Source organism: Mytilus edulis, chromosome 7 (assembly GCF_963676685.1).
Source record: "Mytilus edulis chromosome 7, xbMytEdul2.2, whole genome shotgun sequence".
NCBI lineage: Eukaryota > Metazoa > Mollusca > Bivalvia > Mytilida > Mytilidae > Mytilus > Mytilus edulis.
The window spans coordinates 33,230,463-33,302,551 of NC_092350.1; the positions used below are offsets into that span (position 1 = coordinate 33,230,463).

General features: G+C 33.6%; 4 protein-coding genes across 4 annotated transcripts in view; all 4 read right to left on the reverse strand.

The window, feature by feature from the left end:
- Positions 1-252: 252 nt before the first annotated feature.
- LOC139481298 (proline-rich transmembrane protein 1-like) lies at positions 253-18,053 on the reverse strand. The gene is made up of 4 exons (XM_071264486.1): positions 17,750-18,053; positions 13,106-13,350; positions 4,795-4,932; positions 253-676 (listed from the first exon to the last, which is right to left on the reverse strand). The coding sequence occupies exons 1-4, from the start codon at positions 17,766-17,768 to the stop codon at positions 509-511; spliced, it is 570 nt and encodes a 189-aa protein (XP_071120587.1). The 5' UTR covers positions 17,769-18,053; the 3' UTR covers positions 253-508.
- A 4,794-nt stretch (positions 18,054-22,847) lies between these two features.
- On the reverse strand, positions 22,848-37,566 carry LOC139481296 (proline-rich transmembrane protein 1-like). Its single transcript, XM_071264485.1, has 4 exons — positions 37,324-37,566; positions 30,109-30,353; positions 25,899-26,051; positions 22,848-23,472 (listed from the first exon to the last, which is right to left on the reverse strand). Exons 1-4 carry the CDS (start codon positions 37,340-37,342, stop codon positions 23,305-23,307), a joined length of 585 nt encoding a protein of 194 aa, XP_071120586.1. The 5' UTR covers positions 37,343-37,566; the 3' UTR covers positions 22,848-23,304.
- An 11,958-nt stretch (positions 37,567-49,524) lies between these two features.
- LOC139481299 (proline-rich transmembrane protein 1-like) lies at positions 49,525-63,284 on the reverse strand. The gene is made up of 4 exons (XM_071264487.1): positions 63,063-63,284; positions 53,376-53,620; positions 52,036-52,173; positions 49,525-49,879 (listed from the first exon to the last, which is right to left on the reverse strand). The coding sequence occupies exons 1-4, from the start codon at positions 63,079-63,081 to the stop codon at positions 49,712-49,714; spliced, it is 570 nt and encodes a 189-aa protein (XP_071120588.1). The 5' UTR covers positions 63,082-63,284; the 3' UTR covers positions 49,525-49,711.
- Positions 63,285-71,614: 8,330 nt separating this feature from the next.
- The window catches only part of LOC139481295 (uncharacterized), a 24,518-nt gene continuing 24,043 nt past the window's right edge, over positions 71,615-72,089 (reverse strand). Inside the window, exon 5 of the mRNA XM_071264484.1 lies at positions 71,615-72,030. Coding sequence (XP_071120585.1) covers positions 71,863-72,030 — 168 coding nt within the window. The 3' untranslated portion in view covers positions 71,615-71,862. The remainder of the gene's footprint in view (positions 72,031-72,089) is intronic.

Consider the following 72,089-nt stretch of genomic DNA (forward strand, 5'->3'; position numbering starts at 1 on the left):
AAAAACTAATTCGAATATTATATCTATTTTCACTTATTTTTTTAAACTGCACGATTTTTAAATGTGGTATTTCAAAAATACAAAACGGTTCATGAAGATTTTCATCATTAAATTTTCTGTACTTCATTGGTGGCACACATTTTGGTTTTTGACACGCTTACTCTTCATTTGAACAGATTGACAAAACTTTATGTTGTTTAAATACCTTGATAAAAATTTTGAATTTGTATAAAACCTTTTATAACAAATATACCAAAATACAAAAGTTTATAAAACTATATTCAGCTTTAACAATTGCATCAATTTAAATGTAAATAATGTATTGTACAACAATATTATACAATACAGTGTCATTAAAAATTGTCAATAGAAACCTCATGCATATAAAATTTATAAAAAGGTATTATAACAGTGTACGAGATTAAATGTTACCAAAAGGTAATATAACATGCATCTATATATGTGTATTGTAACATAGACTTTGATTCAAGTACTGTTGCTTCCCTTCTCATTTATAGTACTGATGTTGGGTTGGTGAATACACCACAACCCTTAACACTATAACACCGACGACACAGATTGCACCGAGGACAACAGATAGTATTGTCAGGTTTTTGGCTGTCCTGGCTGACTTCTCAGCACTCTGCATGTTTCCACTATCGGCGGCACTGTTGGACTGAAAAATAGATAATATCACCATGAAATATCTTCCTGTGAACTTTTTTGATCGAATTTTTATTGAATATTGAGAATACATCTGGTCAGTTTTTTATCCTTAATTGGTGCTTTGAGCGGGAAATTACCAAATTGGTATACGAGTTTAGCTCACTTAATATTAAAGAAACAGCTTTCAATACTATGATATTAAAATTCACTGTCGTAAAAATCATCGTGTTTATTTTTCATACATAGATCTTATTCTTTGATCCAGTTTGGCATTCCTATTGGTCCTTTTTTCGATTATATAAGCTTTTGTTACGTTTCTAGTAGGCCACGATTTTCAATCACCGGAAGAGGGGGAAAACTTAAAGGGAAACAAGTAGTTCAAGCGGATCGTTAAAGAATATGCATCGAGTAGACAGATCAGTATTAATCAATTTTACGTATCTCAAAATATATTTGACATTCTAGATAGTGCTAGAGCATGTTTCGCTATTTAAAGATGACCACAATGACCTAGAGAGATAAGTAACAATATCTAATCTTTTTGTTTTCTCAAACATCCGTTTAAGTGTTCTATTTGTAATATATGATTCTTTTCTTTATACATTGTATAATTGAAAACTGGACTTAGATGCATGATGTTTTGTTTTAGTTGTTAGTGGCTTAGAACTAGCTGTCAGTAACTGCGATCTGTACTTGGTGTATTTTTGTTGTTGGGATGTACAAGTACCCGGCCACGTCAACTTGTATTTGTAGCATTTGTATTTTTATCCATCTGATGGTTTAAGCCTTTTTCAACTGATTTTTATAGTTCGTTCCTATGTTTTAGTTACTGTTTCACCACTGTCCAAGGTAAATGGAGGGTTAGACTCTCGCTAACATGTTTAACCCCGCCACAAATTCTATAAATTTGTCTGTCCCTAGCCAGAAGCCTGTAATTCAGTGGTTGTCGTTTGTTTATGTGTTACATATTTGTTTTCGTTAAATTTTGTACATAAATTAGGCCGTTTTAATTGTTTTACAATGTCATTTAAGGGCCTTTTATAGCTGATTAATTTTATGGGCTTTGCTCATTGTTGAAGGCTGTACGGTGATCTATAGTTGTTAATGTCTGTGCCAGTTTGGTCTCTTGTGGAAAGTTGTCTCATTGGCAATCATACCACATCGCTTTATTATTTTTTATAATTATTAGATTCCTCTATAGCTGTGCTGGATACATGCCTAAAATGATTTAATGTCAGAGGATCTTGTTCATATTTCATAGGTTACATTTTGTATTAGTCTTATATAAAACCCCATTAAACATGAGTCTCATAGAGATCAAGAGACATATACTCAAGTTATTGTACAGAAACCAGATTTGTTACCCTTTTTGGCGCCTTAATTCCTAAATAGTTTTGTCCATAATTACCAAAATTAATCCAACCCTTTCTTTTTAAGACATGGGACCTTGTCTATCAATTCCATAGATATCCATACTCTTGTACACAAGTTATTGTCATGTACTAGTCAAATGATTGTTTTATCCCTTATTCCTAATATTTAGGACAATAATGCGTGAATAAATCCATCTTTCTTTTTGCGGTGCAGAACCTTGTGGTATAATTTCATAGTGATCTATTAACTTATACTCGATTTATTGTCTGGAAACTAAATGTGTTTGGAAATGAACGACAACGTCATGACATGAATTTTGGTATCTATGATGAGTTTTTTGACAACCACTGGTTTAATGCAACTGCTGGCGGAGTATTAGTTCCCCGAAAAGATTACCTGAGTTGTATTTGGCAAAATTGTTAGGAATCTTTTGTCCTCAATGCTTTTCAATTTTATTTTATTTATTTATTTTTTTTTTATTCGAGCGTCACTGATGAGTCTTTTGTGAACGAAACGCGTGTCTGGCGTTAATAAGATATTTCAATTCTGGTATATATGATGAGTTTATTTATATGAAACGACCAAAATTTTGCAGCAATTTTGTTGTCGTATAACAAGAAGCTCTATAGAACTTGTGTCTTTCATCTAGGTCTTTGTCTGTGAATGATCAGCAATAGACACTTTCCAACCTTGTCGTCAATAATGGAATTCATTAGAAAAATAACTATTGTGTTGATCTTGCATCGCTTATCATTTTCTCTGTTTAATTTATCTTTATCTTCTTTAGTTTTTGCTCAAAACACAAATGAGGGTGATAAATCATCACTCAAGGGCAATCACTACTATATATAGTCCACTAACTATATCGGCAAAACTTGATCTGTTTCTGGATTTTCGCTTGCTTCCCAATTTTTTATTTTCAAAGCTACTTTTTACCCGTTATATTTTTATCATGAAAGACAAGATGTAAAATGGTTGGTAAAATTCGCCGTCAAAGGGCAAAAACTCCAATAAAGAGTCTCGAAAAAAAATCCTCTATATTGTCTTAAATGTAGATCTGGTCTTTTTATTTTTACCAGGTAACGTTATCTACTATCTGTTATAAATTTTAAGGTATAAGGCAAACACGCATATTGGTAAAAATCGTATTGAAAGAGCAATAACTAAAATTAAGAGTAGACTGACGATTTCTACCATGAATACTTCTTTGTTGACCTTGTCTTACTGATCAGTTCTGTAGCTTAAAGTAAGCTCTATCTATTAAAGGTTTTCAAGATAAAAGGCAAAAATTATTATTGAAAATTTGTCAATAAAGGGCAAGAACTTCTGAGAGGTCGTCCAAAAGTTTTGATTTTTGATTTTTGATTTTTGTGTTTTATCGCCACTCTCAAAGGAAAACCTACGAACTTCGATAAGAAAACTCACAATTTAGTCAATTAAGATTGCATTCGAGTGCAGGTGGTGTAATCGGACATATTTTTGAAATAGATACCCCAATGATGGTTGTGGCCAAGTTTACTTAAATGTGGTCCAACAGTTCAGGGGATAATAGTTTTGTAAAAATTAACGAAGTGATGAGAAAAGCTAGAGATAATCTAAAACTGTTTTCACTTATTTATTACATTTCTAATACAGAGTAATACCACAATGTAGCTTTACTGAAATGAAACATCCCTTCTATTTCTTTTCTATCAAAACGTGTGATTGATTGATGTTTGCTAAATGACGTGTCTGCCCGAACGATTATCTCAGTTTAAACATTTTGCAACCATAATTATAATATATGTATATAAATTTTATATAATTACCCAGCTTTAAACCCAGTTTTAAAGTCATATAAAACGAGTGACTGGTAAAAATCATTCTTATCTAATTCATGAACCAATGCATGTTTATATCATAAACTTAGTACTATGTGCACGAATTTATCATTTTTTATGGAAACATATCGTATTATCGTCAATTTTTTTTTCTCTCTGTCTGTTTTGACGTGAAAATATATCAGCTACCCAATTGTCGTGTTTTGAAGCCGTTTTTTACCGATTGTAACCTTTTGGTAAACAATCATCAAAAACGCAAGAATATTGGGCACGTGTATAACATGTACAATCAGATAATAGTGTATTTCAATGACAGCTAGAAGTATGCGTATTGCAATGACGGATATTTAAAGGAGGGTCACGCTAATGTCGATTGCATACGGTAAATATGTCGACGAATTGCTTTCTGGAAGCAAGCAATTTAAAAAAAGTAAACTTCTTCTAATTGTGTACAAATTAAAGAATTTTCTTCAGAAAAAGCATATGTACAGAAGTTTTATAATGAAAAGTATCCATTTAGTTATAAACAAAAATGTGTTCTCATTTTCTATGTTCAGTGGACCGTAAAAATGACATAAAATTAGAAAGATCATATTATAGTGAACATGTGTACTAAGTTTTAAGTTGGTTCGACTTCAACTTCATCAAAAACTACCTTGACCAAAATCTTTAACCCGAAGCAGTACATACGGACGAACGGACGGACGAACGAACGAACGAACGGACGCACAGACCAGAAAGCATAATGCCCATAAATGGGGCATTAAAACATATGCATCAATTTTTTTTAGGTTTCATATGACTGTAATCCACCATTTTCTACATCAGGAATATGACAGTTGTTATCCATTTGTTTGATGTGTTTGAGCTTTTGATTTTGCCCTTAATTTTGATAAGGTACTTATGCATGATCAATTTTGCAGGCGCTACTTACAATAAATGCAGCTACTATAGCGCATATTCCTGTTGGCCAGAAGCAAAAAAGACATGCCAGGATAGCAGGAATTATCCAGTTCGATGGTCTTGTTTGGGCTATAGTCACTATCATTGTTGAAGGCACTGGCTGTGAAACCTGATAAAAAAAGAATTTGCCTTTAGAATATATTTGCTCCTTTGAATCCGGTGACACAGTTGTACCATATAACTAACCGCAGCTAATATCAAGCAGTATGTTGGCCTTAGTTTACTTGGAATTAATCTTGCTATTGTTTTGCTGCTATAAGAACAGTTTCTGTTTTTTAGTATTTTACATACTGAATCAATTGAATTATATTAAACCTGATACTTCCTTTCACTAATAAGAACAGATATGTTACCATAAGCATTCCCATTCTGTTATTAATTTAAATGTATTCTAATTAACTGTTATTAGGAAGTATTGATGCACATAAACAATAATGTGCGTATTGTTATGCGTTTACTTTACTACATTGGTTAGAGGTATAGGGGGAGGGTTGAGATCTCACAAACATGTTTAACCCCGCCGCATTTTTGCGCCTGTCCCAAGTCAGGAGCCTCTGGCCTTTGTTAGTCTTGTATTATTTTAATTTTAGTTTCTTGTGTACAATTTGGAAATTAGTATGGCGTTCATTATCACTGGACTAGTATATATTTGTTTAGGGGCCAGCTGAAGGACGCCTCCGGGTGCGGGAATTTCTCGCTACATTGAAGACCTGTTGGTGACCCTCTGCTGTTGTTTTTTATTTGGGCGGGTTGTTGTCTCTTTGACACATTCCCCATTTCCATTCTCAATTTTATATTCTATGTTAACTAATATAACACTTGGTTATTAGCTCTGATAACTGGTGAAAGTATTTATAGTTCTAATAATGTATGTTAGTCATGCTTGTTTTGTTAACTTAAATGCTGATAGTTCTAACTACTGGTGTTAGGCATGCTTGTTTTGTTAACTAAAAGACTGTAAGTTCAAATAACTGATGTTAGGCATGCTTGTTTTGTTAAGTTAAAGGCTGCTAGTTCAGATAACTGATGTTAGGCATGCTTGTTTTGTTAACTTAAAGCCTGTAAGTTCAGATAAGTGATGTTAGCCATGCTTGTTTTGTTAAGTTAAAGGTTGCTAGTTCAGATAACTGATATGAGGCATGCTTGTTTTGTTAACTAAAAGACTGTAAGTTCAGATAACTGATGTTAGGCATGCTTGTTTTGTTAACTGAAAGGCGGTTAGTACTGATAACTGATGGTATGCATGCGTGTTATGTTAACTGAAAGGCAGTTATAATTGATAACTGAAGTTGACATGCTTATTCGGTTAATTGAAAAACCACTACTGATGCTAACTAATGTGAGTCATGCTTGTTTTTTTTTTATTTGGAAGGCTGCTATGTTTGATAATAAACTCATAATATATACCAGGATTAAAATTTTATATTTACGCCAGACGCGCGTTTCGTCTACAAAAACTCATTAGTGACGCTCGAATCAAAAAATGTTTTAAAGGCCAAATAAAGTACGAAGTTATAGAGCATTGAAGACCAAATATTCCTAAAATTTTTGCCAAATACAGCTAAAGTAATATATGCCTGAGGTCAAAAGGCCTTAGTTTTTCACAAATGTAAAGTTTTGTTAACAGGTAATTTATAAATATGAGCATATCAATGATAACTCAAGTCAACACAGAAGTGATGACTACTGGGCTGGTGATACCCTCGGGGAATTAAAACTCCGCCAGCAGTGGCATCGAACAGTTGGTTATCAATAGACTCATCATAGATACCAGAATTCATGTCATGACGTTGTCGTTCATTTCCGGACTCATTTAGTTTCCAGACAATAAATCGAGTATAAGTGAATAGATCAATCACTATGAAATTGTTTCACAAGGTTCTACACCGCAAAAAGAAAGATGGAATTGATTTACGCATTATTGTCCTAAATACTAGGAATAAGGGCTAAAACAAGAATTTGTGTAGTACCATGACAATAATTTGTGTACAAGAGTATAGATCTCTATAGAATTGATAGACAAGGTCCCATGTCTTAAAAGAAAGGGTTGGATTGATTTTGGTAATTATGGACAAAACTATATAGAAATTAAGGCGCAAAAAGGGTAGTTTTTCAAAAACTCAAAATTGTGTTAACAGTTAATTTATAAATATGAGCATATCAATGATTACTCAAGTCAACACAGAAGTGCTGACTACTGGGCTGGTGATACACTCGAGTAAATAAATCTTCATAAGCAGTGGAATGATAACTGGTGCTAGTTCTGATAACTGATGTAAGGCATGTTGGTTTTGTTTACGTAAAGGCTGCTAGTTTTGATAACTGATGTTATGCATGTTAATTTTGTAACTGATAGTAAGAACTCTTATGTTATCTGGTAATACTAAGGATTTCTGTTCTGTTATCTTATATTAAGCAGGTTTGTGATGTGCTTTAATGTTTCAGAAGCTGGTTCTGTAATCTTATGTAAAACATTTAATGTGTTGTTAACCGCCCGGCCACCTGGCATTTTCATTTCATTTTTATGAAGCCCAGGTGGTCGTGTGGTCTAGCGGGACGGCTATAGTGCAATCCGGCCATCGAAAGCTTCATTGTTATGAAGCCCATGTGGTCGTGTGGTGTAGCGGGGCGGCTACAGTACAGGCGATTTGGTGTCATGATATCTCAGTAGCATGGGTTCGAATCCTGGCGAGGGAAGAACAAAAAATTTAGACGAGTTGTATATATATATTATATATATATATTATACAACTCGTCTAAACATCAACCCAACAATGTTAGATCTGTAAGTTTGCTTTCGAAAATTATATATATATATATCACCATGTTAGTTTCGTCATCTGATGCACAAGTAGTTCATGATAGTGTTTGCGAAGATTTTGTAAAAACATTTTCCATTTACATGTATCATGTCCCCTTAATGATGCCGAGTAAAAACATTAAATCAGAGACTTCATATAATGTCATTAATTTTATTATAAGTGATTTTATTTATGTGCCAACTTGTCCATGCATGCTCACACGAAGCTTGAATAATACAATAGTCATGGATTTTACTGATGGCTCTTTTTCTTCAAAAGAAAAACCGGGAAATTAAAAAAGCTCATAGTGCAAGTCTGACACAGACTTTTAAATCGCTCTCTTCTTGGAATTCTTTTAGGAGCACAATATATATATATATAACAAGAAAATTAGACGCGGAAAATACCAAAGGGGCTTAGAAATATACTAGAAAATAATAGCGCCATGGCAAAAAAACTCTGTAAAAATAAATACGAATCAGAAAATTCGTAAGAGTTCTGCAGAAACCAGTGTCTTGTTTACTTTTGCTGTTTACTGATTTATAAAAGAGTTGAAACATTACTTTATAGAATGGGAAAAAAATAATTAACAATTTTCCTGTAGATACTATCTTTTGATTGTAAGAAGCTTCTGTCCAAGATTGGTAAAAATCCAGGATGGTTTATGATAAAATTGAGAAAGGAAATGGTGAATGTGTCATAGCGACAACAACCCGACAATAGAACAGACAACAGCCGAAGGCCACCAATGCGTCTTCAATGTAACGAGAAACTCCCGCACCCGGAGACGTCCTTAAGCTTGCCCCTTAAAAAAATGTGTACTAGTACAGTGATAATGGACGTCATACTAAATTCCGAATTATACACAAGAAACTAAAATAAAAAAATCATACAAGACTAACAAAGGCCAGAGGCTCATGACTTGGGAACATCGCAAAATTGCGCCGGGGTTAAACATGTCTATGAGATCTCAACCTTCCCTCTATACCTCTAGCCAATGTAGAAAAGTAAACGCATAACAATACGCACATTAAAATTCAGTTCAAGAGAAGTCCGAGTCCGATGTCAAAAGATGTAACAAAAGAAAAGAAATAAAATGACAATAATAAATAAATAACAACAGACTACTAGCATTTAACTGACATGCCAGCTCCAGACCTCAATTAAACTGATTGAAAGATTATGTCTTCATCATATGAATATCAGGTACAATCCCTCCCGTTAGGGGTTTAATATCATACTATCATAAAATATATGAGAGGAAAATAACCCAGGCCATACCAACAACTGTTTTTTTTTTAAATAAATGTGTTTAGTTCCGATGCAAAGACCATATATTAAGTGAACCAATATTAAAGCAAAAATATGCAATCTGTAATGACTTGACAACAGTATCGTAACTTTATCCCTTCTTAATAAGTCTATTTAAAGGTTTGTTAGCTTCTGAAGTGAATACTGAATTTGTTGTGCTTTGTAAAGAATATTACTATAAAATATTGATTGTGAAATACCTAAACGTATAAGATGTCTGTATGTTGAGTTATATTTACGAATTATTTCCTTATACCGATGATAACATTAAGTAAATGTTTTGGTGTAATAATTTTTCAGTAATACATAAATTTCTCTCTAAGAATCAAATAAATGTTTTAAAAACTCTAACTGCAGACTGTATATAGTGTTCATTTATAAGTAATATACGGAAAAACAGGAAATAAATTTTACAAAATTTCCTGCTTGATACTAACTTTTGATCATAAACAAACTTCTGTCTAAATTTGGTTCAAATCCAGGATAGTTTGAGAAAGTAATTAGAATTTTAAAAACTTTAACCACAGGGAACTAAGTCCATTAATAAATAAAAAACGGATAAACAGGATTTTATTTACAAGATTTACATCTGGATACTATCTCATGATCATAAACAAGCTTCTATCTAAATTTGGTGGAAATCCAGTATAGTTTCAGAAAATTATAAACATTTCAAAAACTTTAACCATAGAGTGAAATGTGTAGACGTCGTCGTCTTCAGCGGCGGTGTCGACGATGGCACGTAGGATTGCTATGTCTCACTTTTGCGACTAAAGTTGCAGGCTTGACAATAAGGATAATAATAAACAAAGTACAACACAATACAACAAAGAGAGAGTTACACGAACCCCACACAAATGTGTTTGGCTGATTTTGTTGGTCCTTTCACAACTTACAAATTTCACTGGGGTAAAGCTGATGACCGTAACTGCATTTACGGTCATCCCAAGATGTCGGATGAAAAATTAGGTCAGTATCTGTATTGTCTGTTACAGTGATTCTATATCATTTTCTTTACAAAGTATACATTGATATGATGTAAATTTATAAAAGATTCACACAGAAATCCCAAATTATCACCGAAAAATGTTCAGGAAACGCGAAATTCAATTTGAAAAAATCGCTAAGATGTCCGTAAATCATTATCAAAATATTTTCAAGATGACTGTAACATAAAACAAGGATGACTGTGATTGGTAAACAGATGACCGTAACTTGTGAAAGATGACCGTAATTTTTAAAGAATGACTGTAATTTGTAAAGGATGATCATGACCCTCGATTCTAAGAATAACCGTATTTGTATTCATAGCTTTTTGTTGTGTTTGTCTCAATAGGGGCTTAGTTAGCGGATATAAACATGTTTCATCAATTTATTTTTTAACTATTTGCCGTATTTTGAGTTCATGACAATGATAGTAAATTGCAACTTTCTCGTAAACAATGAAATATTTATTGATAACGACTTTAAAATTTTTAATACAAATTGACAGAGATACGACGAAAAGTTGAAGAAACAAGAACCCTCTGAGGTGTCTCTAGTACATGCCTCATCTACACTATAATTTTCTATGTTCAGTGGACCGTTAAAATGGGAAAAAACTGTTATTTGGCATTATGATTAGAGAGATCATATCAAGAAAACATGTGTACTAAGTTTCAAGTTGATTGGACTTCAACATCATTAAACACCTCCTCGACCAAAAACTTTAACCTGAAGTGGGACAGACGGACGAACGAGCAAACAAACGGACGATCAAACGAACGGACGCACAGACCAGAAAACATAATGCCCATGAATGGAGCATAAAAAACACTAATCAAACATATGAATATCCGGTAATCGAGCCTGTGTGTATGGTTCCAGAGGAAGCAGATTAAAATCTTAGTTTGTCTTTATATATGAATAACATTGCTGTATATACAAATTGCCAAGGTTCCCTGCAGTGGTGGATCCAAAAAGGGGGGGGGGTCCGAGAGTTTGAATCCCCTTTTTATTTACCGATCAGGGGATTTGAATGGGGACACATAGTTTGAACCCCCTTTACCCTGGGTTGGGACCCCCCTTTTTTTAAAATGGCTTAATCCGCCCCTGCCCCTTGTGATACGCTATACGCACAAGACTATTATAAGGATCTATTTTGCTGAAGCTCGCCTTCACTAGTTTGGTCGAAGTATTTTAAAAACAGGTTCTGTTATTTTACTTGCAAGACAAAATAGAAGACAAATCAAAGACGATATAAATCAATGGGTGTATAATGTACATCCATTGGCATTTTTAAAAAAGTGAATTTATTATATGTCATTACAAGGAATTCCAGAAATAAAACAAATCTTTTGGCTTTTAGTTGGAGGCTGTGCAGCACACTTTTTTTTTATTGTTATACTTGAAAGGTGTCATTTAATTGCGCTTTTGTTGCATGTTTTCCCCACTTTTTCATGTGCATGTCTTGTTGTATGTTCATTTTAAAATTATACCCTCTACCGTAAAAAAAGATATATATGGTGAACTTTGTATTTAAAGCACGTCTTATTTTCTCCTATCTATAGGATAATACTCTCATATAAATACGTTTTATATCAACACCATTAATCATTTGATACAAAAACAGTAGTTATACAAATACGGATATTTCTTAAAATTGACGATCATCCTTTAAAAGTTACGGTCATCATTTAGAAATTACGGTCATCCTTTACAAATTACGGTCATCTTTTAACCAATTACATGTACGATCACCCTTGTTATGAATTGCTGATTCTGTTACGGTCATCTCGATTGTGATTCACGGTCATCTTAGCGATTTTTTAAATCGAATTTTCTGTTTCATGCACATTTCTCGCAAGTAATTTGTGGTTTCCATGTGAATCTTTTATAAATTTACATCGTATCAATGTCTCCTTTGTAAAGAAAATGATATAGAAACACTGTAACAGACAATACAGATAATGACCTATTTTTTCATCCGACATCTTGGGATGACCGTGAATGCAGTTACGGTCATCAGCTTTACCCCAGTGAATTTACTTTACGGAGTAATACTTTCTCTCGTGACTGATACGGTGAACGGTTTTTCTTTCCTTTGTTTTCTTTCTTTCTTTTGGGGAAATCAAAAGCGTATAAAAAGTACCAGACTTATAATTTGCTACAACGGACTCACGTTTCGTCTACACAAGACTCGCCAGTGCTGTTCGAATCTAAACAGTTTAAAGGCCAAATCAAATACGATGTTAAAGGGCATTACAAACCGAAAATTCAGAAAAGTTGTACAAAATACGGCTAAAGCAATCTATTCCTAGAGTATACGTAGACAGACCTTAGTGTTTTAATGATACAACATTTTATGAACAATGAAGATATCAATCATATGCCATTATAAAAGTGATGACAACTGGGCTGGTGATACCCTCGGGGACTAAACGTCAAATGGTAGTAGCATCTATCAAACAGTGGAATAGAACATGGAATTAACGGGAAGATACATATGCACAATTAAATAATAGCAAATCTTAAAAGGTAAAAGAAAAGAATAAATGATACGTTTGTCAAAAACTTGTATAATCACCATTTAAGGCTATTCAAGGAAAAGTAATGAAGGAGATAGATGATTGATTGATTGCTGTATTTATTGACCTAATCTGTAAAACTTTATAATTAATTTAAAATCAAAGATTATTACATTTATGTATGAAGGTCCTGATCCACAGCTCCCTTGTATTACTACAAACAAGAATCGTTCAATCCCTACCCAATCCTAACCCGTAAAAAGTGTTCTCTGATAGTACTTTAAAACTACATAATTGAACGACAATTGAGGGGCCTCCCTGGTCGAGTGCTATAAGTTGAATTACTGTATCACTAGCTTGTCAACACTGCGGTTGTGAGTTCGAATCCCGTATGTGGCAGGTGTACTCGACTTCAATCTTAATTGATTAGCATTGTTAATTTTGCTACCGAAGGTCGATGGTTCATTTCATAAAAACTGACCGCCACGAAAAAACACAACAGTACTGAAAGTGGCGTTCAACACATATGAATTAACCAATCAATTGAACGGCAATAGGTTCTATATTTGGGATATTACATAGACGAGATGATAACATCTTTTAAAATTAGTTTGAATTAGTCTTGTTTACTTTTCATAATTATTTTTTTAATTTTTAAACTTACAACAACATTTTGACCTTGACCTCCATACATCGGGTGTTGTCCGTAATGTTGTGTTTGAGGATAACCCTGCTGTTCATAGCCTTGGGCAACGGATTGGTATCCAGTTCCATGACTGTACCCTTGTGAAAGTTGAAGCTGTGAATAACCATGGGGTTGACTATACCCCTGAGGATACTGTTCACATTGTTGATTTTGTGGTGCTGTAGACGCATATGGTGGCGGAGGACTCTGTGCTGGACATTTGTCTGAAATACACATGATGTATACTAGAAATTGTGATTTATTGGCCGGGTTTGGCTTTCGATTTGTTTTACCTGATTTTGATTTTATCAGTCTCTCGATGTCTGTATCAGCTTCTAGATTTTCTAATAGTTTGATCTGGATCATAACTGAAGTATATTTGGTACAATAAACTAAATATTTTACTGTTATTATATAATCATCATACATGACATTTCAATTAAATAACCGGCCATTAAATTTATACATGTATATGCAGAACCTCGTCAACAGCTCGCATTTGTCTCTTTAAAACCCCGGATTTATTATCCGCGAATCAAAAAGAGATACTTTCAGCGAAAGCCGCCAACTGATGTCGCTGCGCAGAAAAATGAATCCCTGCAGAAGACGAGCTGATAGAAAATCGTGTTTTTTTTGAAATTTTAAGAAATTAAACGTTTCATGAACGGTATACTTGATTTTATAAATTTTAAAATTATTTGAAAAATACATGTAGTCTGAGTAATATGTCGTTGAAAAAGCAATTCGGTTTCCGGAACCGCCATGTTTTAACTTCGACTGACAACTGTTATTGACAAATTTTCAGCTCAGGACGACTTGACCTATGCCCGGTTTACCTTAGAAATATATATATGACAAGTTTATTTTGATAAACTGGAACTTGGAAAAAAAGAACTAGGATGGTCACGTGACGTTACCATTCGTTTTTACACGAGCACAATTTCAGAACACATCACATCTGCAAGGACTCACAATTACTGTTTTTTAAACTTCTCTGCTCTTTATCAACACAGCTGAGAATTAGGACAAACTTTTCACACAGGCATAGACAGACAACATGGCATTGAAATGAATAAATATATGTTATTTTTTTGTGATTTGTTTTCCCTTTTCGTGTCTCACTGATGTCTTGCAGTACCTAAATTTTCAAAATATGAACAAAAGTAATCTTATTTCTTAAAAATCACACAGTTATTCTGGATTCAGCACATTATGCATAGAAAAATATGCAGAGAGGCCTCTCAATAATATCCCTTAATCAGTGCATTCATTTTTTGGGATGTCCAGGTGTAAATTATTGTCATATGTTACCATCAGGATTTGTCCAGAATGACATGACTCTAGTGTTAACATCCTGAGATCTGATCTATTGTAGATAAAAGACCGCGGAAACATAGTCTGAACCTGGTCAAGGTTTTATTTTGTACCTTATTGGTGTAATTGTAAAAGAATGAAAATGATATCACACCATAATATAGTATTGTTTGTGCTTATTCTGTGCTCACTTTCAAGCAATCTTTCGTTATTGGTTTCATAGATATTATAAGCTCAAATCTACATCCAATTTACCTAAATCAGTTTCTATTTATGATGATTTAGTCCGTACCTGCATATGATGAGGATGTATATATCAGGTCAACATGGTAATATTTTTCAATTCTTCATTCAGATCCAGAATGAGTTTGTGATACTTGTCGCTGGCCATTATTCAACTTATTCAACATTCAACAAATTAATCAATAATTTAGTAATAATATGAACAGCCTGAAATTCAGGTAGACTGAGGAATAAATTTTAACTTTTCAAGCTATTGTAAATGAAATGATTAACAGTGGTATAAAATTAACTGTGATTTCGATTGTTTTTCTCTCATGCGGTTTTCGTTGTTTTAATCAAACAAATGTAAAAAGTTTAAGTATTTCCTACAGCTCTTGTGAAAATGTTAAAGGACCTTTTATAAATAAAACAAATAGTAATGCTTAAATCAAACAAAGTTAAAAGTTTAAGTATTTCCTACAATTGTTGTGAAATTGTCACAGAGGACATTTAATGAAACAAAACGTTAACAAGTATTTCCGCACAAGCTAAAATTTCCTGTTATCAATTTCATATTGTTTGACTCGGTGTGATGTACAGCTTAACATATTGCATACACACCTGGCTATTGTCGAAGACTATATGTTGTACGCTATAAATCTTCTAGTTATGTGTGTCATTTGGTTGCTGTCTCGTCGGTATATACCGAACATTTTTTTAAATGTAATCATTTGTAAGATTATCATTCAGGTAATCAGTCTCTAAGTCTAACAAGTCTGTTATATTGTAGTATACTGTAGAGGTCTAATGTGAATATCAGTTGTCGTTCAGTACATTTAAGGCAATTTTAAGATGAATCAGCTTGTCAAAAATTGAACAATCTTCATAATAAAGAAATGTCACGCTTTGGGATGTGGAATCAGAAACATGTATATGCTTATGTTGGTATAAACAGAGGGTTAAAAAAGTGAAACAGCTGACTGCTCACACTGCAAAATGAAACTCTATCGAAAGTTTTGAAAACTAAAAAAACAGCAATCGATTCTTTACTGCCCAGTGTCAATGAATTACAATATAGAAAACAAACACAGAATATCACAAATAGATTGAAGAAAGAATTCCACCTTTCGGATTTTTTTATGACGTTTTTAATCCCCCCCCCCCAAACGCAGACACGAATTGACTATGACCTGATACCATTAAAGGCACTAAGGCGATGCCTTTAAATCGACTAAAATACAATCAACAGTTCACAAAACACAACGCAGAAAACTAAAAACTGAACAATACAAACTGGGGGGTCTTAATTGTTCCGTTGGGATAAGCAGACCCTGTTCCACAAATGGCACCCGTCGTGTTTATCAAGTAAGTTAGAACTTGGTGATAAATTTGTAAGATCACATCCGACAAAAAAGGGCCGGGGTTATGTGGCTACGATAATTGGAGCATATATGTCGTACAAATTTTCCATAACGGTCAGGTCAACCAACTAATCGAAGTGACGATTTCAACTTCATTACTTGGATTTCTTGGTTTTATAGCTGTATTTTTCTATCAAGGCAATTATGTTTAAAATGTAGGCTCTGCAATATCGTATCGACTGGAAGATAAATACTTCATAAGCAGGCGCTTCTAGAATGTTGCTGAATAAAGTTTGAAAAATCACAATTTGGAAACCATCTCTTTTGTCGTAAAGTTTTGTTCTCAATCGATCCTCATTAACAATTTCTATATGTTAGTCAAGATATAAGGCAGACAAAACTGTATCTGTTGTATGCTTTATTGCAAGCTCGATGGGACAAATGCGTTCAACATAGTCAACAAACTTTAAATAATTCAGTGAGAGAACATCGGCTTTATACCGTAAAATGAAGTTAAAAGATAATGCTAACTTCTTTTCATTCATCTTAAGTAGCCCCTGTATGACGTTAGTATGAAGTTAGTCTCATGTGAATAAAAGAACACGTCGGCAAAAAAAGGATCACAGTTAGTTATTGTTGGAATGAATAAAGATTGATTTTTCAGTAAACACTTCCTTCAAAAGTTGCTTATTTATACATATTTTTAATCTGATATTCGGAAATACGCGTATCTTTTTTTGAAATTACCGTCGCAAAGTCTACTTGCTGGTTCCATAACTTTGAAAGGAAGTAGTTGGATTTTTCTTTAAAAACAAAAAACGCACACATTTCTGCGTTATAATTGTGCACGACTCACACCGCGCACACCAGCATGACCTTGTTGACATAGCCACCAAACAATGATCAGTAATTCATTGGATGAATGACAAACAAATTACTTTTTATGTTTACAAAATTTACAAAAACTGTTTACCTTTATTTTTAACAAATAATTTCGTATGTATAACCACGGGTACTTTTTAATTATATATTTTAACCATGATGATATTTTTCTATTTAATAATATTGATAACTTCGATTGAAAGCTTATCAATTCTTATATTTCGCCGAACTAGTATACATCATTGTTTAGAAACCAGCTGACGCAAACCTCCGGGTGCGGGATTTTCTCGCTGCATTAAAGACCCATTGGTAGCCTTGGATTGTTTTCTGCTCTTAGGTGGGGTTGATTTTTCTTTGACACACATTTCGAGTTTCTATTCACTATTCTATTACATGCATTATTATTAATTTACACATTGTGACTTGGATGGAGAGTCGTCTCAGTGGCACTCATATCACATATTTTTATTTATATGTTGATAATCTGATAATCTCAACGAGATTGATTATCTTGCTTGAGCCGAAACGGCGAAAGTGTAAAAAGCAATCGAGTAGATATAACATATGATAATCTGTTTATCGCTATTTTACCTATGACGACGTAATGAATTTCATTTCAATTTCGTTAGCAACGGCCCGCACTCCCTTAGTTTCTAGCGATAATTTTCATATCACTCTCGACTCCGTTGATAAAGGATATTATCAGTCAGCAGGATCAAAGGAAAATTTCGGAAAAAAGCGATAAAAGATATTATTAGTATACTTGAAATTGATGAACACGTGTGTTATCATCTCTCCTCGAACAATCACCAAATTGGTGTATCCATATTTTCCAATGACTTACCTTGATTTTTCTCGCTCATATTACATATACGTTCTCTGCCAACAGTTGTTGTACTGTGTTGTTAACAATCCAGGTGGAAAACCCCAAGTAGCGTGCGGTTACAATGTTATTATTAAATAACTATGTGCTTTTTCATAAGAATATACATGTATATATGTTATATGCAGCATCTGATTGTATCGACAGTTGAACCTAAAACTGCGGTTACATTCATTATTTATTTTCAATTGATTTAAAATAAGGAGACTGATCGACGAATTAAAAACAATTGAATTAAAATGAACTGCAATAAACTAAGTACTTCCCTATATGTATACCGAAACTAATTAATGTGTAAATTCCTTACCATATGAGTATTTGGACCATATGACAATATGCGGTTATACTCATATAGTTCGACCAATTGAAAGGGTTAATTCGGAAATTATGACAAGCATGTAGCTCATAGCGGTTAACTACAATGACTGACTCAAGTCAAACAATGCAGATATCACAGATTATCGCTATTTTAAGAAATTTTCCTTTGATCTTACTGTATGATAATTTTCGTTCTCAGTGGAGTCAACTGATATGACAATTATCGCTTGAAACTGAGGGAGCACATGCCGTTGTTAATGAAATTAACAAGAAATTAACAACATCGTCATAGTTAAAATATTAATAAACGGATTATCATTGGTCATTTCAACACGATTGCTCTGCTTTTCTCACATTCGCCGTACCGGCTCAAGCGAGATATTCAAATATCAAGACAGTCATCAAGATGTTATGCTTTTGATATGATCAACGATAATCTATAATTATATTTTCAACAAGATCTATAGAAAAAAGATATTACCGAATATCTCTCTCTCTCTCTTTCTCTCTCCTTTTCTCTCTCTCTCTCTCTCTCTCTCTCTCTCTCTCTCTCTCTCTCTCTCTCTCTCTCTCTCTCTCTCTCTCTCTCTCTCTCTCTCTCTCTCTCTCTCTCTCTCTCTCTCAACGTCGTCATAGGTAAAATAACGATAAACGGATTATCATTGATGAGTTTAGAATAAAATTCAAAACAGTGTGGCTGTGGCCATTGATTGACACATTAAATTCATCCATTGACTAGGACAATTTACGTGAACTTTTGTCTGTAACGACCACTGTTCACGACGTACCTACGATAGACATTTAAACTGTGGGGTCACCAAGGTTTCTTAACGTCTTTAATTATAAAAAAAATCGAAAAATTAATCAGAAATAACCTTTATGTTTTGATTTAAATAATTGATATAAATCAAAACATCGTGTTATTTCTGATTACTTTTTTCGAATTACTTTATTAAGGTGTTGAGAACCTTTGGTGACCCCATAGTTTAAGTGTCTATAAAAAGTACACAGTAAGCAATGGTCGTTACATACAAACGTTCACCTAAATTGTCCCAGTCAATGGATGAATTTAATGTGTCAATCAATGGCCACAGCCACACTGTTTTGAATTTCATACTATTTATCCCAGTTTCAAATAAATGAAACGAATGGTTCAACTTGTTTGATATACTAGTTTACTGAATCAAATTCAACGGCAGACCAGTGAGGTATCATACATAAAACATATAAAGAAAATATGTGTTTGCATATCAAAAAGTAAAATAACAAAAATACAGAACTTTAAGGAAAATCCTACACGGAAAGTCCCTCCGCAAATGGCAAAATCAAAAGCTGAAACACATCATTCAAATGGATGACAACTATCATATTCCTGACTTGGTACAGACATTTTCTTATGTTAAAAAACTATAGATAAAATCTGGTTTAATGGCTAGCTAAACCTCTCACTTGTATGACAGTCGCATTATATTGACAAAGATGTGTAAACAAAACAAATAGACATAACAGATAAAATGTCAAAAATAGGGGTACAGCAGTCAATATTATGTTTTAATTCTAATCACTACATAAACAAGCAATATGTCAGCAACGACAAACAAAAAGGCATATAGACAAAGCACATTAGCAAAAAGGAAAGACAAGAATACTCAAATTTTACCATAGCACAACAACACAATGACGGGATGTACACATATCGAACCACTTTAAATGGGTCCCTACAAAATCAAGCAAATAGGTCAACAACGACAAACAAAAAGGCATATAGACAAAGCACAATAACACAATGACGCAATGTACAAGTATCGACCGACGTCAAATGGATACTTTAATGATATTTTAGGCAAATTAAAAACTCGTGGACTTTAACAAAATTTAAAATTTTATGTTTATGGATATTTAAATTTGTTTTCTTCTCATTTTTTTTTTATGGTAGAGAACCACTTATTAAAATATACAAGCGCGTTGTCTATATTTGAAAAAGGAAAACTTCCGACGCATAGCTGTAACGTTTTTAATAAGTATAGTCTGTAGAAAGTATTGTAGAATCCTTCTTGAAAATTTCTTCGAAATATGAAAATATACGAATTTATAATAGGAGGTGCCCTGTTAGTTTGATCAGACATACTTTTTTGTACTTCCAAATTTCAGGGAACCAGTGCGCACTTATATGCAAGTTGTTGAATTTTTCAGCACAACTCAGGGTAAAATGTAGTTTTGTCATGAGAAGACTGCCACTTTATTTGAACTTTTGATTAATTAGGAAGTAATGCTTGGAATTGCAAATTATACATAAAAAGCATTGGATCCGTGAATTAGTGACTTTATTCCTGATATATAATGGGATTGAAACGCATTTGTATTTGCATCGTGATTAATAAACCTGAAAGCAGTAAAAGACGCACGTGGATTGAATATGTTTTTGTTAAAAAAAAATTATCAATCATTGCTTTATATGATATATGGAAATACAATTTAGATCATTTTCTATCACCGTTCATGTGAATTTTTTAAACATTTCTGTCCCTGATATTTCATAATTCTTATTTTTATAGGTTTCGTAACCGTTAAGTGGACCAACAATACTTGTTAATCCTGCTCCATACAGCTACATGACACCAGTATTGACTTGTATATTTTGTTGTTGGATCACTGGAATTGGGGCTATCATTGCGGCAGCTATGGTAATCCATATACTAGAAGTTTTAAAAATACTGTTTCGTGCCTTTTCAGAAACGTTTTTATTTATCACGTAAAACGGTAAAAATACTTTCATGTGGAAAACAAAATCACAGTACAATTCATTAAAGCCTCAAAACGCACAGCAAAAATGAACAATCACGAAAGTCAAATAATTCTAACTAAAAAGGAAACTTAAAATAGACCCCGCCAAAAATGGTTTAAACAAAATTCTAATTTCATGCATGCTGGAGTTTCTTATTGAAAACATATTTTTAAATTTTGATGTTGAATTTTTCAACAAATTTTATGCATTCTTAACTGAACGAACTGTGTGCTTCTCTTTGCCGACCTCTTCTTATTTTCATGCTAGTCCGAGTTCCTTCAGGAACTTGTCAAAAACAAGAAGATCGATAAAGTCAAATCATTTATTTTCATATTCATATATATTGTTGCTGTTCTTTCCATTAATAATCCACACTTTTCTGATCGGGTTCCTTTATTATGTCCAACAGAACTAAAAATTAAAAGAACAACTGAAACAGCTTCCTCTGTCTTATGTTTAGACTTAAACCTCGAATTTGACATGAGCGGCCGACTCATCTTAGTACCAGAAGCTTTGACAATCGATGCGACTTTTATTTTAAAACTATTAATTTCACCACCTTAGTAGCCATATACAAACTTCAACTGCATATGGGATATATTTCCCTACTCTTTCGGTATTTCAGAGCTTGCAGCTGCTATTCAGACTATGTAAAATGTGACCAGTGTCTGAGCAGAAAGTTGATGAACCAGGGGTATTTCAAAGAATGTCTTGTCCTGTTTCTAAAAGAAACAAACATCGACAGGTACCAAGACCGTCTTGATAAATATTCCATATCAACTTCACAAATAAAACACGATTGTCCAGAAGTATAGATTTCTGTTCTGACGTTGTTTATCGTCTGAATAACGAGTTATTTTATATCCCTATTTGGCTGTGTAAATTTGACTTTTACTGTTTAGTCTATTTTTGGTAATATACATGTGAGGTTGCTCGATACTTCTAAACCCCGTCATTAAGTTATTGTTCTATGTTAAATTTTTGTATTCTTGTCTTCCGTTTTTGCTTATGTGCTTTGTCTTTTTGTCTTTTTGTTTTTCCTTTGTTGACAAATGAGTATTGGGCATTAAGGCCCGGTTTTTATCCATGAAAATAAAATGTTTGACAACCATTTCAACTTGGCACATAATGCTAGGAAATGCATAGGGTCATGAAATATAAATGAAAAAAAAACCATTTTGATCTGATCACGTCACAAATACGTCAAAATATGTGAAAAATACAAAATTTAATCAGTTTTCTGTTGTTATTTCCATTGTGGAAACCAAGAAGCAAGAAAATAATTTAAGAGAAGCTTTGTTATAACTATTGATGTAATCTCACAAAATATAAAGTTGTTTCTTTGTTGCGCACATACTTTTCCTTTTTAACATCCCCTTATAAGTCGGGGAAAATCAAGGAAAATCAAGAAATTAAAATAAATATGCAATTTTAATCATGGTTTGTTGCAATGTGATACTTATTTTTGTTTTCTGAATACATAGGACCTTAGTCTAATTTGAACAAATTTAAGAATATGTACATGTATGATAACTTTTAAATGTGCAGTCATATTTGGGCCAAATAAGGGCCTTATTGCATCTACTCCTTTTTTGTTTTATAGTGATTAAATCAATATATTTGAATGTTATGCAACTGTTATAATAGTGAGAGGTTTTGCTGGCTATCAAATCAGGTTTCATCCACCATGTTCTACATAAAATAAATGCCTGTACCAAGCTAGGTATATGAAAGTTGTTATCCATTTTTTTTATGTGTTTGAGATTTTGATTCTGCCATCTACTAAAGGGCTGTCCTTTTACAATTTTCCCCCGGAGTTCGGTATTTTGCTTTTTTGTTTTCTCAATAAAATAGGAAAATAATCTCTTTTTAAGTTTGACAAAACTTTATCCTTTTTAAAAAAACAAATTAAATTTTCAACTTATATAAGACCTTAACTACATATATACTAGAATACAAAAGTTTATAAAACTTTAATCAGCTATAACAATTGCACCAATTTAAATGTAAATAATGCATTGGACAACAATATTGTACAACAAAGTGTCATGAATTTTTTTCAATAGAAAAAGGTGTAAGAAATAAAATGTTACAAAAAGGTAATTTAAAAGAGGGACCAAAGATACCAGAGGGACAGTCAAACTCCTAAATCGAAAATAAACTGACAATGCCATGGCTAAAAATGAAAAAAACAAACAATAGTACACATGACACAACATAGAAAACAAAAGAATAAGCAACACGATACCCACCAAAACTAGGGGTGATCACATGTGCTCTGAAAGGGTAAGCAGACCCTGCTCCACATGTGGCACCCGTCGTGTTGCTCATGTTATTACAAACCGGTAATATAACATGCATCGATTTTTGTATAGTAACATAGATTTGGATTCAAGTACTGTTGCTTTACTTCTCATGTATAGTGCGTATATCCGGAAGTTGGCAACACCACATCCCTAAACTCTATAATAATGACGACACAAATTAAACCGAGGACAACAGATAGTATTGTCAGGTTTCTGGCTGTCCTGGCTGACCGTTCAGCACTCTGCATGTTTCCACTAGCGGCTGCTCTGTTTGACTGAAGAATAAATAAAACAAATTTCCTTGCACATTTTTTATAACTTTTACAATTAAATATGGAAAATATATCTGGTTAACTTCGTACAATTGTTGCTTTAAGCGGCAAATTACTTAGTTTGTGGAAATGTTTAACTTACTAATTGATAAAAAAAAAACAGCTTTTAATACAGTTCTGATGAAACGTGCTGTCGTAAAACTTTTTATGTGCCGCTTTTTCAAGATCGCGAAAATGACATTAAAAGTATAAAAACATTATTTTGATATTTTTTTTCTTTCTCAAACATCCGTTTTGAGCATTACAATATATCTGTAATTACATGATATTTTTAATTATACATTGTATAATTGAAGTCTAGACTTGCATGACTAACTCCTCTTTACTTTTGTTTGAAATAGGGCTACAGCGTGTCAATGTCATTGGCTCTTGATCGTTATTTCATACGCTAAGACTTACATAAAACCCCATAAGCATAAAATGTCATAGAGATCATGAGAGTTATACTCAAGTTATTGTCCGGAATGGACAAAATCCTAGTTTTTGTTCCCTTTTTGGCCTCTTTATTCCTAAATACTGTGGTCGATAACCACCAAAATCAATTCCAACCTTCCTTTTGATGTATGAACCTTTGTCTATCAATTTCCATACACTTATACAGTTAATGTCATGATACAAGAAAATAGTTTGCACTCGGATAACTTAGACCTCTAAAGAGTCTATATCGCTCACCTTGCTCTATGTGCATAATCAACAATGGACTTTCTCCAACAATGAAGACAAGAATGGTATTAATGAGAAAATTTCGTATTGCTGATTATTTTGTCTGTTTAGAACTCTATATATTTAGGTAAATCAATCGTCATATACATTTGTAAGGGCAATCACTCCTATGAAGAGTGACAGTCCAATTATTATATCGGCAAAATTTGACCTGTGTGTGGATCTTGCTATGGTAATCGTTTTTGTTATTAAAAGTCTATCATATGTTTTTATTATATTTATATAAGGCAAAACGCAAACAAAATGGTGAAAAAGGGGTAATAACTCCAATAAATAGTCGTCGGAAATATCCTCTATTTGCCTTAAATGTATTATCTTGTCTTGCTGATCAGTTTTGCTCATTAAAGTTTCTATCTATCTATTATAAATTTTAAGATATAAGGCAAAAACACAAAATTGGTACAGATCTTCATCAAAGGGCAATAACTCTAACTAGGAGTCGAATACAATTAAGACCACCATACTTATTCGGGGATCTTGTCTTACTGATAATTTGTTCAACTAAAAGTTTCACTCTATCTATTTCAGTTTTCAAGATGAACGACAAAAATGAAAAATGGTCAATCGCTTGACAATTTTGACGTCATCAACAATCTAAAAATGTTGCCTTGTTAGATTTTCTCTATTTATAACGGTTTTCAAAATAATAGACAAAACTGTCATTTTACACTTATGTATTATTTTCAGCCATGTCAGCCATCTTGGTTGACAGGCGGGGTCATCGAACACATTTTTTTAAAAGTAGATACTCCATTGATGATTGTGGTCAAGTTTAATTAAATTTGGTCGAATAGTTACAGAGGATAACATTTATGTAAAAGTTAAAGGACGGCGTGACGGACAACTGACAACAAAAAATTGAAAACAACACGTTTAATAATTTCTTGCGTCCGATTTACCTTCATCAGGAACGTTCAAAGCCAAACTTTTGAAATCCGAAGATGTATAAGTACCGAAAATCGTTGAAAAGCTATGTGTCAAAATTCCTAAAATAAATAGCCAAATTAATCTACGGCCAACTTTCCCTGAGGGAGTTGAAACCTTAGTTTCATAATAATTTCAAAATTTATAAACGGACAATTTTAGTAAAGTTTGTTAAATCATGTCAGTACCGAAGCACTAACTATGTGTACTGAGCTGATGATACCCTCGGGGCCTGATAGTCCACCATCCAAGTGACGAGAAAGGCTCACTAGGCTTTCGGGCCAGGTGAGCTTATAATGACACTAAACTTATTAGACCAGCGGTAGAAACATACACACAAATATTATCCTTTCTTAAATGACAAACCAAAAGCTCAAACACATCAAAAGAATGGAAAAAAACTGTCATATTCCTGACTAAGAAAAAACATTTCGTTATGTAGAAAATGGTGGATTAAACCTCTCACTTGTATGGCAGTCACATCATTACATATCTAAAACAGAATAATACCCCCATGTAGCTTCATTGATATGAAACATCCTTTGGTTTTTTTCTATTCTATTTAAAACTTTTGAATGACTGATGTTTGTTTTATGCCGCCTTCACGCAAAATACTATATCGGTTTAAAAATTTTGGTGAACCGTTTTATTATAAAGTGCATGTTCTAACCGTGCATTAAACACTTAAAATACGTATGATCATATTTGCAGGCATTACTTACAATACAAGCAGCTACTATAGCGCATATTCCTGTTGGCCAGAAGCAATAAAAACATGCTAAGAGAGCAGAAATAAACCAGTCAAATGGTTTTGATTGGGCTGTTGCCATGGCCATATATCGCATTATCATGGTTGACGGCACAGGCTGTGCAACCTACAAAAAGAAATTATCTGTTGAAGGTAAATTAACTTAAACATAAAATTCTGTAGTGTTGCATATTTGAACATTATTATATCTGGGTGGCAAAATACGGCTAGAGCAATCTATTTCTAGGGTAGACAGACCTTCTTAGCGTTTTGAATGATACAACATTTTATTAACAGTAATTTACAGAAGATGAACATATCAATCATATGTCATGTCGTTATAAAAGTAGTGACAACTAGGCTGGTGATACCTCGGGGGACTAAACGTCAAATGGCAGTAGCATCTATCAAACAGGGGAATAGAACATGGAATAAACTGGAAGACGCATCTATTCTATTAAATGATATCAAATCTTTTAATAGGCAAAAGAAGAATACGTGATGTGTTGGCCAACAATTGTAAAGTCATCGTTTAGGGCTATTCAAGGAAAAGTAATAAAAGAGGGTTGAGGATTGATTGCTGTAGGTTTTTTACCTATCACCTGTACAGCTTGATAATTAATTTAAAATCACAGGATATTAAATATATATATATATATTATGTTTTTAGTAATCTATATATATTTCTATACACAAGAACATTTATTATAGTGATCTTTATATATATATATATATATATATATAAGTACGTCTGAGTCAGTGACAACTCTACAACAGATGTATCCATCGGATCGCCATCAATGATGGTGATACATGGCTGTGTACATAATGTATATACAACTCGTCTAAACATCAACCCAACAATGTTAGATCTGTAAATTTGCTTTCGCAAATTTTTGGTTCTTCCCTCGCCGGGATTCGAACCCAAAAAGAACCAAAAATTTGCGAAAGCAAATTTACAGATCTAACATTGTTGGGTTGATGTTTAGACGAGTTGTATATACATTATGTACACAGCCATGTATCACCATCATTGATGGCGATCCGATGGATACATCTGTTGTAGAGTTGTCAATGACTCAGACGTACTTATAAATATAATTATTTTCTGTGACTGTATATTACATTAATTTGTAGGATCCTTTACTATAGAAATTTAGCTGATCTGTAACAATAACATCTTCATGCCTTATATATCATGTACTGTAGTACGCCGCTAGATTAAAACTGACGAGGAAAGGTAACACACGGCCAGCGAAAGCTCTTTTTTTGAGAGCCCAGGTGGTCGTGTGGTCTAGCGGGACGGCTGCAGTGCAGGCGATTTGGTGTCACGATATCACAGTAGCATGGGTTCGAATCCCGGCGAGGGAAGAACCAAAAATTTGCGAAAGCAAATTTACAGATCTAACATTGTTGGGTTGATGTTTAGACGAGTTGTATATACATTATGTACACAGCCATGTATCACCATCATTGATGGCGATCCGATGGATACATCTGTTGTAGAGTTGTCACTGACTCAGACGTACTTATAAATATAATTATTTTCTGTGACTGTATATTACATTAATTTGTAGGATCCTTTACTATAGAAATTTAGCTGATCTGTAACAATAACATCTTCATGCCTTATATATCATGTACTGTAGTACGCCGCTAGATTAAAACTGACGAGGAAAGGTAACACACGGCCAGCGAAAGCTCTTTTTTTGAGAGCCCAGGTGGTCGTGTGGTCTAGCGGGACGGCTGCAGTGCAGGCGATTTGGTGTCACGATATCACAGTAGCATTGGTTCGAATCCCGGCGAGGGAAGAACCAAAAATTTGCGAAAGCAAATTTACAGATCAAACATTGTTGGGTTGATGTTTAGACGAGTTATATATATATATATATATATATATATATACAGCCATGTATCACCATCATTGATGGCGATCCGATGGATACATCTGTTGTAGGGTTGTCACTGACTCAGACGTACTTATAAATATAATTATTTTCTGTGACTGTATCTTACATTAATTTGTAGGATCCTTTACTATAGATAATTTAGCTGATCTGTAACAATAACATCTTCATGCCTTATATATCATGTCCTGCAGTACGCCGCTAGATTAAAACTGACGTGGAAAGGTAACACACGGCCAGCGAAAGCTCTTTTTTTGAGAGCCCAGGTGGTCGTGTGGTCTAGCGGGACGGCTGCAGTGCAGGCGATTTGGTGTCACGATATCACAGTAGCATGGGTTCGAATCCCGGCGAGGGAAGAACCAAAAATTTGCGAAAGCAAATTTACAGATCTAACATTGTTGGGTTGATGTTTAGACGAGTTGTATATACATTATGTACACAGCCATGTATCACCATCATTGATGGCGATCCGATGGATACATCTGTTGTAGAGTTGTCACTGACTCAGACGTACTTATAAATATAATTATTTTCTGTGACTGTATATTACATTAATTTGTAGGATCCTTTACTATAGAAATTTAGCTGATCTGTAACAATAACATCTTCATGCCTTATATATCATGTACTGTAGTACGCCGCTAGATTAAAACTGACGAGGAAAGGTAACACACGGCCAGCGAAAGCTCTTTTTTTGAGAGCCCAGGTGGTCGTGTGGTCTAGCGGGACGGCTGCAGTGCAGGCGATTTGGTGTCACGATATCACAGTAGCATGGGTTCGAATCCCGGCGAGGGAAGAACCAAAAATTTGCGAAAGCAAATTTACAGATCTAACATTGTTGGGTTGATGTTTAGACGAGTTATATATATATATATATATATATACACAGCCATGTATCACCATCATTGATGGCGATCCGATGGATACATCTGTTGTAGGGTTGTCACTGACTCAGACGTACTTATAAATATAATTATTTTCTGTGACTGTATCTTACATTAATTTGTAGGATCCTTTATTATAGATAATTTAGCTGATCTGTAACAATAACATCTTCATGCCTTATATATCATGTACTGCAGTACGCCGCTAGATTAAAACTGACGTGGAAAGGTAACACACGGCCAGCGAAAGCTCTTTTATTGAGACCCCAGGTGGTCGTGTGGTCTAGCGGGACGGCTGCAGTGCAGGCGATTTGGTGTCACGATATCACAGTAGCATGGGTTCGAATCCCGGCGAGGGAAGAACCAAAAATTTGCGAAAGCAAATTTACAGATCTAACATTGTTGGGTTGATATTTAGACGAGTTGTATATACATTATGTACACAGCCATGTATCACCATCATTGATGGCGATCCGATGGATACATCTGTTGTAGGGTTGTCACTGACTCAGACGTACTTATAAATATAATTATTTTCTGTGACTGTATCTTACATTAATTTGTAGGATCCTTTACTATAGATAATTTAGCTGATCTGTAACAATAACATCTTCATGCCTTATATATCATGTACTGCAGTACGCCGCTAGATTAAAACTGACGTGGAAAGGTAACACACGGCCAGCTAAAGCTCTTTTTTTTGAGAGCCCAGGTGGTCGTGTGGTCTAGCGGGACGGCTGCAGTGCAGGCGATTTGGTGTCACGATATCACAGTAGCATGGGTTGATGTTTAGACGAGTTATATATATATATATATATAAGTACGTCTGAGTCAGTGACAACTCTACAACAGATGTATCCATCGGATCGCCATCACTGATGGTGATGCATGGCTGTGTACATAATGTATATATATATATATATATACAACTCATATATATGAACGTCCTGAGCCAAAGCTCCCATGTATTACTACAAACAAGAACGGTCCAATCCCTACTCAATCATAACCCGTAGAATGTGTTCGCGGATGGTCTTTTAAAACTAAATCCTTGAATGACAATTCAGGGACCCCGCTAGCCGAGTGGTCTTACTTGGATTACTGTATTACTAGTCTGTCAATACTGCGGTTGTAAGTTCTAATCCCGTATGTGGCAAGTTTACTTAACTCAAATCTTAATTGACTAGCATTGTCAGTTTTCCTACCGAAGGTCGATGGTTCTGACCGCAACAAAAAAAACCACAAGAGTACTGAAAGTGGCGTTAAAAACATATCAATGAACCAATCAATTGAACGGCAATAGGTTCTATATTTGGAATATAACATAAACTACATCTTTTTAAATTAGTTTGAATTAGTCTTGTTTACTTTTCCTATTTTTTTTAAAACTTACAACAACAAATGGTCCTTGACCTCCATACATCGGTTGTTGTCCATAATGTTGTGTTTGAGGATAATCCTGCTGTTCATAGCCTTGTGCAACGGGTTGGTACCCAGTTCCATGACTGTATCCTTGTGGAGGCTGAATCTGTGCATACTCATGCGTTTGACTATACCCCTGAGGATACTGTTCATATTGTTGACCTTGTGGTATTGTAGAAGCATATGGTGGTGGAGTACTCTCTGCTGGAAATTTGTCTGAATACACATGAAAGTAACACTATGTATACTAGTAGTTCTGATCCCTTGGCCGGGTTTGGATCTCATTTTTTTTACCTGATTTTGGTTTTATCAGCCCCTCGATGTCTGTATCAGGTTCTAAATTTTCTAAAAGTTTGATCAAGATCATAATGTATACATGTATATGCAGAAACTCGGTAACAGCTCACATTTGTCCGTTATAAAACTCCGGATTTATTATCCGAGAATCAAATGGAGATCATTTCTGAGAAAACCGTCAACTGTTGTCGCGGCGCAGACAAATATACCCCGCGGAAGACGACCTGAAAGGAAATCGTGAACTTTGTGACATTTTAGGAAATTAAACATATCATGAACGGTATACATGACATCATAAGTTTAAAAATTATTTGAAAAATATATGAAGTCAAAGTAATGTGTCGTTGAAAACGAAATTCGGTTTTCGGAACCGCCATTTCTTAACTTCGACTGACAACTGTCATTAACAAATTTTCAGCTCAAAACGAAATGACAAATCCCGGTTTACCTTTTTACCTTTGAAAAATATATATGAACTAGGTTGGTCACATGACGTTACCATTCGTTTTTACACGAGCACAATTTCAGAACACATCACATCTGCAAGGATGACCTATTACTTTTTTTAAACTTTTGCTTTTGACAAACACAGCTGAGAATTATGACATACTTTTCACACAGGAATAGACAGTCACCATGGCATTGAAATTAATAAAATGTGTTATTTTTTATTCATTTTTCCTGTTCATGTCTCACTGATGTCTTGCAGTACCTAAATTACCAAAATATGAACAAAAGTAATCTACTTTCTTAAAAATCACACAGTTAATCTGGATTCAGCACATAATGCATAGAAAATTATGCTGATAAGCCTCTCAAGTATATCCGTAAATCAGTGCATTTTCAGGGGGGATATATCATAGTTAAAAGACCTCGGAAATACAGTCTGAACCTAGTCAATGATTTATTTTGTACCTCATTGGTGTAATTGTAAAAAAAATGAACATGATATCATTGCATAATGTGATATTGTTTGTGCTCATTCCCTGTTCAACTTCAATCAATATTTCATTACTTGTTTCGTAGATATTATAAGCTCCAATCTACATTCATTTTACCGAAATAAGTTTCTATTTTAATGATTTAGTCCATTCTATGTGTACAATTGTTTAGATGTATGTAGTACCTGCATATAATGAATATTTGTATATCAGATCAACATGGTAATATTTTTCAACTCTTCATTTAAATTCAGAACTAGTTTTAAAGACTTGTCACTGGCCATTATTCAATTTATTCAACATTCACCAAATTAATCAATAATTTAATGATAATATAAACAGCCTGAAATTCAGGTAGACTGAGGAACAAATTTTAACTTTTCAAGATATTGTTAATAAAATTATTAACAGTGGTACAATGTATTAAAATAACTGTGATGTCAAAGAACTCCCTATCGTAGGCGGACATATTAATAAAGGGTATAACAATAATAAATTCTCCATTATTTCAGAAAGCTTTGGTATCTACTTTGTTAAAAGTTTAAGTTTAAAATACATCTGTACCGAATACTTAATTTTTATGTATCATTATTGAAATCTATTCTTCTCATTTATTCACTCCGTCTATAACTACTATCTCTTGATTTCGATTGTTTTTCTCTCATGTGGTTTTCGTTGTTTTAATCATACAAATGTAAAAGTTTAAGTATTTCCTACAACTATTGTGAACATGTTAATGTACCTTTTATAAATTATCAAATAGTAATGCTTAAATCAAACAAATTAAAAAGTTTAAGTATTTCCTACAATTGTTGTGAAATTGTCATAGAGGACATTTTATAAAAAAACACGTAAACAAGTATTTCCGCACAAGCTAAAATTTTCTGTTATCAATTTCATATTATTTGACTCTTTGCAATATACAGCTTAATGTATTGCATAGACACCTGGCTATTGTCGAAGACGATATGTTGCATTCTAGATGTCTTCTAGTAATGTGTGTAATTTGGTTGCTGTCTCGTCGGTATATACCAAACTTTTTTTTTAATGTAATCGTTTATTAGTTTATCATTCAAGTAATCAGTCTCTAAGTCTAACAAGTCTGTTATATTGTAGTATACTATAGAGTTCCGACGTGAATATCGTTGGTAGTTCAGTACACTTAAGGCAATTTTAAGATAAATATGCTTGTCAAAAATTAAACAATCTTCATAATGAAGAAATGTCACGCTTTTGAGTGTTGTATCAGAAACATTTATATGTCTTGTGTTTGTATAAACAGAGGGTAAAAAATGGGGATATAAGATATATGGGGCAAAAAAGCAAGGATGCAGGATCCGGGTGCGGGAATTTCTCGCTACATTGAAGACCTGTTGGTGACCCTCTGCTGTTGTTTTTTATTTGGTCGGGTTGTTGTCTCTTTGACACATTCCCCATTTCCATTCTCAATTTTAGGATATATGGGTTACAAAGGTTGTATTGTGTATTTACATGAATAACTCCACTCAGAAGCTATAGCAAAGTTTTTTTTTCATTTCGGTATTTGTCTTAGTCTACATAGCATACATTTTAACCACTTGTATTTATATTATCCTACAAACAAAAACAAAAGTAAAATAAAATACCACAGGATCATGTTTGTAGTGAGAATTTTGACGAATTACGTCTGCTAATTTTTATTAAGTAATTTATACTTTTTGCTAAAAAGGCGATATCTTGGATAAGAGTACTATGATCCGTCATGTATATAGGAAATGATGCATCATTAAACTATCCTCTATTACAAATGGCTGCATCCTTATTCACCTGCATCACTTGAAAAATAGTCCAAACATTACTGATTTTACTAGTGGGACACATAGTCCAAGCGCTATTCGTCCGGCTAACTGTATAAATATAAACTGCCTTTATGAAAGATCATGGTTAAGAGCGTTCAGAAATATGACTGGATGGCAAGAGAGCCAAGACAGAAAATATAATTTCACAACAGAGATAGGTATACAAGCCAGTGCTTGTTTATGAGGAACATTGCCTGGCTTTTCATAAATTCTAAATAAAAAGAATAGGGTAAAGCAATTGTATAAGCCAGTGTTAAAATTAACACAAGTTGCGTAATGTCAGTTAAAACTGATAAGTTCGTTACTCTCAGGTTTCATATCTTCATTTTATAATGGTAAAACCCGATTATGTAACGAATTCGAACTCTCCACTAATTCCCGGATGTCAACTTTAGCACCGTTCGCTTCGGATTGATAAAAAACTTTATTGAACCAAATAGATCGACATTGGTTTCCTGCCAAAGGGTCTGACACCATAGCTTTGTTCGACGGTCACACAACTTTCAACAGCTCTGGTTTCGATGCATCCTAGATTGGGGATTTTTGAGATGACGGATTTACCCCCTCATAGACACGAAATAGCTATAGCCTGATACCACTAAAGGCACTAAAAGACTAAAAGACAATCAACAGTTCACAAAACACAGCATTGAAAACTTAAGACTGAAAAACACGAACCCCACCAAAAACCGGGGGATCTCAATTGTTCGTGAAGGGTAAGCAGACCCTGTTCCACTAGTAGTACCTGTCATGTTTTTCAAGTAAGATAAAACCTGGTGATAAATTTGTTAGCTCACATTCGAGGAAAAGGGGACGGGATTATATGGTTACGATAATTGGAACATATATGTCGTCGTCTGTAAAAAATATATTCCAAAATGGTCAACCTACTAGTCGAAGTGACGATTTCAACTTCATCACTTGGAATTTTTGGTTGAATAGCTGCTTATAAGAAGCAATCATCTATCAAAGAAATAATGGTTAAAACTGTATTTTGTGAAGTATCGTATAGATGGGAAAAAAATACTCCATAAGCAGGCGCTGCTGGGATGTTGCTGAAAAGAGTTTGAAATATCACAATTGGAAAACTGAAATCATCTCTTTTGACTTAAAGTTTTGTTCACATTTGACCCTCATTAACAATTTCTGGATGTTATTCAAGATATAAGGAAGACAAAACTGTATCTTTTGTATCCTCTATTTCAAGTTCGATGTGATCAATGCGTTCAACATAGTCACCAAATTTTTAATAATTTAATGAGAGAACATCGGGTATATACCGGAAAATGAAGTTTCATTCATCTTACGTAGCTCCTGTATGATAAAGCCAGTCTCGTGTGCATAAAAGAACATGTCGGCAAGAAGAGGAGCACAGTTGGTTCTTGTTGAAATTAATGTAGATTGCTTTTTAAGTAAACACATCCTCCAAATATAACACATATATGTTGTCAATCAATCTTAATAATGTCCGTTTCAGACAATTGCTATTTGAATAAAAGTGATTTTTTTGCAAAGTATGATTTATTCCTCCCTAAAACCAGACATTAATATATACGTAGGTCATCTTTTTTTATGAAACAACGCTGGACTAATTTGCTCAATTTGTCTCTTTTGTATGGAATGGGGAATACATGTGTAAAGGATAGGAACGTCAAATGTTTCAATACTATTGTAAGAGGCGAGAGACTAAGATGTACTTTAACAGACCTTTGGAATTTTAAAGTATCCACATATGATTTTCGCCATACCTAAAATATGAGGTTTTGCATTGCCTTTGAACCACGGTTTAATTGCTGATAAAAAGTAATGTTGAGTAATTTTTAAATTGATTTCGTGAAACAATTGGAAGATTAGCAATATAACGTTGTTTTGTAAGGACACTTTTGTGGTTTAGGTTTCCAATGAAGAAATATAGGACACTCATGTGATTTTGGTTTCCAGTGATGAAATATAGGACACTTTTGTGGTTAAGGTTTCCAGTGAAGAAATATAGGACACTTGTGTGGTGTTGGTGTCCAGTGAAGAAATATAGGATACGTTTATGGTTTAGGTTTCCAGTGAAGAAATATAGGACACTTTTGTGGTTCAGGTTTCTAGTGAAGAAATGTAGGTCACTTTTGTGGTTTAGGTTTCCAGTGAAGAAACATAGGAAACGTTTGTGGTTTAGGTTTCTAGTGAAGAAATATAGCACACCTTTGTGGTTTTGATTTTCTAGTGAAGAAATATAGCACACTTTTGTGGTTTATGTTTCCAGTAGAGAAATATCCATTTCTTCATCTTTGGTTGATTTTTAAAAGGAACATAGAACTGACCTGTGATTATTCAGAATTTCCTTCTTGGTGAGTGTCGATAGGGGTATATATTGAGTTTCTAAGAAGTGATAATACCTCATTCCTTTATCAAGCAGTTGACCTAATATGTTTGCAAACAAAACGGTGTTATTTGGGGCTTTCTATACAGAGACAATAATATATTTGTCATGGAAGCAGGACATATGCTTAGCAAAATTTGGGGTCTTTAAAGATCGATGTAGCATGTGTATTCATAGACCCATTACGTTTTGATATTCTAATTTGTATCAACGATTCTTCAGCCTTAACCCATTCGGATAACTTTCTGGGCTATTGCATAACACATTTTGCAGTGAAATGTTATTTTTTTTTTGCCAATGTTTAGGTCAGAGTAGTAATAACGTGGACAGTCGGATAATATATGAACGGGGAACTAGTACAGGTGCAATATTGAGGTTTGGATTTGAAGTCGTCAATATTGAGATTCTGCAACACGTTTTTGTAATTCGTATTGTATAGGTATATAAGTGCATTATTTGAACTCGAAAATCGTTGTGAAGAATGATTATTGTACGAATGCAGACATTATTGACAAGCTAACTAGCTGGTTCCTTAAATTTAAGGAAGTAGTTGAATCGTTCTTTAAAAAAAGCGCAGCAAAAAACGCACAAATTTCTCCGCTATAATTGTGAAATTACGACTCATACCACACTTTTAAATTTTGAAGTTTTAGCGCAACTTTTAAGCACTGCATTTCGGCTATTTCATGGCGGCCAGTTTTTATTAATGAAGGGAGCCGGAGTGCCCGAAGAAAACCACCGACCTTTGATAGTCAATTAAGATTGGAGTCTATTGCATCCGCACGAGCGGGGTTAGAACTCACAACCTCAGTGTTGACTGGCTAGTGATTACAGTAGTAACTTATTGGACCACTCGACCACCGAGGCCCCCATACAATGAATAGTAATGCATTGGTTGAATGCTATGACAAACAAACTACTGTGTACGTATACAAAATTTACAGAAACTATTTACCTTTATTTTTAGCAAATAACTTCGAATGAATAACCACGGGTACTTCTGTTTACATATATATTTTAACCATGATGATATTCTTCAAATTTATCATGTTGATAACTTCGATTGAACGCTATATAAATCATTATAAAAATAAATCCGAATATTTCGATGAACTACTGTACATTCTTGTTTAGAAACCAGATGACACACACCTCAGGGTGCGGGATTTTCTTGCTGCATTGAAGACCCATTGTTGGCCTTTGGTTACATGGTTTTCTGCTCTTTGGTCGGGTTGATTTATCTTTGATACACATTTCTTGTTTTTATTTACTATTCTATTACATGCATAATTGTTAATTTACATATTGTGATATTGATGGAGAGTTGTCATATTGGCATTCATACCACATCTTTTTATTCATATATTTATAGATTGTCGTTGATAATCTCAACGAGATTGATTTTTTCACTTGAGCCGAAACGGCGAAAGTGTGAAAAGCAATTGAGTTGAGATGAGCAATGATAATCTGTTTATTGCTATCTAACCTATGACGGCGTTATCAATTTCATGTCAATTTCGTTAGGAACGTCATGTGCCCTCTTAGTTTTTAGTGATAATATTTCATATCACTCGACTCCGCTGAGAAAGAAAATTATCAGTCAGCAGGATCAAAGGAAATTTTCGAAAAATAGCGATAAAACATATTATAAGTTTGACTTGAAATTGATGAAAACGTGTGTTATCTTTTCTCTTAGAACAATCACCAAATTAGTGTATCCATATTTTCCAATGACTTACCTTGATTTTTCTCGCTCATATTACGTATACGTTCTCTGCCGTTCTCTGTTGTACTGTGTTGTTAACAATCCAGGTGAAAACCCCCAAGTAGCGTGTGGTTACAATGTTAGTATTAAATAACTATGTGCTATTTCATAAGAATATGTCGTATATGCAACACCTGATGGTATTGACAGTTGCACTAAAAACTGTGTTTACATTCATTATTTATTTTCAATTGATTTAGAATAAAGAGACCGACCGACCAATTAAAAACAACGGGATTAAAATGAACTGCAATTAACTAAGTACTTCCCTATATTTATACCGAAACTAATTATTTTTTATATTCCTGATCATATGAGTATTTGGATCATACGCGTTTTGTAATGGCCATATGCAGTCATACTCATATAGTTCGACCAACTGAAAGGGTTAATTTCGGAAGTTATGACAAGCATGTAGCTCATAGCGGTCAACTTCAACGACGAACTTAATTCAAACAATGCAAATATCACAGATTATCGCTATTTTACGGAATTTTCTTTGATCTTACTATGATAATTTTCGTTCTCGGTGGAGTCAACTGATATGAAAATTATCGCTTGAAACTAAGGGAGCACGGGCCGTTGATAATGAAATTAACATGATGTTAAGAACGTCGTCATAGTCAACATAGCGATAAACAGATTATCATTGGTCAAATCAATTCGATTGCTTTTCTCACTTTTAGCGTACCGGCTCAAGCGAGAAAATCAATCTCGTTGCGATGATCTACGGTAATCTATAATCATATTTTCACCAATGTCTAACGAAAAAAGATATTATCAAATTATTTACGATGATGTTAAAGGTATTTTTTTTAAAATGTAACTGCTCTATCTCTCTCTCTCTCTCTCTCTCTCTTTCTATTTCTCTCTCTCTTATTATTAAAATATAGAGTAGATGCGTATTTCTATTTGCTTTTGCTTAATATTTTTTTCTCTTAATATTGGAGGTTTATGACAGTAACATGAGGAAATTATACTTTATTTGGCCTTTTTATTCGGGCGTCACTGATAAGTCTTATCGAGACGAAACGTGCGACTGGTGCGAATACAAAATTTCAATCCTGATATCTATGATGAGTTTATTTATCAAAGTTTCAAACAAATGAAAGGAATGGTCAAATTGTTTGATATATACTGAATCAAATTCAACGGCAGACCAGTGAGGTATCAAACATAAAACATATAAAGAAGATCTGTGATTGCATATCAAAAAGTAAAATAACAAAAATACCGAACTTCAACGAAAATTCTATACGGAAAGTCCATGAGCAAATGGCAAAATTAAAAGCTCAAACACATCATACAAATGGATGAAAACTGTCATATTCATGAATTGGTACAGGCATTTTTAGAATGTAGAAAAACTGTAGATTAAATATGGTTTAATAGATAGCCAAACCTCTCACTTGCATGACAGTCGCATACAATTCCATTATATTGACAAAGATTGGTGAACAAAACAAACAGACATAACAGGTAAAAATGTCAAAAATAGGGGTACAGCAGCCGGCATTATGTTTTAATCTTAATCACTTCAGAAACAAGCAAATATGTCAACAAAGACAAACAGGCATATAGATAAAGCACATTAGCAAAAAAGAAAGACAAGAATACACAAATTTTACCATAGCACAACAACACAATAAATGGATGTACACGTACCGAGCCACGTCAAATGGATCTCTACAAAAACAAGCAAAAGACAAACAAAAAGGCGTATAGACAAAGCACAATAACACAATGACGCGATGTACAAGTACCGACCGACGTCAAATTGATATTTTAATGATATTTTATGCAAATTAAAAACTCATGGACTTTATCAAAATTTAAAAGTTTATATTTATGGATACTTACATTTATTTTATTTTAGTTTTTTCTATGGTAGAAAACCACTTATTAGAACATACTAGAGAGTAGTCCCTATGTGAAAAAGGAAAACTTCATACGCATAGATGTAACTTTTTTCAATAAGTATAGAAAGTATTGTAGAATCCGTCTTGAAAATTCTTTGAACTATAAAATTATACGAAGTCATAATAGGAGATGCCCTGTGAGTTTGATCACACGTTATGTTTTTTGTACTACCTAATTTCAGGGAACCAGTGCGCTCTAATATGCAAAACAAAAGTTGTTGAATTTTTCAGCAAACTCAGGGGAAAATGGAGTTTTGACATGAAATTACTACCACTTTATTTGAACTTTTGGTTAATTAGCAAGTAATTCTTGGAAATGCAAATTTTACATAAAAAGCAAACATAAAAAGTTAATTAGTGATTTTGTTCCTTATATATAATGGGATTGAAACGTCGTGATTAATAAAGCTGAAAGCGATAAAAGACGCTTAAGGACTGGATATGGCTTTTTTCGGGTTTTTTTTATCAGTCATTGATTTGTATGATATATGGAAATACAATTTGCCTTATAATATATATGAAAAATACAATTTATATCATTTTCTGTCACCGTTCATGTGAAGTATTTACACATTTCTGTCCCAGGAATAGATTACCTTAGCCATATTTGGCACAACTTTTTGGAATTTTGGATCCTCAATGCTCTTCAAATTTGTACTTTGGTTTTATAACTATTTTGATATGAGCGTCACTGATGAGTCTTATGTAGACGAAACGCGCGTTTGGCGTACTAAATTATAATTCTGGTACTTTTGATAACTATCTACTGTAACCGATATTTCAATGGTAAAATTTTGTATTCTTGTCTTCCGTTTTTGCTTACATGTATGTGCTTTGTCTATTTGCCTTTTTAGTTTTTCTTTGTTGACAAATTAGGAGGGGCATTAAGGCCAAGTTTTTACCCATGAAAATAAAATGTTTGACAACTATTTCAAATAATTAAGAAAAAGCGAAACCCAACGTCCACGGCTTCCCTCTTCATCTTCACACAATTACTATCATTGTTTTCATAGAACATTGCAAGGTTCATGTTCGGAACCAAATCGAAATATATTGGTTTCACTAATGTTTTGCAATAATTATATCACATAATCTATAATTATGTTTATAAAGAGATAGATTCCTTCTGATAAGAAATTATCAGGTTTGTATTATATATGCTATTTATAAATTTTATATGTTTGCAATCAATCCTACACTAATATAGCGTTTCGGCGGTATTTTTTTATGATAAATAAAATATTGTTATATAGGTCCGCCATCATCAGGGATTGTCCTATATGTTTCAAAAATTATGGTTTCTTTACCTTGGTCGATGTCAGAATATCTGATAAATTTCTGTGCCTTTTATAAGCAATTATCGGTGTTTTTGTGAATACTTCATTGCAAACCACATTATCTCTTATGAGATGCCAATGTTTTAAAAGGTGTTTTCGTAATTTGCTTATGCAAGGATTATATTTAGTAGCCATTACAAGAGGAATTTCCTCTTTACGTTTCCCTTCCTTAGTTGAAAACAAATGTTTTCTCTCTTTGGTTAAGGCTTCATTGAAGCTAGACATGATTTCAGTGTCAGTGTAACCCCTATTTACCAAATTCTGTTTGAACTTTAAGAGAATTTCTCTAAGGTCATTATCATTGTTTGTTGATCTTCTGTAACGAATTACTTCTCCCCGGATAAATGCTTTAAACACGTGCTCCGTATGAGAGCTATTTCTGTGCAAATATAGAAAAGAATTCGTAGGTTTGAAATGGGTTTTCATGTCTAATATATTATCTGCTATAAATCTTCTGCCCGTGAATAAATGAACGTCTAGAAATGTTGTGTCAGATTCTGAAATTTCATATGTGAATTTGAGAAATTTGTGATGGCTATTAGCCAATTTAAAAAATTCTTCAAGTTCATGTCTTTTACCGTGGTGTATTATTATTCCATCATCCATGTATCTGGCATAATAAAATATGTTTGTCTTGTAAGGAAATGACGAAATAATTTCTTTCATTATTTGATATAATAAAATATTACAACATTCCGGTGCACAGCAGGCCCCAATTGCAGAACCTAGACATTGTTGATATAATTGATCATTAAATTCAAAGATATTATGTTGCAGAACATATCCCAAGAGGGAAACTAAATCATCTGTAGAGGGATATTTTATAGTGTAATGCGATTTATCAAATGCATCATATGCTGCTCTTACTGCTAAAAGAATTTCTTCAATTGGACAGTTGGTAAACATCTGACTTATGTCAAAACTACATAATAGGCAATTGTCTAATGGTTTGATTGTTTCTATTTTTTGTATAAAATCAGATGAATCTCTGATGAAAGTATGGTGTTTCTTAACTATTGGCACAAGAAAATAATCAACATAACGACCTATGTATTCAGTGATCGTACCAATCTGGGAAATGATAGGTCTCCCTGGAGGAACTATTAAATCAATATTAAATCCTATTCTCATGACATTGTCATAATCTACAAAATTTATTTTGTGTATTTTCGGTAATATATGCATTTGTCCCGGTCCGTAATTTTTCTGATTGCCATTTATCATGTATTTGAATGAAATTTCGTCAGTTTCATTATGAATGTGCATTCTAGTGACATAATCATTGATATTATTTCTGAGAACCTTGAAGTCAAAACCGTCAAGACTTGTGTAGTGATGCGATTGTAATTGCCGATAAGCTTCGGATAGGTAAATACTCTTATCAAGAACAACAGCATTGTTGCTTTTATCAGCTTTCTTAATAAGAATTGATTTGTCTCGCAAAAGTGAAGATATGCTTGACCTCTCACCAGGTTTCAGATTGTCTCTAAATCTCCGAGGCTGCATTGACGACAACTCATGTTTTGTTTGGAAAATATAATTTTCAAGTGCATCACAGCTGTAGTGAGGTTCATATTTGCTATTCTCCCTGAATGGGTGTATATTTTCATAAAGTCTCTCATTAAATCATTTTTTGCCCCTTTCAATGCGGGAGCAGGTATGAATTTCAACCCTTTTGAAAGCAGCAAATATTCATTGTCAGTTAAAGTTTTCATTGACAGATTAACCACATGCTGTTTAGCCTGTTTTATTTGGAATTTTATTTTTGATTGTTGCATTGCAACTTTGTTTCTTTGGCGCTTGCCATACTTTTTCTTTTTCATATGAACATTAAAGCGTCTAGCCATGACTGCCGCAATATCGCAGAGATGAAATTGTCTTGTGTGTCAATGCAGACTGGGAAACTCAATGGGGTGTGGCTGGATAGCATAGCTATTATCTGATTGGTCATTGATATAAATTTACTGATTGACAGGAAGTAACGAAAACATTGGAAGTTTAACACATTTTTATATTGATAATTATCCCATATGAAAAATATCAAAACAATAAAATATTTACTGTTCATCATGCGTTATGGAATACAAAAAGCGACTAAATAATGTCTGATAAAAAAGAATAACATACCATTAAATAGAAAATTAATCTCAATGTGAAAAAACATATAGTCTGTCAAATAATCACGTTCAAAATTTTAGACCTATATAATATTTTATTTATCATAAAAAAATACCGCCGAAACGCTATATTAGTGTAGGATTGATTGCAAACATATAAAATTTATAAATAGCATATATAATACAAACCTGATAATTTCTTATCAGAAGGAATCTATCTCTTTATAAACATAATTATAGATTATGTGATATAATTATTGCAAAACATTAGTGAAACCAATATATTTCGATTTGGTTCCGAACATGAACCTTGCAATGTTCTATGAAAACAATGATAGTAATTGTGTGAAGATGAAGAGGGAAGCCGTGGACGTTGGGTTTCGCTTTTTCTTAATTGTTTATGTTGGGTTTTTGCCCACCGGAACTTACCCGAGAATAATCATTTAGTTGATTATCCGGTTTTCCCATACTTCACTCAATTAATGTCATTGCATTGTAATATTTACAAATAGATCATAATACATATATAAACCATATTATAAGCTCTATTGTTTTAACAAAGACTCCATGACTGTATTTTATTACAGTCAATTGTTTGCTCAAACCAGCCTGATAGTGCTTCGGTGGCCTTTGAAAATTTCAACCGTAACAAATTTATAATTACCAACAAGTAGCAAAATTTGTCGATTTTGCCGGTCCCCCTTTCACCCTCATAAGATTTATGAGATCCTATAAGACAATGTACTTCCTGCCATTCTAGTGATCTTTGACACTAGTAGACTTTGGTCATTTATACTTTGAACGTTTAATGTACTGCACGCCATTTCTAGTAAAGATGAGTAAGCTGTCTCTAAATAAATCCAAAAAGGAGGAAATTCCTCCAACACAGGATGCCTTCAAGGACCCTATTGATACGGAGGATTTTGACCTATCTCTTCCCCTGACAAATATTTCGTCGGCACCGAAGAAGGAGGAGGACAAAACTGAAAGTGATTTCTCGGATGTGGTATCTGGCGCCGTCAGGGATTTGAGGACTATTATGAACAGCAAACTGGCCATAGCTAAGGCCAGAGAGGGATTGGCCTATGGCCTACAAGAGGATGGGAACATTCCTCCATTCTGCAAAATCCTTCTTGATTGTAGACCGGACCTCCTGAATAGAGATTATTCAAAGGAACTGGTTGAAATATGGACAACCAAGCTGAAGGAAACCAAAACAACCCTCCTTACAGAGTCCGTTAAATTCCTAGACAATAAAATTTCTGACATTGATGGGGAAATTAAGAAAAAACTAGATAACACCAAAACTATCATTGGTGCAGCAACTAAATGTGCTGGCCTGGCTCGATCCGATTTGGCTAAGAGATTCTTGGACATGAAGGAACGCCAGGAGAAGGATCTAGCAGAGTTCAAAACCGACATACGTGCCAAACAACCCATCCCTACATGGAAGAGATCCAACATCCATTTCAAAAAGGGCAACAACAGGAGAGGAAGACCATACTAAATAACTGTGTAATAAACATTATACTGTGTAAACATGAACATATTGGTTATACCTACTGGATGAGTGCGTAAAATTTTGAACGTGATTATTTGACAGACTATATGTTTTTTCACATTGAGATTAATTTTCTATTTAATGGTATGTTATTCTTTTTTATCAGACATTATTTAGTCGCTTTTTGTATTCCATAACGCATGATGAACAGTAAATATTTTATTGTTTTGATATTTTTCATATGGGATAATTATCAATATAAAAATGTGTTAAACTTCCAATGTTTTCGTTACTTCCTGTCAATCAGTAAATTTATATCAATGACCAATCAGATAATAGCTATGCTATCCAGCCACACCCCATTGAGTTTCCCAGTCTGCATTGACACACAAGACAATTTCATCTCTGCGATATTGCGGCAGTCATGGCTAGACGCTTTAATGTTCATATGAAAAAGAAAAAGTATGGCAAGCGCCAAAGAAACAAAGTTGCAATGCAACAATCAAAAATAAAATTCCAAATAAAACAGGCTAAACAGCATGTGGTTAATCTGTCAATGAAAACTTTAACTGACAATGAATATTTGCTGCTTTCAAAAGGGTTGAAATTCATACCTGCTCCCGCATTGAAAGGGGCAAAAAATGATTTAATGAGAGACTTTATGAAAATATACACCCATTCAGGGAGAATAGCAAATATGAACCTCACTACAGCTGTGATGCACTTGAAAATTATATTTTCCAAACAAAACATGAGTTGTCGTCAATGCAGCCTCGGAGATTTAGAGACAATCTGAAACCTGGTGAGAGGTCAAGCATATCTTCACTTTTGCGAGACAAATCAATTCTTATTAAGAAAGCTGATAAAAGCAACAATGTTGTTGTTCTTGATAAGAGTATTTACTTATCCGAAGCTTATCGGCAATTACAATCGCATCACTACACAAGTCTTGACGGTTTTGACTTCAAGGTTCTCAGAAATAATATCAATGATTATGTCACTAGAATGCACATTCATAATGAAACTGACGAAATTTCATTCAAATACATGATAAATGGCAATCAGAAAAATTACGGACCGGGACAAATGCATATATTACCGAAAATACACAAAATAAATTTTGTAGATTATGACAATGTCATGAGAATAGGATTTAATATTGATTTAATAGTTCCTCCAGGGAGACCTATCATTTCCCAGATTGGTACGATCACTGAATACATAGGTCGTTATGTTGATTATTTTCTTGTGCCAATAGTTAAGAAACACCATACTTTCATCAGAGATTCATCTGATTTTATACAAAAAATAGAAACAATCAAACCATTAGACAATTGCCTATTATGTAGTTTTGACATAAGTCAGATGTTTACCAACTGTCCAATTGAAGAAATTCTTTTAGCAGTAAGAGCAGCATATGATGCATTTGATAAATCGCATTACACTATAAAATATCCCTCTACAGATGATTTAGTTTCCCTCTTGGGATATGTTCTGCAACATAATATCTTTGAATTTAATGATCAATTATATCAACAATGTCTAGGTTCTGCAATTGGGGCCTGCTGTGCACCGGAATGTTGTAATATTTTATTATATCAAATAATGAAAGAAATTATTTCGTCATTTCCTTACAAGACAAACATATTTTATTATGCCAGATACATGGATGATGGAATAATAATACACCACGGTAAAAGACATGAACTTGAAGAATTTTTTAAATTGGCTAATAGCCATCACAAATTTCTCAAATTCACATATGAAATTTCAGAATCTGACACAACATTTCTAGACGTTCATTTATTCAAGGGCAGAAGATTTATAGCAGATAATATATTAGACATGAAAACCCATTTCAAACCTACGAATTCTTTTCTATATTTGCACAGAAATAGCTCTCATACGGAGCACGTGTTTAAAGCATTTATCCGGGGAGAAGTAATTCGTTACAGAAGATCAACAAACAATGATAATGACCTTAGAGAAATTCTCTTAAAGTTCAAACAGAATTTGATAAATAGGGGTTACACTGACACTGAAATCATGTCTAGCTTCAATGAAGCCTTAACCAAAGAGAGAAAACATTTGTTTTCAACTAAGGAAGGGAAACGTAAAGAGGAAATTCCTCTTGTAATGGCTACTAAATATAATCCTTGCATAAGCAAATTACGAAAACACCTTTTAAAACATTGGCATCTCATAAGAGATAATGTGGTTTGCAATGAAGTATTCACAAAAACACCGATAATTGCTTATAAAAGGCACAGAAATTTATCAGATATTCTGACATCGACCAAGGTAAAGAAACCATAATTTTTGAAACATATAGGACAATCCCTGATGATGGCGGACCTATATAACAATATTTTATTTATCATAAAAAAATACCGCCGAAACGCTATATTAGTGTAGGATTGATTGCAAACATATAAAATTTATAAATAGCATATATAATACAAACCTGATAATTTCTTATCAGAAGGAATCTATCTCTTTATAAACATAATTATAGATTATGTGATATAATTATTGCAAAACATTAGTGAAACCAATATATTTCGATTTGGTTCCGAACATGAACCTTGCAATGTTCTATGAAAACAATGATAGTAATTGTGTGAAGATGAAGAGGGAAGCCGTGGACGTTGGGTTTCGCTTTTTCTTAAACGTAATCTCACAAAATATAAGGTTGTTTCTTTGATGCGCACATACTTTTCCAATTTTAAACCCCCTATAAGTTGATGAAAATCGATGAAAATTAAAAAATTAAACAAATTATGCAAATTTTGTCATGGTTTGTTACCATGGTAGTTCGTTCAATGATTTGTTTTCTGAATACCTAATATAATGCCTTAGTATAATTTGAACAATATGTCTAATATGTACATTTATGATAAAAGAGGGGCGAGAGATACCAGAGTCAAACTCATCGATCGAAAATAAAACTGATTCACGCCACCTCTAGAATATGCAGTTTCACAATAACGTTGAAGCCCGGCTTTGAATGCTGATAAACATAGAACAGACCTATGATTATCCAGGATTTCCCCTTTGGTAAGTGTTGTGAGGGTATATGTTGTGTTTCCAACTGAATTGTCAATACATATTTCTTTATCGAGCAGTTTATGTAACAAGTTGTACACACAAAAACGATGTTTTTTGGGGCTGTTCCTGCGGAGACAACAACATATTTGTCATTGAGGTAGGTCAAGTGTTTTTGTAACATTTGGGTCTTTAAAGATTGACATAGCACGGGCATTGATAGACCTATTCAGTTTCTAAATTCTTATTTGTGTCAACAACCTCCAAGCCTTAATCCAATTCGAAAGAGTATCTATGTCCTCTTTCTCGCGCTTAGCCGATTGCTTGGAATAATACTCGACTGAATCTATCAATATTGTGAAGTTGTATATCCAATTGATGGATTTAATACATTTCGCAGGAAAGCGTTATTGACAATGTTTACATTTGTAATATGGCCAGCCGCATTATATGTGAATTGGGAACTAGCACAATAGCAATCAGGATGTTTAGACTTGACGTCGTCCATATTGAGATCCTGCAAAACGTGTTTGTAATTGAAAATTTTAGTTGCAATTGGTTTGATATATGTATAAGAAATGATTGGTACAGATTGATCTTTGGAATAAGGAGGTATTTTCGACTGAACTAATTTATGATGAAGGATATTGCCTAGTAAGTTGACGCCATCGAGACCTTTGTTGGCAAATGAAAGATTCAGAAAAGATCTTTCCTCTTTTTCATCTTTTCCAATGGTTTGAAAAGTCTGTGAATGATAGCTGTAAGTGTGTATTGGTTTGAAAGAGGGTTTTTAACAGTTGTTTCCAAACATAAATTGAAGAGAGATTGAAGTTTGAAAGGGGTAATGGATAAAGTTTCATGCGAATGTGATAAATACCTGACGGCTTTTGTATAAATGGCAGCAAGTCTTAAATAGAAACATCATGCAGAGTAGGTGATGTATAATGACGATGACTATGACTGCGTCTACGTCGAGGAGTAAATTTGAACATATTCATCACATTCACCGAGCTGCACGAAGGACTAGATAGAATACCTATACCATCAATTTTGTCATTGTAACCATTTGGTGCCGCAGTTCCCAATTGTCTAATCCAGTAGATATCTGTTTGTCTACGGAGAGGCTGTGCAAGATGAGGATTGTTAGTACTGTGGTATATTTTTTTGATAATGCGAACTCATAAAAGTGATGGAATAATCAGGCTGGTAAGGAATGTCGTTTGCATTGAGGGTAATGTCTGATCTATGACCGCTCATACGTTTCTTTAGCCTTCCTTCGTTTCAGTGACGTATACCAATCCGCAAATGATACACTTTTATCCGTAGACGACATTTGTCGATTAACAATTCAGATCATCGTAACTTCTGGTAAAATATGACTTCTTAGTTAAATTGCTAGTGAATTGAGCATCTGTTATTAAAATATCACAAGTTTTGCAGCCTTTAAAATGCGACAGTGTTGTTAAGAGTCTTTAAAATCCAAAATGTCTTTAAGAACTGAACATGGCTGTGTTTGTGTATTATTGCTATTGTCACTAGTATGATGATCTGAATAAGTCAGGTTTGATTTGTCATGTCTGGTGATGAGGGGAGACCTGCCGTATCAGTCGACACCGTGTCCATGGCGACGTCTGTTTCGGGTCTTTTTTATACTGGGCAACGTCCGAGGCAGTATCATGTTAGATCTTCGTAAATCAAGCAAGTTTGATTAAATGTGCAGTAATATTTGGGCCAAAAAAAGGCCTGATTGCATCTTCTCCTTTTTTGTTCTATAGTGATTATGATTATATCACCATGTTGACTGTTGTGTCCTGATTTCTTTCATCTTTACCTTTTATGTCTGTATGTTTAGTTTACACATCGCTGTCAATATATTTGATTGTTATGCGACTGTCATTCAATTGAGAGGTTTTGTTGGCTGTACAATCAGGTTTAATCCACCATGCTCTACAAAAGACTATGCCTGCACCCCAAGTCAGGAATATGACAGTTGTTATCCATTTTGTTGATGTGTTTGAGCTTTTGATTTTACCATCTACTAAAGGGTGTAAGTTTAGAATTTTCCCGCGGAGTTCGGTGTTTTGTTATTTTTTTTATCAAATAGGATGAATAAACTCTTTCTGAGTTAAGTTTGATGAAACTTTATGTTGTTTAAATACTTTGATAACATTTTGAATTTGTATAAGATCTTTATTATAATTATATCAAAATATAAAAGTTTATAAAACTATATTCAGCTATACCAATTGCATCAATTTAAATGTAAATAATGTATTGTACAACACTATTATACAATAAAGTGTAATGAAAAATTGTCAATAGAAACCTCATCATATAAAATGTATAAAAAATTATTATAAAAGTGTACGAAATCAAATATTACACAAAGGTATTATAACATGAATCGATTTTTGTAAAGTAAAATAGACTGTTGCTTTACTTCTCATGTATAGTGGAAATGTGCGGAAGATTGGAACATCACATCCCTGAACACTATAAAAATTACCAAACATATTACACCTAGAACAACATTTAGTATTGTCAGGTTCCTGGCTATCATGGCTGACTGCTCAGCACTCTGGATGTTTCCACTACCGGCTGCTCTGTTTGACTGAAGAATAAATAAAATCAAAACTAAACATCTTTCCTTGCACATGTTCTATAACTTCTAAAATTAAATATGGAAAATATATCTGGTTAACTTCATAAAATTGTTGCTTTAAGCGGCAAATTACTTAATTTGTGTAAATGTTTAACTTACTAAATAATAAAAAAAAAACAATAGCTTTCAATACGATACTGTTGGAATTTGCTGTCGTAAAACGTGTCATTTACATTTAAGGAATGTTTCTCCTTCATAAATTGTTCTTATTCATATATCTAGGTATATTTGACATTTTAGAAAGTAAAATAGTATGTGCTGCTTTTTCAAGACCGCAAAAATGACATTAAAAGTATAAAAAACATTGTTTTGTTTTGTCTTTCTCAAACATCCGTTTAAGCATTACAATATATCTGTAATTAAATGATATGTTTCATTATACATTGTATAATTGAAGTCTGGACTTGCATGACTAACTCCTCTTTAGTTGTGTTTGAAATAGGGCTACAGTGTATCAATGTCATTGGCTCTTGTTCGTTATTTAAAATGTTAATTCTTACATTAAACCCCACACAGCATAAAATGTCATAGAGATCATGATATGTATTCTCAAGTTATTGTCCGGAATGGACAAAATCCTAGTTTTTGTTCCCTTTTTGGCCTCTTTATTCCTAAATACTGTGGCCGATAACCACCAAAATCAATTCCAACCTTCCTTTTGATGTATGAAACTTTGTCTATCAATTGCCAAACACTTATACAGTTAATGTCATGATACAAGAAAATAGTTTGCACTCGGATAACTTAAGCCTCTAAAGAGTCTATATCGCTCACCCTGCTCTATGTGCATAATCAACAATGGACTATCTCCAACAATGAAGACAAGAATGGTATTAATGAGAAAATTTCGTATTGCTGATTATTTTGTCTGTTTAGTTCTCTCTATCTTTCTTAGTTTTTTCTCAAAACAGGAAAAAGGTAAATCAATCCTTATATAAGGGCAATCATTCCTATGAAGAGTGACAGTCCAATAATTATATATCGGCAAAATTTGACCTGTGTGTGGATCTTACTTTGCTGATCGTTTTTGTTATTTAAAGTTTCTATTAATTTATTATATATTTTTATTATACAAGGAAAAACGCAAACAAAAAGGGAAATAACTCCAATAAAGAGTCGTCGGAAATATTCTCTATTTGCCTTACATGTATTTTCTTATTTTGTTGACAATTTTTGCTCATTAAAGTTTCTATCTATCTATTATACATTTTAAGGTATAAGGCAAAACCGCAAAATTGGTACAAATCTTCATCAAAGGGCAATAACTTCAACTATGAGTCGAATACAATCAAGACCACCATACTAATTCGGAGATCTTGTCTTACTGATAATTTGTTCAACTAAAAGTTTCACTCTATCTATTTCAGTTTTCAAGATGAACGACACAAATGAAAAATGGTAAATCGCTTGACAGTTTTGACGTCATCAACAATCTGAATAGTTTGCTTTGTTAGATTTTCTCTATTTATAATGTTTAAACATTTAATCTATGTTTTCAGCCATGTCAGCCATCTTGGTTGACAGGCTGGGTCATCGGAAACATGTTTTTAAAAGTAGATACTCCATTGATGATAAGTTTCAGAGGATAATATTTATGTAAAAGTTAAAGGACGACGACGAGGGACAACTGACAAAATGTGATGAGAAAGGCTCACTTGGCTTTCGGGCCAGGTGAGCTTAAAATGACACTTCACTTATTAGACCAGCGGAAGAAACACACACACAAAACTTATCCTTTATCAAATGACAAATCAAAAGCTCAAACACATCAAACGAATTGGGAAAAAAACCTGTCATATTCCTGACTTAGAATAGGCATTTCGTTATGTAGAAAATGGTGGATTAAACCTCTCACTTGTATGGGAGTCACATCATTACATATCTAAAACAGAATAATACCACCATGTAGATCATTGACATCCTTTGTTTTTTCTTTCTATTCTATTTTAAACTTTTGAATGACTGATGTTTGTTTTATGCCATCTCCACGCAAAAGACTATAGTGGTTTAAAATTTTTGGTGAACCGTATTATTATAAAGTGCATGTACTAACCGTGTATTAAACACTTAAAATATGTATGATCATATTTGCAGGCATTACTTACAATACAAGCAGCTACTATAGCGCCTATTCCTGTTGGCCAGAAGCAACAAAAAAATGCTAAAAGAGCAGGAATAAACCAGCCAAATGGTTTTGATTGGACTGTTGTCATTATCATGGTTGACGGCACAGGCTGTGCAACCTACAAAAAGAAATAATTATCTGTGCAAGGTAAATTAACTTAAACATAAAATTCTGTAGTGTTGCTTATTTGAACATTATTATATTTGGGTGGCAAAATACGGCTAAACATTTTATTTCTAGGGTAGACAGACCTTCTTAGTGTTTTGAATGATACAACATTTTATTAACAGTAATTTGCAGACGATGTAATGTATACAATTATATGTCATGTCGTTATAAAAGTAATGACAACTAGGCTGGTGATACATCGGGGGACTAAACGTCAAATGGCAGTAGCATCTATCAAACAGGGGAATAGAACATGGAATAAACTGGAAGGCGCATCTATTCTATTAAATAATATCAAATCCTAAAAGACCAAAGAAGATTACGTGATGCGTTGGCCAAAATATTGTATAGTCATCATTTAGGGCTATTCAAGGTAATAATAGTGGGGTGAGGATTGATGGCTGTATTTATTGACATATCACCTGTACAGCTTTATATAATTAATAAAAAATCACAGGATATTACATATATATATGAAAGTCCTGAGCCACAGCTCCCATGTATTACTGCAAACAAGAACCGTCCAACACCTACTCAATCCTAACCCGGAGAATGTGTTATCGGATGGTATTTTAAAACTAAATCCTTGAATGACAATTGAGGGGCCCCGCTGGCGGAGTGGTCTAATTTGGATTACTGTATCACTGTATAAAAAAGAAGATGTGGTATGATTACCAATGAGACAACTGTCCACAAGAGATCAAAATGACACAGACATTAACAACAATAAGTCACCGTACGGCCTTCAACAATGAGCAAAGCCCATACCGCATAGTCAGCTATAAAAGGCCCCAATAAGACAATGTAAAACAGTTCAAGCGAGAAAACTAACGGCCTTATTTATATAAAAAAAATGAACTAGCCTGTCAACACTGCGGTTTTTAGTTCTAATTCCGTATGTGGCAGGTGTACTCAACTCAAATCTTAATTGACTACCATTGTCAGTTTTCCTATCGAAGGTCGATGGTTCTGACCGCCACAAAAAAAACAACCACAAGAGTACTGAAAGTGGCGTTAAACACATGTCAATGAACCAATCAATTGAAAGGCAATAGATCCTATATTTGGGATATAACATAAACTTGATGATAACATCTTTTAAAATTAGTTTGAATTAGTCTTGTTTACTTTTCATATTTTTTTAAAACTTACAACAACATGTTGTCCTTGACCTCCATACATCGGTTGTTGTCCAGAATGTTGTGTTTGAGGATAACCTTGCTGTTCATAGCCTTGGGCAACGGGTTGGTACCCTGTTCCATGACTGTATCCTTGTGGAGGCTGAATCTGTGCATACTCTTGGGTTTGACTATACCCCTGAGGATATTGTTCATATTGTTGACCTTGTGGTACTATAGAAGCATATGGTGGTGGAGCACTCTCTGCTGGACATTTGTCTGAAATACACATGAAAGTAACACTATGTATACTGGTAGTTCTGATTCCTTGGCCGGGTTTGGCTCTAATTTTTTTTACCTGATTTTGGTTTAATCAGCCCCTCGATGCCTGTATCATGTTCTAAATTTTCTAATAGTTTGATCTGGATCATAACTGAAGGATATTTGTTACAATAAACTATTTTTTTACTATTATTATATAAACATCATACATGCCATTTCAATTAAATAACCGGCCAATTAAATGTATACATGTATATGCAGAAACTCATCAACAGCTCGCATTTGTCCGTTATAAAACTCCGGATTTATTATTCGAGAATCAAGTGGCGATCATTTCTGAGAAAGCCGTCAACTGTTGTCGCTGCGCAGAAAAATATTACCCGCGGAAGACGACCTGATAGGAAATCGTTGATTTTGTGACATTTAAGGAAATTAAACGCATCATGAACGGTAAACATGACATCATAAGTTTAAAAATTATTTGAAAAATATATGAAGTCAAAGTAATCTGTCGTTGAAAAAGAAATTTTTCGGAACCGCCATTTCTTAACTTCGACTGACAACTGTCATTGACAAATTTTCAGCTCAAAACGAATTGACACATGCCCGGTTTACTTTTGAAAAATATGCATGAACTAGGATGGTCACGTGACGTTACCGTTCGTTTTTACACGAGCACAATTTCAGAACACATCACATCTGCAGGGATCCTATAACAAATTCACTATAACTTCTCTGTTCTTGACCAACACAGCTTAGAATTAGGACAAACTTTTCACACAGGAATAGACAGTCAACATGGCATTGAAATTAATAAAATATGTTATTTTTTGTCCCCTTTTCATGTCTCACTGGTGTCTGGCAGTACCTAAATTTTCAAAATATGAACAAAAGTAATCTACTTTCTTAAAAATCACACAGTTATTCTGGATTCAGCATATTATGCATAGAAAAATATGCAGATAAGTCTCTCAAGTATATCCCTAGATCAGTGCATTATTTTTTTTGGGGATGTCCAGGTGTAAATCATACTGTCTGAACCTAGTCAATGATTTATTTTGTACCTTATTGGTGTAATTGTAAAAAAATGAACATGATATCACTGCATAATGTAATATTGTTTGTGCTCATTCCCTGTTAAACTTCGATCAATCTTACATAACTTGTTTTGTAGATATTATAAGCTCCATTCTACATCCAATATACCTAAATTAGTTTCCATTTATGATGATTTAGTCCACTCTTTGTGTACAATTGTTTAGCTGTATATATATATGTAGTGCCTGAATATGATGAGTATTTGTATATCAGGTCAACATGGTAATATTTTTCAATTCTTCATTTAGATTCAGAATTAGTTTTACATACTTGTCACTGGCCATTATTCAACTTATTCAACATTCAACAGATCAAATAATCAATAATTTAGTAATAATTTGAACAGCCTGAAATTCAGGTAAACTGAGGAACAAATTTGAACTTTTCAATATTAACAGTGGTATTAAAATGACTGTAGGCGGACATATAAATAAAGGGTATAACAATAATTAGCTCTCCGTTATTTCAGAAAGCTTTGGTATCTACTTTGTTAAAAGTTGAAGTTTTAAATACATCTGTACCGAATATTTAAATTGTATGTATCATTATTGAATTCTATTCTTGTCATTTATCATTTTGTCTATAACTACTATCTCGTGATTTCAATTGTTTTTTAATTTGTCAATTAGTTTTCGTTGTTTTAATCAAACAAATGTAAAAGTTTAAGTATTTCCTACAAATCTTGTGAAAAATGTTATAGGACATTTTATAAATAAAACAAATGTTAATGATTTAATCAAATAAAAGTTTAAGTATTTCCTACAATTGTTGTGAAATTGTCAAGGGACATTTTATAAAAAAAAATGCTGTCAAGTATTTTCGCACCAGCTAAAATTTCATGTTATCAATTTTATATTGTTCGACTCGTTGCGATGTACAGCTTAACGTCTTGCATAGACATTTGGCTATTGCCGAAGACTATTTGTTGCACTCTAGATGTCTTCTAGTTATGTGTGTCATTTGGTTGCTGTCTTGTCGGTTAATACCAAACATTTTTTAAATGTAATCATTTGTTAGTTTATTATTTAGGTAAAAAGTCTTACTATAAGTCTAACAAGTCTGTTACATTATAGTATACTATAGAGTTCTCATGTGCATATCGGTTGTCGTTCAGTACATTTAAGGCAATTTAAAGATAAATCAGCTTGTCAAAAATTAAACAATCTTCATAATAATTAAATGACACGATGTTGGATGTGGGATCACAGACATATATGTCTCTGTTGGTATATAATATGTAACACTCCCAAACGTGTCGATCCCCCAAACGTGTCTGATTCCCCCAAACGTGTCTATTCTCCCACACGTGTCCATATTATTCAATGTTGCCCAAACGTGTCCGCTTTTAAATGTAAGAACGCCTCACGTCTTTTAGCACTAATACATGTATACAGTCCGCCAAAAGTTAAGCACCACCTGTTTTTATTGCACAGATTTTTTTTTCAAATTTAAAAAATCATTTATTCCGCGAAAAAAATAAAACAATCATATAGCAATTTTGCTAATGTATACCATAAACAAACCAGAAATGTAATTTTAGTCACTTATGAAGGTTCTATGCATGTAGGTTTTCCATTCATAGAAATAGTGTAAATTACTGAATTCAGAAACAGAATTTAAGTTTCACTTTGATTTTATTTTTCTACAAAAAATGATCATCCAATATTATTAAAACTTTCTACACATAAGCTTTGGTATGTTTGGCAATTTTAATGACAACATTTGAGTCAACAGCATGCATAACAACCTCACTTCCGGTAGAGTTTCAAAACACGACGTTTCATTCTCGGAATAAGCCTTCAAGCTTTAGTTTAGGAAATCTGTTGCATTAAACAACAAATACCACTTTTAAATCGACAAAATATTGTGAAGGTGGATCTCTGTGATTGAGATTTCCGCCAATGGTATCTCAGACATGTTTGATAGGGTTTATGTATGGGGACATGGAAGGCTAAAAAATAGTGAAAATGGCTTTTTGCTCTTTGGACTCGGTTAAAATCCTTGCTCTGTGTGTTCTAGCGTTGTCGTCCATGTACAAGAGTCTTGGCAATGTAGACGCAAGTAGGGGATTATTAAAATGAGGGACTAAAATGTTTTAAGGCTACAAATCTCTGTTTGTCTGTCCGTTTATGCTACCCTGCAGAACATGCATACCCAGCTTATAACGGTATAAGAAGCAATACCGTACTGGAACACCACCAGCACTGAATGCAGTCCTTGTGCAAACATTGTTTTTGGTCATAGGCCGTTTTGTTTCCCCGCGAAATTCGTATTTTGACGTCTACTGGCAGTAAAAGAAACTGACTACCATCTGAACAATGAGTGTTTTGTCAGCTTCTTATGTTCAAGCATAGATAGTCATTATCCCATTAAAACCTGACGGTGGAGTGCCTTCCTGTAAGTACAGGTCTCTATACACCAAGACTTGCTCTTCAGTTGCCTCTGAGAAGTCGACTGACCAATGTACGAACACTTACACGACCACCTGGAGAAACTGTGTATTTGTAAACTTGCAGATGACATTTGATAAGAGGTTGCTTGACTGCTTTATCGGAGTTCAATCTTTTTGGTCGTAATTGATTTTCTTAGTGTATGTTGAAGGTAATTCATAACACCAAACATTAATATTTTTTTCGCAATAGTTAAAAAAATATTGCCAGTTATATTTCGGTGGTGCTTAACTTTTGGCGGACTGTATATATCAAAAAGGACATTGATAACGTATACAGCATTTCTATGACAGTTGATGGAATGGTCATTTATTAACAATTATAGTTTGATCAATGTAGGTTGTTAACGATTATCATAACTGAGAATTTAATCTGTAACATATAAACTAACTTTTGACAGAAATTACTTATTGCTCAGTTGCAAGTATTGCTTGCTTTTTTAGAGCGAACATACAAATAATTTGAGTACAGTTGAATTAATCATTTTCTATGTTAATCTTTTTTTTATTCCTCAGTTCTTGAATTTTTAATTAATTTTAGGTAGGAGCATTACCAAAGTCACAACAACAAGAGACATAACGTCCAGTGCCAAATATTCGTTATTCCGACATTATGTTAACGATATATTCTGTAGTTGGGTTCTATTATCATACTTGGAATTTAAGATGTGGCCTTAATTTTTACGGTTATTTGAAAATAACACTAGTTGGCCAGGGATTCTAATCTAAAAAAATAAATGCGAGTAAAGACCGATTTGTGTATAACTTCAGTAAGAAGCATGCAGCTGCTTCAATATATGTTATGTAATAGAAGCCGTTTTGAATAAAAGTTGCGGAAATTAAAAAAAAAAACATGTTACCTTCCAAAATACAACTGATGGCACATTATGAAAAGTGGGATGCTTCAAAAGTTTTAATGCGCAGATTATACGCAGATAGTACGCCTATAGTAGGTAATTTATTTTATCTTTTTGAAATAGTAAAAGATCTTAAAATGAGTATACAATAACAATTAAAAAAAACCACACCAAATAACCTACATATTTATAGTATAGACACGAATGGTAGTTCCAGTAAAAGAAAAAAATAGCGTTAGATGGACAAGTTTTGACTCTTTGGCGTCCTTTTACAACTAGACATGTTTTGCAATTCATTGACGTCAATGTGGACACGTTTGGGGGAATCGGACACGTTGCAGGGAATCGGACACGTTTGGGGGAAAGGACACGTTTCTGAGTGTTACATATACAGAGGGTAAAACAATGGGGATATGCTATATAGTGGCAAAAAATGAATGTAGGATATAGGGGTTACAAAAAGTTGTATTGTGTATTTACATGAATAACTGCACACAGGAGCTATAAAAAAATAGAAATTTGTTACGTTTCGCTCATTTCTATTCTTAGATGTCATGGTACAAGAAGTCAGAATGCAAAAGAACTCTTGCATTACATTTTTCTTCCAGTATTGGTTGATGCAAGTATTTTTCAATTTCAGTAATTTTCTTAGTCTAAGTAGCATATATTTGAATCACTTGTATTTACATTACCCTACAAAAGAAAATACAAGTAACATATTAAGAAAACACAGGTACACATGTTTGTACTGAGGATTTTGAAAAATTAAAGGATACTTTTTGATAAAAAAGCAATATTTTGGATAAGAGTTCTATGCTTTGTTATGTGTATAGGAAATAATGTATATGCATCATTACACTATCCTCTATTGCAGATGACTGCATCCATATTCACCTGCATAACTTGAAAAATAGTCCTTACATTACCGATTTTTCTAGTCGGACAAATAGTCCAATCGCTATTCATCCGACTTTTTAGACAAATAGTCCCATCAGTATTCATCCGGCTAGCTGGACAAATATCAACTGTCTATTTGAAAGATTATGATTAAGATCGCTTAGATGTATGCCTTGATGTAATGAAGACAAGACAGAACATATAATTTCACGACAGAGATTAGTATACAAGCCTGTGTTTGATTATCAGGAACATTGCCTGGCATGTCAGGGATTCTAAAGAAAGAGAATAGGCTGAAGAAATATTATAGGCCATGGTTAAAATCAATAAAAGTTGCAAAATGTTCATTAAATCTGATAAGTTCGGTACTCTCAGGTTTTTATATCTTCAATTTATAGAGGTTAAACCCGAGTATAACGATTTTTTCACTAATTCCCGGATGTCAACTTTAGCACTGTTTGTTTCAAATTTATAAAAAAAACTTTTATCGGACCAAATAGATCGATTTTTTTTACCTGACAAAGGTTCTGCATCATAGCTTTGTTAGGCGGTTAGACAATTTTCGACAGCTCTGGTTTCGATAAATCATAGATGGAAAATAAAAGTTTAAACGGATTTCGGAAATTCGACGTACAAAATGTTCCCTTGATAAAAAAAGTATCAGATTTCCGGTAAAGCTGAGTTATCATTGACATATGGCGACTAATAATAGTTTTGTCGACTTTTCATTATTATATCAACGACTGAAATGGTCTAAAAATCTACTTGATATTTAAATACCACCCGAAATAAACCCAAACTCTTGCACATGGATTTTTAAATTATTACGGTACGTGAAACGGCTGACTGCTAATAATGTAAAATGCATTTGAAAACTAACAAAAAGCGTTCGATTCTTTACTGCCCAGTGTCAATGAATAACAATAAAAGAAACACGGAATATCATAAATAGATTGAAGAAAGAATTCCCCCTTTCGAGATTTTTGTGATGACGTATTTACCCACTAGGTAGAGACCAACTGGCTATACACTGAAGGCACTAAGGCGATGCCACTTCACAAAACACAACACAGAAAACTAAAAGCAATACAACCAGTGGAACTTTATTGTTCCGTTCGAATAGCAGACCCAGTTCCACAAATGGCACCCGTCATGTTAATCGAGTTAAAACTTGTTGAAAATGTGTTAGGTCAAATTCAAGAAAAAAAGGCCGGCATTATATGATTACAACATCTGGAAAATATATGTCGTCGTCTTTAAAACAAATATTCCATAACGGTCAACCAACTAGTCGAAGTGACGATTTCAACTTCATCACTTGAATTTCTTGGTTTAATAGCTGCATTATAAGAAGCAATATTCCATCAAGGAAATTATTATTAAAAATGTAGGCTCTGAAATATTGTGTCGAATGGGAGATAAATAATTTATAAGCTGCTAGCATGTTGCTGAATAGAGTTGGAAATATTACAATTGGAAAACTGAATCCATCTCTTTTGTCATAAAGTTTTGTTCTCAATCGACCCTCATTAACAATTTCTAAATGTTACATTGTAGTCAAAATATAAGGAAGACAAAACTTTATCTTCTGTATCCTTTATGTCAAGCTCGATGGGATAATTGCGTTCAACATAGTCACCAAATTTTGAATAATTAAGCGAAAGAACATAGGGTATAAACCGGAAAATGAAGTTAAAGGATAATGCTAACTTCTTTTCATTCTTCTTAAGTAGCTCCTGTATGATGAAGCCAGTCTCATATGAATAAAAGAACACGCCGACAAGAAGAGAAGCACATTTGGTTCTTGTTGGAATGAATGCAGATTGCTTGTTGAGTAAACACGCACTCAAAACGTAACACATATGTTGTCAATCAATGTTGATAGTTTCAGACAATTGTTGTTTGAATAAGAGTGATTCTTTTGCAAAGTACGATTTATTCCTCCCTAAAACCAGACATTAATATACACGTGGGCCATTTTTGTTTTTATGAAACAACGCAGGACCAATTTTCTCAATTTGTCTCTTTTGTTTGGAATGGGGAATACGTGTGTATTAAGTAAAATCACAAAATTACTGAACTCCGAGCAAAATTCAAAATGGGAAGTCCCCAAACAAATGGTAAAATCAAAGGATAAAACACGTCAAACAAATGGACATCAACTGTCATACTCCTGACTTGATACAGGCATTTTAAAATGTAGAAAATTGTGGACTGAACCTGGTTTTACAGCGCTAACCCTCTCACTTGTACGACAGTCGCGTCAAATTTGATAATATCGATAATGATGTGTAAACAAAACAAACAGACACAATCGGTTAAAATATCACAAATAAAGGTAAAAAGTATATTTCGGTATGTCACATTCTTGAAAAGGGAACGGGATTGTAGTTACGACATAAGGAACATATCCGATATCATTTATATAACAGATATTCCATAACGGTGAACCAACTCGTTATGGTAAAGGATATGAACGTCAAATGTACAGGATAGGAACGTAAAATGTTTCAATACTATTACAAGAGGCAAGAGACTACGATGTACTCTAACAGACTTTTGGCATTTTTATGTATCCACATCTGATTTACGCCACACCTAAAATATGAGGTTTTGCAATGCCTTTGAAGCCCGGTTTTAATTGCTGATAAAATTGTTATTAAAAAAAAGTTTTAGGGAACAATTGGAAGATTAGCAATATAACGTGGTTTTGTAAGGACACTGATGTGATTTAGGTTTCCAGTGAAGAAAATTCCAGTTCTTCACCTTTGGTTGATTTTTAAAAGAAACAGATAACTGACCTGTGATTATTCAGGATTTCTTCATTGGCGAGTGTTGATAGGGGTATATATTGAGTTTCCAAGAATTGATCATACCTCATTCCTTTATCAAACAGTTTACGTAATGTGTTTACAATTAAAACATTGTTGTTTGGGGCTTTATCTGCAGAGACAACAATATATTTGTTATGCAGGTAGAATAGGTGCTTAGCAAAATTTTGGTCTTTAAATATCGATGTAGCATATGTAATCATAGTGCTGACCCATTCAGTTTGTGTATCTTAATTTGTATCAACGATCTCACATCCTTAACCCATTCGGACAACTTTCTTGGATTTTGCATAATACATTTTGCAGTGAATTGTTATTGCCAATGTTTAGGTCAATAGTAATAACGTGGCGAGTCGGATAATATATGAACTGGGAACTAGTATAAGTGAATCTTCGGGTTTGAAATTGAAGTCGACAATATTGAGATTCTGCAACACGTGTTTGTAATTGAATATTTAAATGCAATTGGTTTTGTATAGGTATATAAGTGCATTATTTGAACTCGAAAATCGTGGTGAAGAATGATAATTGTACGAATGCAGAAATTATTGACAAGTTATGGAGACCCTCATATCATACACTTTAAAAAGCTGCTTCTCTTCAAGAGATAGTTGTTCATTTATGTATTTGTTTTATTCTGATAAGTCGTTGGCACTTCCATTACGCTTAAAATACGCTTATCGTTTTTTTTAATTACCGACGTAAAGTCAAATAGCTAGTTTAGAAACAAGCTGACGTACACGGGATGCGGAATTTTCTTGCTGCATTGAAGACCCCTTGGTGGCCTTCGGTTGTTCTCTGCTCTTTGGTCGGGTTGATTTATCTTTGACCCACATTTCCAGTTTCCATTCATTACTTTATTACATGCATAATTTTTACACATTGTGACTTGGATGGACTTGCACTCATACCAGATCTTTTATTTATTTATTTATAGATTATCGTTGATAATCTCAACGAGATTGATTTGTTTTCGCTTAAGCCGAAACGGCGAAAGTGTGAAAATCAATCGAGTTGAGATCACCAATGATAATCTGTTTATCGCTATTTTAACTATGACGACGTTGTAAATTTCATGTCAATTTCGTTAGCAACGCCACGTGCCCCCTTAACGTTTTGGCGATATTTTTTTTATATCACTCGGCTCCGCTGAGAAAGGAAATAATCAGTCAGCAGGATCAAAGGACATTTTCGTAAAAAAGCGATACAACATATTATTAGTTTTTGAAATGAACGAAAACGTGTGTATTATTATCTCTCCCAGAGCAATCACCAAATTAGTGTATCCATATTTTCCAAGGACTTACCTTGATTTTTCTCGCTCATGTTACGTAAACGTTCTCTGCCAACAGTTGTTGTACTATGTTGTTAACAATCCAGTTGGAAAACCCCAAGTAGCGTGTGTTTACAATGTTATTATTAAAAAACTATGTGCTATTCCATAAGAATATGTCTTATATTCAGCATCTTATGGTATCGACATTTGCACCTCAAACTGTGTTTACATTCATTATTTATTTTCAAATGTTTCAAAATAAAGAGACTGATCGACCAATTAAAAACAACTGAATTTAAATTAACTGCAATAAACTAAGTACTTCCCTAACCCTACCGAAACTAAATAATGGTTATATTCCTGTATTTAAACCATACGCGTTTGGTAATGACCATATGCGGTTATTCTCATATAGTTCGACCAACTGAAAGGGTTAATTTGGAAATTATGACAAACATTAAAATCATAGCGGTTAACTTCAACGAATCACTTAAGTTATACAATGCAGATATCACACATTATCGCTATTTTGTGCATTTTTCTTTTGATCTTTTTTTGTGATAATTTTTATATCATGCTCCTCGCTTGAGATGAAAAATTATCGCTAGAAACTAAGGAGGCCACGTGGCGTTGCTAACGAAATTGACATGAAATTGACAACGTCGTCATAGGTAAAATAGCGATAAACAGATTATCATTGGTCATCTCAACTCGATTGCTTTTCTCACTTTCGCTGTTCCAGCTCAAGCGAGAAAATCAATCTCGTTGAGATGATCAACGATAATCTATAATTATCGCGATTTTACAAAATTTCCCATTAATCATTCTGTCTAATAATTTTCGTTCTCAGTGGAGTCGAGTGATATGAAAAATATCGATAGAAACTAAGAGAGCACATGCTGTTTTTAATGAAATTAATATGAAATTAACAACGTCGTCATAGGTAAAATATCGATAAACGGATTATCATTGGTCATGTCAACTCGATTGCTTTTCTCACATTCGACGTACCGGCTTAAGCTAGAAAATCAATCTCGTTGAGATGATCAACAGCGATAATCTATAATCATTGTTATACTTGATAAATATTATTGAAATATAGAGTACATGACTTTTTATGGGCTTTTGCTTGACTTTTTTTCTCTCTTAATAGTTGAGGTTTATGACATTACCATGAGGAAAATCATACTTTATTTGGTCTTTTGAACTTTTTTCATTCGAGCGTCACTGTTGAGTCTTATGGAGACGAAACGCACGACTGGCGCAAATACAAAATTTTAATCCTGATATCGATCAATGATGAGTTTATTTATCCCAGTAAATAAATGAAAAGAATGATTCAAACGGTTTGATATATACTGAATCAAATTAAACGCCAGACCAGGGAGGTCATAAACAAAAAACATATGAAGAAAATCTGTGTTTGCATATCAAAAAGTAAATAACAAAAATACCGAACTTCAAGGAAAACTATACACGGAAAGTCCATTAGCAAATGGCAAAATCAAAAGCTCAAACACATCATGCAAATGGATGACAGCTGTCATATTCCTGACTTGGTACAGGTATTTTTTTAATTAGAAAAACTGTAGATTAAATGTTGTCAATAGCTAACTAAACCTCTCACTTGTATGATAGTTGGTAAAATTCCATTATATTGACAAAAATGTATGAACAAAACAAACAGACATAATAGGTAAATGTAAAAATGTCAAAAATAGGGGAACAGCAGTCAACATTATGTTTTAATCGTAATCACTACAGAAAAAAGCAAATATGTCAACAAAGACAAGTAAAAATGCATGTAGACAAAGCACATCAGCAAAAATGAAAGACAATAATAAAAAAAAATGTTACCATAGCACAATGACGGGATGTACACGTACCAAGTCACGTCAAATGGACTACTACAAAAACAAACAAATAGGCATATTATAGACAAAACACAATAACACAGTGATGCAATGTACAAGTACAGACCGATGTCAAATGGATACTTTAATTATATGGTATGCAAATTAAAAACTCATGGACTTTAAAAGTTTATGGTGATGAATATTTACATTTTATTTTCATTTACCAATGGTAGAGAACCACTTATTAGAACATATGGGCGTTTTTCAATAAAAGCGTAACTTTCAGGCCTAATATGGAAAATCAACTTGTCTAAAATTTAATTTCAAGAGTTATTGTGAATACCTTTATTATCTGTTTGTAAACAAAAAGTGCAATCTTAAATACTCTTTAAAATGATAATATTTTCATAATTTGTGTACTGTTTCTTACAAAAAAAAGTCCCCATCGAAACTGCTTCTAAACACACATGTTTTTGCAAATTTAAATGTTTCATATAGCCATTCCAGTTTGTTTACTTTATATACATATGAAAATACAATTTTTATCATCTTCTGTCACTGTTCATGTGAAGTATTTAAACATTTCTGTACCAGATATTTCATCATTCTTATCTTTATTTGTTTTGCAACTGTATTGTGGACCAACAATACTTGTTAGCCCTGCTCCATACAGCTGTATGACACCAGCAGTATTGACCTGTATATTTTGTTGTTGGATCACTGGGATTGGAGCTATCATTGCAGCAGCTATAGTAATGTATTTACTAGCAGTTTTAAAAACACTGTTACGTGCCTTTTCAAAAACGTTTTTTATTTATCATGTAAAATGGTAAAAATTCTATCATGTGGAAATCACAGTGCAATTCGTAACAGCAAAGAAACGCACAGCTAAAAAGAAAAATCACGCAATTAAAATAGTTCTTACTATATGCATACGAAAAATATACCCCGGCAAAAATTATTTAAACAAAATTCTAATTTCATGTTGTTTTTTTTTTTTTTTGTAGAAACTACATGTAGTTAAATAAATGGAATCTTGGATATTTTTTTACGAGAACCATATCATTTTGAGTTAATGTGTTACTCTTCACACCACCAATCACATCTACTATTTCTTTAATTCACAGTCCCAAGGTCAAACAAGTGAAATGAAGTTTTATGAGGCGAGAAACTCGGCTACCATGGCTAAAATCCTTACTCTTGTAACCTTATGCTGCGGCCTTGGTGGTTATGTTATCGTTATAGCTGTTGCAGTAGCAGGTAGAAGTACATATGTGTACTAGGAGAACATTGTTTTGTTATTATTTGATTTATAAACAGATAACTATAGGACAAACAATTCCAACATTTATCAAATGTGCTGTTTTAATAATTTCTTGTACATAGTCGATTGCGTGGGTTTTCTCTACACATCATGTTACTGTTATGTTTCGGAGACAGTCCTCGAGATTATTATTGCTGAAACCAAGCTACATTTCGTTACATTATGAACACAAAGTGTATTGATTATTTTTCTTTTGTCAATGATCTTTTCTTAGGGTATAGTTATCCGAGTTGAAGGCATTACCAAAGTAAAATGTGTCACAAGACTACTTTTAACCCCAACACCCCTGATTGCATATATCAATTTGATTTCATCATTCTGATGTTTTTAGGACATAAGGTTGTCTGCTGTCTATGATATCAATATGAAAACGAATTCACCAAAGATACCAGGCTCAACTTCTAACTCCCTGCATTTGAGGAACTAGTTCTCAATTTTAAACTATGTCATTTATATCAAAGGCTGAACAACAGGTTAAATTATGGAATATTTCGTACAAGCAGTATTTTACAAAGATGCTTTGGTGGGAAACATATTTTGGGGGCTTGACTTTTGTGCGTATAAACTGCCCAAAAAGTCCATGCAAACTATGATGACATCAAAGATTGAAAAATATTCCCATTATTGCTTTACAGAAGTCCTCCGATAACTCTCCTTCATTTTTTTGGTTGTAATAATAAAGCAAAAACTAATCCGTTTACCATCTGCAGAAGGAATGTATTATATGTCTATCCAAATTGTGTTTTACGATTTGATTTTGCCATTTGATTACAGACTTTTGGTTAAGAATTTTCCTCGGAGTCAGTTTTTTGTGATTTTGCTTTTTGTTTTATCAAACATATTCATTTGAGTTATTTACAGAGGACATGTAGTAATATATCTTTTGTACAGTAAAGCTGCTCTGATGTGACCTTTTACATCACTGCGTGTAAACACTCTCTAAATGTTTTCAAGATTTTGTTGATAACTGTACTCAAAATGATGTGGAAACACACTTATTTGCTTTTGCTGAAAATCATAAACGTGTTAACAATTACATGTGAAGTTGTTATTTTTTAAATAAAATTTTTAATTACGTCATAAATATGACTTCTAGTTATACCGACCATGGTATTTGGCCAATCTGGCATTCTCAACAACACAACAGAATGCGGCATTTATATCGCCAAGTCAGCTAAAAATAATGTTCAACAAAACAAATCAATCAATCTATACTGTCTTTACTTTTCAATTTTTGTTAAATGGATTTGGTAAATTTGTTTTTAAGTCATTTCTGTTCTGCTTGTATATTTATAAATGAAAAAAACTGAGTTATAAGAATCAACAATGTCTTATTAATACTATTGTAAAACATTCGCAACCACAGTTAAACCCGGATTCCCAATATGTAAGATTGTACAGAAAAAAAATTGTTTAACGTTTTTCTTTTTAAATACTTTTATTTACCATTTGTTTACCTTGCAAATCTCATTTTGATATCTTGCTTTATTCATTTTCTTTGTATTTTGCAATAACCTGTGTTTGCCTTCTTATTGTTTGTGATAGATTTTGGCCTTGTTGCATAATTTTGAACTGTTTTCCTGAAAGAGTTTACTATTTGATATTTTCAGATGTATTTTAAAAAGAAAGACTCTTTGACGAAATAAAATCCATTGCTATTTAAGACCTTGATGTAAATATTCAATACTAACGCAGGCATAACACTCAAAAGCATGTCCAATGCTTTCCGTAACTCAAAAAAGGCGCCATGTCAAATGTCACATGTGGAGACTAGTATCCACATCATGAAGAACATACCTATTTATCGCTTTGAACAAGACAAGTTGGAGAAACAGTAAAATATCATTAATCAAAGCGCTGTAAGCACTGTAGGCTGTTAACCAAAAACCAAGGCAAACATAATTATGAAAACTGTGGCAATATTGCTTCAATTTTTTTTTTTAAAGATTTAAAAGAACAAACATTAAACATTCATATATAATTGTACATTTATGTTCATTTAATGAATTACTCATTAAGGCAAATAATTCATATTTTATCAAGGTTTTCAATAGCAACATATATATCAAGTATTTTTTTTTTTCATGGTCATGAGTCTTGAGTCAGCAGTGGTACAAATTCGCAATGATTGCAGTTCTTCTAGTTTATCGTACTTGTTCGTATTAGTTGACTGTGAGTAGTTCAAGTTGACTTTAGTACGAGCTTGTACTAGTATCAATGGACTTGCTTCCCTGGGGAGAAAACTGAGTTTGTGTTCTACAGTACAAAAGTTATGAGACACAAATCAGACAAATATTTACTACTACAGGGATCAATCGTGAGGTCTGACTGACCTGTCCATAGTAAATGTAAATGACTCCCACCTTCACCCCAAGTCCATGATGTCTAAGTTTGGAATAAAATAACAGGTGTTAGGTCTAGCAAAGTGATATGCATATGTGACGCCTATGAGATTGACCTTGTATGGCATTCAAACTTTTTAAAATGACAAACAGGAATGAATATGGTTTAGGAGTTGGTATCTCAATCTGTTACAAGTTCTCAAAACACACACAAGAGGGTGTGAGTGACCCTAGGGACTACTCCTATTTTCATTTGATTTTTTATATTGTCCCATACATGAATATATATATGGTTTAGGGTGGGGATCTTGACCGTAATCAAGTTTTCAAACAGGAGGAGGTGGGGGCCCCAGTGACTTCCCCTATATTTAATTTGATTTGTTATATTGTCCAATACATGAATATATATGGTTGAGGGGTGGGGATCTCATCTGTTTCCAAGTTATCAAACAGGATTGGGTAGGGTGACCCTTAGGCCTCTCCCTATATTTCATTTGATTAGTTTTTTTGTCCCATACATAAAAATATATGGTTAATTAAAAGGTTAGGATCTCGACTGTTTCCCAGTTCTCAAACAACAGGAGAGGTTGGGTGACCGCAGGGACTTCCCCTATATTTTATTTGATTTGTTATTTAGTCGCATACACGAGTATATATGGTTAAGGGGTGAGGATCTCGACTGTTTCCAAGTTCTCAAGCATGAGGAGGGTGCAGTGACCCTAGGGACTCCCCCTATAATTCATTTGATTTGTTATATTGTCCAATACATGAATATATATGGTTTATGGGTGGGGATCTCAACCGTTTTCAAATTCTCAAACAGGAAGGGGTAGAGTGGCCCCACGAACTCCACCTATATTTCATATGATTTCTTATATTGTCCCATACATGAATATATATGGTTTAGGGGTGGGAATCTCGACCGTTTCCAAGTTCTCAAACAGGAGGGGTGGGATGACCCACACGGACTCCCCCTATATTTTATTTGATTTATTATATTGTCCAATACATGAATATATATGGTTTAGGGGTGGGGATCTCGACTGTTTCAAAGTTCCCAAACAGGAGGGGTGGGGTGACTCCAGGGACTCCCCCTGTATTTCATTTGATTGGTTATATTGTCCCATACATGAATAAATATGGTTGAGGGGTGAGGATCTCGACTGTTTCCAAGTCCTGAAGAAGGAGGTGGTGGGTGACCCTAGGGACTTGACCTATATTTCATTTGATTAGTTATATAGTCCCATACATGAATGTAAATGGTTGAGAGGTGGGGATCTCATCCGTTTCAAAGTTATCAAACAGGAGGGGTAGAGTGCCCCCAAAGGACTCAATATACATATCATATCATTATGATTTGCTTACATTCAGGTATCATATAATCTAGTTGCACTATATGTGTAAAAAAGAAACTTTTAGCTATTTTAACTGACCTATAAAAATTGAGAAAAAAAATACCCATTGAAATTGCAGTAATATGTTTACACTTTAAAATCGTCTAACTTGCTTTACCAACATTTATTACTGATAAAGAAAATTTATACTATCACCAGGACATATATATATTGTTAGATATACTGTCCACAGCTGTTACAAAGACTCACAAAGATTGGATTTTGACATTAAAATTTGTCCAAAAGTAATTTTGAGTTTCCTATGGATACCTATGGATCTTCAGAACGCTGGCACTGTTTCACCATTATATTCTGCTCTACTTCATCATCGTTGTATTTAATTGTACGTTTCTCACATTTTCAGTACAAAATATTTTCTGTTTTTTCATTCTTTTACATATTATATCTTTTGGTTTTCAATTCTAGTGTTTAAATTTATTTACCATGCAAAGATGTATTTTGTCATTTGTCTGATTTTTTTAAAAGTTCAAAGATCGCCAAAAACCGGAATTACACATATCCGCTTCCGGAATCTGATCCGATATTGTAATTTTCTTCTCATGTCAGCCATTTTGTTTTCAATGTTGTTTTTGTCAGATACGATTTTACTCGAATTTACACATTATTTGTCGGCGATTTTCTGCATAAAGCTAGCGGTTGAACAAACGAACATTGCTGTCATGAATAGTAATGCTAAAAACAAGTTTTGATATCGTTTATTAGGAGACTTTGATAAAAAGGTTAGCAAAGTTATTTTTTTATTTCCTGTCAAGTCGGGCATGTCGAGCGTAGCTAGTAACCAAGTCGAAAGTCCGACTGCAAAAGTGGAAGTTCGCAGACCTCGAACAACCGATAATTTGAACCCCTGCCTCCAAAGTGAAAAGATACAAAAATTTCGTATTATAATTTAAAATTGCCGCCAACAGCATGAACAGTGGAACTTATTTTAAGACTACTGACGTAGTCGACTACGTATTGACGACAAACAATATTCCTACGACTTTTGCCATTTGGGAAATCTAAACTACTTGTCTTTAGAAGTTTTCGGCGATTAAACATTTCATTCATTTGTTCTTCGACAGCTTAGCCCAAATCTCGGGGGATAATAAACTACATAAAGATTCCTAATGTGCCCTACTTCCTATGTGCAACTTCAAAACTTTGGATAAATCGACGATCATTTAAGGTTTTTCTGATCATATTTTTTGTAATCAAGAATTAAAAGTATGAAAAACTGTCCAATTAGTTATAAATAACATAACATCCAGCTAGATAATAACAATGGCAAATATTTCAGCATTGATTGGGTAGAACACAAATCTAGGGTGCTCGCATAAGGCAGTTTAACTGCCTAAAAACCACATTATAGGAAATAAAACGTAACGCACGTAAGCACATATGCACATATTCCTAAAACTAAGAGTGCATGCATTTTTTGTACAGGTAATAGAAAAACACTCGCACAATGCATCAGAATTCCCTTAAAATTTTAATTTTGTACTTGATGTCTGGCTGATTCTGTTCCTCATAGGTGGCACATATTTTGTGGTTTGACAAACTTACTATTTAATGATCTCATTCTTAGTATGACGAAACTTGATGTTGTTTAAATACTTGATAAATTTTAAATTTATAAAAGACCTTTAATACAAATATAATAAAACACAAAAGTTTATAAAACTTTATTCAGCTATAACAATTGCATCAATTTAAATGTAAATAATTTATTGTACAATCATGTTGTACATGAAAGTAAAGTGTCATAAAAAACTGTAAAAAGAAACTTCATACATATAAAATGTATAAAAAGGTACAATACGTGTACGATGATTAAATGTTACAAAAAGGCAATATTACATGCATATAGTTTTGTACAGTAACACAGACTTTGATTAAAGTACTGTTGCTTCCCTTCTCATTTATAGTACTGATGATGGGTTGATGAATACACCACAACCCTTAACACTATAATAATGACGACACAGATTACACCAAGAACAACAGTTAGTATTGTCAGATTTCTGGCTGTCCTGGCCGACTGCTCAGCACCCTGCAAGTTTCCACGATCGGCTGCACTGTTGGACTGAAAAAATAATAATATCAAAATGTGAACATACATTGAATATTGAGAATATATCTGGT

Coding starts and splice junctions, on each gene's coding strand:
- LOC139481298 (XM_071264486.1), bottom strand. Junction 4,933..13,105: donor GTCAAGGTCAAAATGTTGTT/GTAAGTTTAAAA, acceptor TTTTTTTATCAG/GTTTCACAGCCAGTGCCTTC. Junction 677..4,794: donor CTATAGTAGCTGCATTTATT/GTAAGTAGCGCC, acceptor TCTATTTTTCAG/TCCAACAGTGCCGCCGATAG.
- LOC139481296 (XM_071264485.1), bottom strand. Junction 26,052..30,108: donor GTCAAGGACCATTTGTTGTT/GTAAGTTTTAAA, acceptor TTCTTTTTGTAG/GTTGCACAGCCTGTGCCGTC. Junction 23,473..25,898: donor CTATAGTAGCTGCTTGTATT/GTAAGTAATGCC, acceptor TTTATTCTTCAG/TCAAACAGAGCAGCCGCTAG.
- LOC139481299 (XM_071264487.1), bottom strand. Junction 52,174..53,375: donor GTCAAGGACAACATGTTGTT/GTAAGTTTTAAA, acceptor TTCTTTTTGTAG/GTTGCACAGCCTGTGCCGTC. Junction 49,880..52,035: donor CTATAGTAGCTGCTTGTATT/GTAAGTAATGCC, acceptor TTTATTCTTCAG/TCAAACAGAGCAGCCGGTAG.